The 72,089-nt window shown below is 40.0% G+C and overlaps 1 protein-coding gene, 1 long non-coding RNA gene and 1 pseudogene across 5 annotated transcripts; 1 reads left to right on the top strand and 2 right to left on the bottom strand.

Annotated features, from left to right (window-relative positions):
• Positions 1-22,986: 22,986 nt before the first annotated feature.
• On the bottom strand, positions 22,987-56,590 carry ZDBF2 (zinc finger DBF-type containing 2). 4 transcript variants are annotated; one of them, XM_047773325.1, is made up of 6 exons: positions 56,473-56,590; positions 51,062-53,810; positions 50,284-50,364; positions 47,287-47,391; positions 40,014-40,141; positions 22,987-30,611 (listed from the first exon to the last, which is right to left on the bottom strand). In XM_047773325.1, exons 4-6 carry the CDS (start codon positions 47,344-47,346, stop codon positions 23,111-23,113), a joined length of 7,689 nt encoding a protein of 2,562 aa, XP_047629281.1. In that variant the 5' UTR covers positions 47,347-47,391; positions 50,284-50,364; positions 51,062-53,810; positions 56,473-56,590; the 3' UTR covers positions 22,987-23,110. The 4 variants fall into 4 exon arrangements, with proteins under 4 accessions (XP_047629281.1, XP_047629282.1, XP_047629280.1 ...); XM_047773326.1 differs by lacking the exon at positions 56,473-56,590 and adding an exon at positions 56,177-56,458; XM_047773324.1 differs by lacking the exon at positions 56,473-56,590 and having other exon boundaries at positions 51,062-56,458.
• A 117-nt stretch (positions 56,591-56,707) lies between these two features.
• Positions 56,708-66,130, top strand: LOC125123480 (uncharacterized). The gene is made up of 4 exons (XR_007134071.1): positions 56,708-56,783; positions 60,126-60,557; positions 65,720-65,843; positions 65,952-66,130. It is a non-coding gene; the product is annotated as an uncharacterized LOC125123480 (long non-coding RNA).
• A 3,656-nt stretch (positions 66,131-69,786) lies between these two features.
• Positions 69,787-70,379, bottom strand: LOC125121979 (peptidyl-prolyl cis-trans isomerase-like 1; annotated as a pseudogene).
• Positions 70,380-72,089: the final 1,710 nt, after the last annotated feature.

The following is a 72,089-nucleotide window of genomic DNA, read 5'->3' as shown; positions in this document are numbered from 1 at the left end:
AACATGAGTATCTAGACCTAGTTCTCAATGCTACTCAGCAGGATCTCCTTGTAAATCTATTCTAAGTTGTGTCTGATAAGCCCAAGCTCCCGATCCCTCCCACTCCCTCCCTCTCCCATCAGGCAGCCACAAGTCTTTTCTCCAAGTCCATGATTTTCTTTTCTGAGATGTTCATTTGTGCTGGATATTAGATTCCAGCTATAAGTGATATCATATGGTATTTGTCTTTGTCTTTCTGAAGCCAGGAAATTTTTTAAATTACATGCTAAATCAAGAGCCAAAAGATGTCTATAGGCAATTCCTTTTTAAAATCTCATGTAATTTTTATTTTACATTGGTGTGTAGTTGATTTACAGTGTTGTTAGTTTTAGGCGTGCAGCAAAGTGATTCAGTTACACGTATACACACATACATTCTTTTTAAGATTCTTTTCCCATGTAGGTTATTGCAGAATATTGAGTGGAGTTCCCTATGCTATACAGTAGGTCCTTGTTGAAGCAATTTTTTTTTTTTTTTTGTCTTTTCAGGGCCACACCCGAGGCATATGGAGGTTCCCAGGCTAGGGGTCTACGCCACAGCCACAGCAATGTGGGATCAGAGCTACGTCTTCGACCTGCACCACAGCTCACAGCAACACCAGATCCCTTACCCAGGAGAGAGGCCAGGGAGCGAACCCTGGTCCTCATGGATACTAATCGGATTCATTACCACTAAGCCACAATGAGAACTCCCTGAAGCAATTTTATCTCTCTCTCTCTCTTTTTTTTTTTTTTTGGCTTTTTAGGGCCACACTCGCAGCACATGGAGGTTCCCAGGCTCCAGGCTGAATCAGAGCTGTAGCTGCAGGCCTACATCACAGCCACAGCAATGCCAGATCTGAGCAGCATCTGCCACCTATACCACAGCTCACGGCAATGCTGAATCCTTAACCCACTGAGCAGGGCCAGGGATCGAACCTGTGTCCTCATGGATACTAGTCATATACATTTCCACTGAGAAGCGACGGGAACTCCTGGAGCAATTCTTGAAAAAAGTGGTGACACATGGTATCGTAGAAACATTGAAATGAAACCCAAAGACCTGGTACCTAGACTGTGTGCCATGCATGTCCTGTGTTCAGAACCAAGTATTCGGTGCCCTGCTGAATGAAAGGAAGTACCTTCAATCAAACGGTTATACTTCCTTCCACAGTCAGCCTACATTGAACGACTCATGAACCAGACCTCTTGGCTCAATCCACACATTTCTGAAGGTCCACCCCAGCCTGAGGGTTTGTTTCCTAGCTAAAGCTTGCCTGTGTTACAACTGCATCACAGTTCAACCTCTCTCTCCCCAATCCTGCTTTCCTCACTCCCAAGAGCAGGCTCTAATAAATCACTGGCAACAGAATTGTCATCTCAGAGTCTGTTTCCATGGAAACCAGACCTGCATCACCTATATTCTCAAATAGCTCTGTAACCATAGTAAAATCATTTACTCACACCTCCCTCTGTAATTGAAGAATCTTCCTGGGCTTGGAACAACCGGAAATTTCCAGTGCCACACTCTGAACAATGTTGTGCACGGGCAGAGACCTGCCCTCGGGATTCACCTGCTGTGACCAAGTTCATACATTTTCCAATCAATCCCTTTGCATTCCATCCCCTTAAAATGGCCAAGAGGGGAAATTCTGTATCACTCTCAAGCACATCTTTAAGGTCCATCAATTCCAAAGGAGGCTACGGCCTTTCACCAGATAGAAAATGTCCTGGAATTGGGGTAGCTTAGTGTGATCAGGGTTTACTTGGGTTTACACTAACAGACTCATGTACTAGAGAGCCTCTCAGTCTCAGGAACACCCAGACAGTTGGTCACACAGCTCTACATATCTCCTGATCCTTGGGTTTGCACAACTGGTCATCAACCTGGCGACTCTGGCTGCCTGACTGTATACAAGAAAGAATATAAGTCCCAATACACAAAACTAGGTTAGATCTCCTGCTGTACACTTTCATGGCTCTCATTATTTTTCCTTTGTAAGACTTGTCACAACTGTAATTAATAAATATGAGCTATTTGTCTAATTTTTGTCTCTTCAACTAGACTGCAAGTGCCCCATGGGCCTATGTGCCTTGTTTGTGGCTACATCCTTAGTGCTCAGCAAAGAGCCTGGCACACAAGCAATGACCAATAAATATTTGTTGGATAAGTGAATGAATGGGTCCTGGGTGTTACACATCTCCTTCCTTTCCACTTCATGTGGCTTTGTAGTATTTCTTGACGTCTGGGAGAGTTATGCCTCCTGCTTGGTTTTTGTTTCTCAGGATTGCTTTGGCGATTCTGGGTTTTTTGTGGTTCCATATAAATGTTTGGATTGTTTGTTCTAGTTCTGTGAAAAAGGTCATGGGTCATTTGATAGGGATTGCATTGAATCTGTAGATTGCTTTGGGTAGTATGGCCATTTTTACAATATTGATTTTCCCAATCCAGGAACATGGAATATCTTTCCATTTCTTTACATCTTCTTTGATTTCTTTGATTAAAGTTTTATAGTTCTCAGCATATAGGTCCTTTACCTCCTTGGTCAGGTGTATTCCGAGGTATTTGATTTTGTGAGGTGCAATTTTAAAAGGTATTATATTTTTGTATTCCTTTTCTAATATTTCATTGCTGGTATACAGAAATGCAACTGACTTCTGAATGTTCATCTTATATCCTGCTACTTTGCTGAATTTATTAATCAGTTCAAGTAGTTTTGGGGTTGAGTCCTTAGGGTTTTCTATGTATAGTATCACGTCATCTGCATACAGTGACAGTTTTATCTCTTCTCTTCCTATATGGATGCCTTTTATTTCTTTTGTTTGTCTAATTGCTGTGGCTAGGACTTCCAAAACTATGTTGAAGAGCAGTGCTGAGAGTGGGCATCCCTGTCTTGTTCCAGATTGGAGTGAGAAGGCTTTCAGTTTTTCCCCATTGAGTATTAGATTTGCTGTGGGTTTATCATAAATGGCTTTGATTATATTCAGGAATGTTCCCTCTATACCCACTTTGGCGAAGGTCTTGATCATGAATGGATGTTAGACTTTGTCAAATGCTTTTTCTGCGTCTATTGAGATGATCATATGATTTTTGACTTTTCTTTTGTTAATGTGGTGTATGATGCTGATTGATTTGCGTAGGTTGAACTATCCTTGTGAACCTGGGATGAACCCAACCTGGTCATGGTGTATAATTTTTTTGACATATCATAATTTTCTATCAGATCAAGTATACTGTACCTGGAATACAGTAAGCCCTCAATTAAAAAAAAAAAAGTTAAGCATTGGTGTTCCCTGGTGGCTCAGTGGGTTAAGGATCCAGCATTGTCACTCCAATGGCTTGGGTTGCTGCTGTGGCATGGGTTCAATCCTTGGCCTGGGAACTTCCCCAAGCCTCAAGCATGGCTAAAAAAATAAAAATTCAACAGTAAGTGTTGTCTAAATGAATGAGGTGCATCACCATTCTGTGGATCACCATTTAAATAAGTTCCCTGACAAGGAGGTTTTAAGCACTTTATATAGAACAAACTCTAATAGATATTTGGCCAAACCTTCTAAAACCCTCGCCAAAGTGGGTATAGAGGGAACATTCCTGAATATAATTAAAAAAAAAAAATACCAAGAAGCAAATGACAACAAAGATTACAACACTCCAAAACCTATGGGATGCAGCAAAAGCCGTTCTCAGAGGAAAGGTTATAGCAATACAAGCCCATCTCAGGAAACAAGAAAAAGCTCAAATAAAAAAGCTAACTTTACATCTAAAGCAGCTTGAGAGAGAAGAACAGACAAGAATATAATCAAAAACACAGAAACGAGTTCTCTTGTGACACAGCAGATTAATCATCTGGCATTGTCACTGCAGCAGCTTGGGTTGAATAAGCGAGGTGGAGAACAAATTAGTGGAAATTACGAATGTGGAACAGAAAAGAGAAAAAAGATTGAAAACAAATGAAAAGAGTCTCAGAGTACTCTGGGACAACGTTAAATGCACCAACATCCGTATTATAGGGGTGCCAGAAGGAGAAGAGAGAGAGAAGGGGACAGAAAAAATATTCCAAGAGATAATAGCCAAAAACTTCCCTAACATGGGAAAGGAACAACTCACTCAAATCCAGGAAGCACGAGTACCATATAAAATAAAACCATGGAGTTCCTGTCGTGGCACAGTGGTTAACAAATCTGACTAGGAACCATGAGGTTGCGGGTTCGATCCCTGGCCTTGATCAGTGGGTTAATGATCCAGCATTGCCGTGAGCTGTGGTGTAGGTTGCAGACACGGCTCAGATCCCGCGTTGCTGTGGCTCTGGCATAGGCCGGAGGCTACAGCTCCGATTTGACCCCTAGCCTGGGAACCTCCATATGCCGCGGGAGTGGCCCAAGAAACAGCAAAAAGACAAAAAATAAAATAAAATAAAATAAAAATAAAACCAAGGAGGAACACCCCAAGACACATATTAATCAAACTGACCAAAATTAAAGACAAAGAGAAAATACTGAAAGCAACTAGGGAAAAGAAACACATAACATACAAGGGAACCCTGATAAGGTTATCAACAGATTTTCCAGCAGAAACTCTGAAGGCCAGAAGGGAGTGGCATGATCTACTTAACATGACGAAAGAAAAAACCTCCAACCAAGATTACTTTACCCAGCAAGGTTCTCATTCAGATCTGAAGGAGAAACCAAAAGCTTCACAGATAAGCAAAAGCTAAGAGAATTCAGCAACACTAAACCAGCTTTACAACAAATACTAAAGGAACTTCTCTAGGCAGAAAAGAAAAGGCCACAACTGGAAACAAAAATACCACAAATGACAAGGCTCACCAGTAAAGGCATGTATACAGTAATGGTAGGAAATCATCCACACACAATTATGCCACAAAAATCAGAAATCGTGAGAAAAGGAGGGTACCAATGCAGGACACTGGAGATGCACTTGCAATTAAGAGACCAAAAACTTAAAACAACCTCACATATATATAGACTCTTTTTTTTTTGTCTTTTTGCCTTTTCTAGGGCCGCTCCCATAGCATGTGGAGATTCCCAGGCTAGGGGTCTAATCGGAGACATAGCTGCCAGCCTACACCAGAGCCACAGCAATGCAGGATCCGAGCCATATCTGCAATCTACACCACAGCTCACGGTAACACCAGATCCTTAACCCACTGAGAAAGGCCAGGAATCAAACCCGCAACCTCATGGTTCCTAGTCGGATTCATTAACCACTGAGCCATGACGGGGAACTCCATATATAGACTCATATCAAAACTTCAAAATAACTGCAAACCAAAAATCTACAATTGATACACACACAAATAAGAAAAATAAACTCAAACACAACACTAAAGATAGTCATCAAACCAGAAGAGGAGAGAACAAGAGAAAAAAGGAAGAAAAACGAGCAACAAAAACAAATCCAAAGCAATTAATAAAATGGCAATAAGAACATACATATCAATAATTACCTTAAATGTGAATGGACTAAATGCCCCAACCAAAAGACATAGGCCGGCTGAATGGATACAGAAACAAGATCCATATATATGCTGTCTTCAAGAGACCCACTTCACTTCTAGGGATACATACAAATTGAAAGTGAGAGGATGGAAGAAAATATTCCATGAAAATGGGAATCAAAAGAAAGATGGAGCAGCAATACTCACATCAGACAAAATAGACTTTAAAATAAAGAATATTTTAAGGGACAAGGAAGGTCACTACATAATGATCAAATGATTAATCCAAGAAGAAGATATAACAATTTTAAATATCTACACACCCAACGTAGGTTCACCACAATATATAAGGCAACTTCTAACAACCCTAAAAGGACAAATTGACAATAACACAATCATAGTGGGGGACTTTAACACCCCACTTACAGCAACGGACAGATCATCCAGACAGAAAATCAATAAGGAAACACAAGCCCTGAATGAAGCATTAGACTAGGTGGACTTAATAGATATTTATAGGACATTCCATCCAATAGCAGCAGAATACACATTCTTCTCAAGTGCACACGGAACATTTTCTAAGATTGATCATATCCTGGGCTACAAATCAAACCTCGGTAACTTTAAGAAAATTGAAATCATATCAAGCATTCTTTCCGACTACAATACTATATGACTGGAAATCAACAACAAGAAAAAAAATGCAAAAAACACAAACACGTGGAGACTAAACAACATGCTACTAAAAAACCAATGGATCACTGAAGAAATCAAAAATACCAAGAAGCAGAGTTCCTGTCGTGGCGCAGTGGTTAATGAATCCGACTAGGAACCATGAGGTTGCGGGTTCGATCCCTGGCCTTGCTCAGTGGGTTAATGATCCGGCATTGCTGTGAGCTGTGGTGTAGGTTGCAGACACGGCTCGGATCCTGCGTTGCTGTGGCTCTGGCATAGGCTGGCGGCTACAGCTCCGATTAGACCCCTAGCCTGGGAACCTCCATATGCCGCAGCAGTGGCCCAAGAAATAGCAAAAAAAAAAAAAATACCAAGAAGCAAATGACAACAAAGATTACAACACTCCAAAACCTATGGGATGCAGCAAAAGCCGTTCTCAGAGGAAAGGTTATAGCAATAGAAGCCCACCTCAGGTAACAAGAAAAAGCTCAAATAAAAAAGCTAACTTTACATCTAAAGCAGCTTGAGAGAGAAGAACAGACAAGACCTACAGTTAGAAGGAGGAAAGGGAGTTCCCGTCGTGGCACAGTGGTTAATGAATCCAACCAGGAGCCATGAGGTTGCGGGTTCGATCCCTGGCCTTTCTCAGTGGGTTAAGGATCCGGCATTGCTGTGAGCTGTGGTGTGGATCACAGATGAGGCTCGGATCCCGAGTTGCTGTGGCTCTGGTGAAGGCCGGCAGCTACAGCTCTGATTAGACCCCTAGCCTGAGAACCTCCATATGCCATGGGAGCAGCCCAAGAAATGGCAAAAGGACAAAAAAAAATTAGAAGGAAAGAAATCATAAGATCAGAGCAGAAATCAATGAAATAGAAATGAAGAAAACCATAGAAAAGATCAATGAAACAAAAAGCTGGTTCTTTGAAAAGATCAACAAAATTGATAAACCCTTAGCCAGACTTCTCAAGAAAAAAAGAGAGAGGACTCAAATCAATAAAATTAGAAATGAAAAAGGAGAGGTAGCAATGGACATCACAGAAAAACAAAGGATCATAAGAGACTACTATATGCAACTATACACCAATAAAATGGAAAACCTAGAAGAAATGGACAAATTCTTAGAAGGGTACAATCTCCTAAGACTAAATCAAGATGAAATAGAAAAGATGAATGGACCAATCACAAGTACTGAAATTGAAACTGTGATTTAAAAAATTCCAACAAACAAAAGTTCAGAACCAGATGGCTTCACAGGCAAATTCTATCAAACATTTAGGGAAGAGCTAATACCTATCCTTCCGAAACTATTCCAAAGGATAAGAAGGGAGGAAGGGACACTCCCAAACTCATTCTATGAGGCCACCATCACCCTGATACCAAAACCAGACAAAGATACCACAAAAAAAAGAAAATTACAGGCCAGTTTCACTGATGAACATAGGTGCAAAAATCCTCAACAAAATACTAGCCAACCTAATCCAACAATACATTAAAAGGATTGTACATCATGATCAAGTGGAATTTACCCCAGGGATGCAAGGGTTCTTCAATATCTGCAAATCAATCAGTGTGATACACCACATCAACAAACTGAAGAATAAAAACCATATGATCCTCTCAAGAGATGCAGAAAAAGCCTTTGACAAAATCCAACACCCATTTCTTTATTTTTTTATTTGTTTTTTTTTTGTTATGTTTTGTTTTGTCTTTTCAGGGCCACACCCATGGCATATGGAGGTTCCCAGGCTAGGGGTCCAATTGGAGCCGTAGCCTCTGGCCGATGCCAGAGCCACAGCAATGTGGGATCCGAGCTGAATCTGTGACCTACACCACAGTGACCTACACCACAGTGACCTACACCACAGCTCATGGCAATGCTGGTTCCTCAACCCACTGGGCAAGGCCAGGGATCAAACCCGCAACCTCATGGTTCCTAGTGAGATTCATTTCCACTGCACCATTATGGGAACTCCCAACACCCATTTCTGATTAAAAAACAAACAAACAAAAAAAAAACCCGTCAGAAAGTGAGCATAGAGGGACTCTACCTCAACATAATAAAGGCCATATATGACAAACCCACAGCTAACATCCTTCTCAATGGTGAAAAGCTGAAAGAATTCCCACTGAGACCAGGAACAAGACAAGGATGTCCACTCTCGCCACTACCATTCAACATAGTTTTGGAAGTCCTAGCCACAGCAATCAGAGATGAAAAAGAAATAAAAGGAATCCGGAGTTCCCGTCGTGGCGCAGTGGTTAACGAATCCGACTAGGAACCATGAGGTTGCGGGTTCTATCCCTGGCCTTGATCAGTGGGTTAACGATCCCGCGTTGCCGTGAGCTGCGGTGTAGGTTGCAGACGCGGCTCGGATCCCGTGTTGCTGTGGCTCTGGCGTAGGCTGGTGGCTACAGCTCGGATTCAACCCCTAGCCTGGGAACCTCCATATGCCTCGGGAGCGGCCCAAGAAATAGCAAAAAGACAAAAAAAAAAAAAGAAAAAGAAAAAGAAATAAAAGGAATCCAAATTGGAAAGGAAGAAGTAAAACAATCACTATTTGCAGATGACATGATCCTATACCTAGAGAATCCTAAAGACTCTACCAGAAAACTGTTAAGAGTTCATCCATGAATTTGGCAAAGTCACAGGATGCAAAATTAATACACAGAAATGGACTGCATTTCTATATACTAACAGTGAAAGGTCAGAAAGAAATCAGGGAAGCAATCCCGTTTACCATCACATCCAAAGAATAAAATACCTAGGAGTAAACCTACCTAAAGAGACAAAAGACCTGTACTCTGGAAACTATAAGATGCTGCTGAAAGAAATCAAAGATGACACACACAGATGGAAAGACATACCATGCTCTTGGACTGGAAGAGTTAATATTATCAAAATAACTATACTACTCAAGGCAATCTACAGATTCAATGCAATGCCTATCAAATTACGAAAGACATTTTTCACAGAACTAGAACAAAATATTTTAAAGTTTTTTTGGAAGCACAAAAAGACTCAGAATAGCCAAAGACATCCTGAAAAAGAAAAATGGAGCTGGAGGAATCAGGCCCCTGGACTTTAGAGTATAATACAAGGCCACAGTCATCAAAACCATATGGTACTAGCACAAAGACAGAAATATAGACCAGTGGAACAGGATAGAAAGCCCAGAATTAAACCCACGCACCTACAGCCAACTAATCTATGACAAAGGAGGCAAGAATATACAACGGAGAAAAGACAGCCCCTTCAATAAGTGGTTCTGGGAAAACTGGACAGCCACATGTAAAAAGAATGAAATTAGAACACTCCCTAACACCATACACAAAAATAAACTCAAAATGGATTAAAGACCTAAATATAAGACCAGACACTATAAAACTCTTAGAGGAAAACACAGGCCAAACACTCTCTGACATAAATGACAGCAACATCTTCTCAGATTCACCTATCAGAGTATTGACAATAAAAACAAAAATAAACAAATGGGACCTAATTAAATTTAAAATTTTCTGCACAGCAAAGGAAACCCTAAACAAAATGAAAAGACAACCCACAGAATGGGAGAAAATCTTTGCAAATGAATCAACTGACAAAAGGGATTAATCTCCAAAATTTATAAACACCTGCAGCTCAATACCAAAAAAACAAACAACCCCATCAAAAAATGGGCAGAAGATCTCAACAGACAATTCACCAAAGAAAACATACAGATGGCCAAAAAACACATGAACAGATGTTCAACATCACTCATTATTAGAGAAATGCAAATCAAAACCACCATGAGGTACCACCTTACACCAGCCAGAATGGGCATCATCAAAGTCTATAAACAATAAATGCTGGAGAGGGTGTGGAGAAAAAGGAACCCTATTACACTGTTGGTGGGATTGTAAATTGGTGCAACCACTGTGGAAAACAGCATAGAGATTCCTCAGAAAACTAAACATAGAACTACCATTTGATCCAGCAATCCCACTCCTGGGCATCTATCCAGAGAAAACCACAACTCGCAAAGACACATGTACTCCAATGTTCATTGCAGCACTATTTGCAATAGCCAAGACACGGAAACAACCTAAATGCCCATTGACAGAGGAGTAGATAAAGAAGATGTGGTACTTATATACAATGGAATATTACTCTGCCATTAAAAGGAAAGAATAATGGCATTTTTAGCAACATTGATGGACCTAGAAATTATCATGCTGAGTGAAGCCAGTCAGGCAATGAGACTCCAACATCAAATGCTTTCAGTGACATGTGGAATCTGAAAAAAAGGACACAATGAACTTCTTTGCAGAACAGGTACTGACTCCCAGACTTTGAAAAACTTATGGTTTCCAAAGGAGACAGTTTGGGGAGTGGGGGGATGCTTTGGGGTTGTGGGATGGAAATCCTATAAAATTGGATACTGATGATCATTGTACCACTATAAATGTAATAAATTCATTGAGTAATTAAAAAAAGAATTTATACCCAAATGCTTATCACTGGTGAACAGATAAACAAAATGTGGTATATCCATACAATGGAATGTTTTGGCTATAAAAAGGAACAAAGTACTGATGCTTGCTACAACATGGATAAATCTTGAAAACATTATATTGAGTAAAAGAAGCCAAACCAAGTGGCCACACATTACTAAGATTCCATTAAAAAAAAAAAGATTCCATTTAAACGAAACGTTCAGAACAGGCAAATCTATTAAATACATAAAGTAGATGAGTGATTGCTAAGGACTGGGATAAGGGGAAGTAGGGGGTTTCTGCTAACAATTACAGGTTTCTTTGGGGAGGAGATGAAAATGTGCTGGAATTAGATAGTGGTGAAGGTTGCACAACTTCGTGACTCTACCAGAAAGTCACTCAATTGAACATTTTTAAAGGGTAAATTTTATGGTATGTGAATTATATCTCAATTTTAGAAATTACATTAAAAAAGAAATTATAAACCTGGTGTATTAGTTTCCTGTGGCTGCTGTAGCAAACCACTTGTGGCTTAAAACATTAGAAATGCATAATTTCACAGTTCAAGTGGCCCAAAGTCTGAAATCAAGACGTCAGTAAGGCTTCAACCCTTGGAGGTCTAAGTGAGAAGTCATTCCTTGTCCGTTCCAGCTTTGATGGCTGCCAACATTCCTTGGCCATATTATTATTCCAATCTCTGCCTCTGTCTTCATCACCTTCTGGTGTGTGTTGACGTGGGCAGAGAGGGGAGGACCAGGGAGAGATGTTGTGGGTGTGGCCATTCAATAAATAGATAAACAAACTAGGCTGAAATCCCAACATAGCACAACCGGACATATGTTGCAATTGATAAGAGAAGAAGAGGAGTTCCCATTGTGGCTCAGTGGTTAACGAATCCGACTAGGAACCATGAGGTTTTGGGTTCGATCCCTGCCCTTGCTTAGTGGGTTAAGGATCCGGCATTGCCGAGAGCTGTGGTGTAGGTTGCAGACACAGCTGGGATCCCGTGTTGCTGTGGCTTTGGTGTCAGCCAGTGGCTACAGCTCCAATTCGACCCCTAGCCTTGGAACATCCATATGCCACAGGTGCAGCCCTAGAAAAGACAAAAAAAGAGAGAGAGAGAGAGAGAAGAAATTATACCCCCCACACACAAAGATTTGCAAGGATAAGCTAGGATATACTAGTAGAAGACAAAGGACTGGATTTTTTAGTGTGCTTGATCAGCTCCTGTATAGCAAGAGATGACTGCCTTAGGTACACTATCTCAGAACACAAGATGTAACACCCTGGCAGGGATCCAATAGGATGAGAGAAACTCACTGGTAGAGTTGCTTTAAAAACCTGGAGAAAGCAATGGCCCATGTGAAGTGAATCTGAAATGCATGAGTTGTCCTGGCAGGCAGTGGAAAAAAATAATTTAAAGCCTCAGGGAATTGGACATGCTGGGATGCATATATATGTGGGGCTAGAAGAAGAATCAGAGAATTATATTCTACAGGAGAACCTGGAGGACACACCATTCACAAAGGCCATGAGAAAGGCAGTGGTGAGAGGCACACTGATGTCACTAAGAAATTCAGTGGTAGTCCTTCCCTGCAGGTTAGGGCTGACCATAGGAGAGATAATCAGAGAGTGGCTCGGGAATAGCAATGGTGATGAGAGTCCCTGAAATGGCAGAGACCAGAGAGTGGCAAATAACTGCTTAGCAGAAGCCCCTGATGAGATAGAAAAGATACACCTAGGATCGAGCTCAAGCAGGACAAGAGAGCTTGTGTAAGTTGCATGCAGACTCCTATTTGCCTTCTGCAGTTGCACCAATGTTCCTCCTTGAGCTTACATGTCATGGCCACATGGAAGGTACACAGAGGGTCCCATGAGAGCAGCTAAAGCAAGAGGAAAATACCTTCTCTTCATGGAAGCTACCTTTTATGGGGGCCAACAGACAATAGAGAAGACAGACTGTCAGAAATATGTCTATCTGTACTCTATTGCTTTTTTTGCTCAATGGAATTGAAGTACAAAAGTTAGCCTCGGCTTTTTATTATAAACCAGTTTAAGAAAGAGCCATATGTAAAACCTCTGCTGTGCTTTTTTGGTAGAACAGCTATTTATAAAACCAATTTGTTCTACATTAGAAAGAGCACTTGTTAAAAATGCGCATAGGCTGTGTTCCAATAATTTCGTTTCTAGGAATTTATTTCAATAAAATAATCATGAATATTCAAAAAGCTTTATCCACAGTAGTTGCAAGGTTTTTATACTTGAAAAAAAATAAACTAAAAATCACCTAATATAGAGTCTAGAATTATTCAAAAAAATATCTGGCCATCCATGCAACAGAATATTGCACAGACATTAAAAGGAATGTTGAGGGAGTTCCCGTCGTGGCGCAGTGGTTAACGAATCCGACTAGGAACCATGAGGTTGCGGGTTTGGTCCCTGCCCTTGCTCAGTGGGTTAACGATCCAGCATTGCCATGAGCTGTGGTGTAGGTTGCAGACGCGGCTCGGATCCCGTGTTGCTGTGGCTCTGGCGTAGGCCGGTGGCTACAGCTCCGATTCGACCCCTAGCCTGGGAACCTCCATATGCCACGGGAGCGGCCCAAGAAATAGCAACAACAACAACAACAACAAGAAAAGACAAAAATAAATAAATAAATAAAAATTTAAAAAAAAAAAGGAATGTTGAATAAAAACATGGCAAGTACAATGTATTTAGTTGGTGGTGAGAGGAAGTTAGCACAAAACAATACCCCACATGCTATTTACAGGATCATCCCATTGAAATGCATACCCATAAGAATATACACCAAAATATCAATTGTGTTATTTCTGGATGATAGGATTATGGATAAGTTTAATTTTCTCAGTTTGCTTATCCATAGCTTCAAATTTTTCTACAACAGAGATAAATGCATTTTATCTGTTACCTTATATTCCTTAAAATTGTGTTTTCATTTTTGTTTTTAGTCAAGTCACTCAACATCTCTGACTTGAACATCAATAAATAAATTTGTCAAATGACTTCCAGATAGTTAGCTGATGTTCTAGAAATAAATAAATTTTTGCTTTTTTTTTTTTTTTGTCTTCTCAGGGCCACACCTATGGCATATGAGGGTTCCCGGGCTAGAGGTCCATGCAGAGCTGTAGCCACTGGCCTACGCCACAGCCATAGCAATGCGGGATCTGAGCCATGTCTGCGACCTACACCACAGCTCACGGCAAAGCCAGATCCTTAAGCCATTGAGTGAGGCCCACCTCCTCATGGATACTAGTCGGGTTTGTTAACCACTGAGCCACAACAGGAACCCCTAGAAATAAATATTTTGATGGCCACAGCTCTTTTCCTCAGTGAGAGCACATTCCAGGTGTCTGCTTTTTGTAAGGACATCAATCTTACTGGATTAGGGCTATTGTTTTATATCTTTATTTATCCTTAAGTACCTCCTTATCAGCCTTATCTTCAAATGAAGTCATACTGTAGGTAAGGGCTTCAACACATAGATTTTGGGGAAACACAATTCAGTCCATTTATACTTGCCTCCCAATGTGAAAACTGAACATTTAAGATAATATAATGTGACAACTCTGGATATCAGATTTCCCCCATCCTCAGGGTCTGCTGTTATTGTTCTTTTGTTGTTGTTCCTGCAACTGTTAGTTTTGTGACCTTCCTGGACTAATTTTATAAATTCTTTATGTTCTATAGATGCATAGCCATTGAGTTCTCTGATCAGTTGGCTCAGTGATCAAGTAATGATTGGTCAGAGATATTCACAAATGCCTTGAACCAATAAGTATTCCAGCCTTTGCTGAGAAGCTCTGTGTGTAGGTATGTTGGGACATGGCCTTCACAGGCAGGCAGTTTACATCTCTGCCTTAGCTCTTACTTCCTACTTCCACACGGCCTCTAATCAGCCAAAGGTGAGACACTGGAGCCCTCTTGAGTCTTCCCCAGACATGCACACAGCCTTTCACATTTGTAGACCCTTTTAGATCCCCAGGAATACATCAGAGCTTTTCAACCCTCTCTGTAGATACCTCATTTCCCAGATCTGCCTTTTAAGTTGTGACCAAGTTCTTGTTTGCCTAACTGGTAACACGGTTTTGTGATATTACAAAATTCCCTAGTTATTTTCAAAAAGCACCCTGAGAATAAGGCTTTTCTACAGATTAAACTCAAAGTTAGGAAGAAAATAATAGAAATAAGCACTTCTAAGAAAGAAGTCTATAGCAATAAAGTCTACTTCAGGAAACAAGAAAAATTTCAAATAAACAACTTAACCTTATACCTAAAATAAGCAGAAAAAGAACAAAACCTAAAGTTAATAGAAGGAAAGAAATCACAAATATCAGAAGAGAAATAAATGAAATAGAGCCTAAAACAAAAATAGAAAAGCTTGGAATTCCTGTCGTGGCTCAGTGGTTAATGAATCCGACCAGGAACCATGAGGTTGCTGGTTCGATCCCTGGCTTTGCTCAGTGGGTTAAGGATCTGGCGTTGCCATGAGCTGTGGTGTAGGTCACAGGTGCAGCTCAGATCCAGCATTGCTGTGGCTCTGGCGTTGGCCGGAGGCTACACCTCGAATTAGACCCCTAGCCTGGGAACCTCCATATGCTGCAGGTACGGCCCTAGAAAAGACAAAAAAAAAAATAGAAAAGCTTGGGGTTCCTTCTGTGGCTCAGCAGGTTAAGAACCCAACTGGCATCCATGAGGATGTAGGTTTGATCTTGCCCTCACTCAGTGGGTTAAGGATCTGGCATTGCTTCAGGCTGTCGTGTAAGTCACAGATGCAGCTCAGATCTGGCATTGCCATGATTGTAGCATAGGCTGGCAGCTGCAGCTCTAATTCAATCCCTAGCTTAGGAACTTCCATATGCCACAGGTGCAGCTCTAAAAAGAAAAAAAAAAAAAAGATCAATGAAACTAAGAGCTAGTTCTTTGAGAAGATGAACAAAATTGATCAACCTTTAGCCAGCCTCATTAAGAAGAAAAAAGAGTACCCAAATCAATAAAATCAGACATTAAAGAAGGGAAGTTGCAACTGATATGAGAGAAATACCAAGGATCATAGAGATTACTACAAACAACTATATGTCCATAAAATTGACAACCAAGAAGAAATGGATAAGTTCCTAGAAATGTAGAATCTCCCAAGACCAGGAAGAGATAGAAAATTTGAACCAACCAATTGCCAGTAATGAAAGTGAATCAGTAATTTCAATTTCATTTCTCCCAAGAAATGAAAGTCCAAAACAGACAGCTTCACAGATAAATTCTACCAAACATTTAGAGAACAATTAACACCTATCCTTCTGAAACTATTCCAAAAAACTGCAGAGAAGGGAATACTTCCAAATTCATTCCATGAGGCCACCATCCTGATACCAAAACAAAAGATATCACAAAAAAGGAAAATTACAGGTCATTATCACTGATAAACATACATCCAAAAATACTCAACAAAAGGAGCTGCCGTTATGGCTCAATGGTTAACAAACCTGACTAGCATCCATGAGGATATGGATTCAATCTCTGGCCTCACTCAGTGGGTTAAGGATCCAGCATTGCCATGAGCTGTGGTATAGGTCATAGACATGGCTCAGATCCTGTGTTGCTGTGGCTCTATCATAGGCCAGAGACTATAGCTCCAATTGGACCCCTAGCCTGGTAACCTACATATGCTGTGGGTGTGGCCCTAAAAAGACAAAAAAAAAAAAAAAGTACCCAACAAATATTAGCAAATATGCTAAAAGGATCAAATACCATAATCAAGTGGGATTTATCCCAGGGATGCAAGGATGGCTTGACATCCTTAAATCAATCAATGTGATACACCACATTAACAAATTAAAGAGTAAAAACCATATGATCATCTCAATAGATGCGAAAAAAGGTTTTGACAGAATTCAACATCCATTTATGATAAAAAAAAACCTCCACAATCTGGGTACAGTGGGAACATATCTCAACATACTAAAGGCCATATATGACAGGCCCACAGCTAACATCTTAATTGTGAAAAGCTAAAAGCATTTCCTCTAAGATCAGGAACAAGACAAGGATGCCTGCTCTCACCACTTTTATTCAACATAGTTCTGGAAGTCCTAGCCACAGCAATCAGACAAGAAAAAGAAATCAAAGGAATCCAAAATGGAAAGGAAGAATTAAACTGTTGCTGTTTGCAGACAACATGATACTATACATAGAAAATTCTAAAGATTCAACCAAAACACTACTACAGCTCTTCAATGAATTCAATCAAAGTTGTAGGATACAAGATTAATATACAGAAATCTGTTGCATTTCTATACACTAATAACAAAGTATCAGAAAGAGAAATTAAGGAAAGAATTCCATTTACCATCGCATCAAAAAGAATAAGGTACCGAGGAATAAACCTATCTAAAGAGGTAGAGAACCTGCACTTGGAAAACTATAAAACACTGATAAAAGAAACTGAGGATGACACAAACAGATGAAAAGATACACTGTGTTCTTGGATTGGAATAATTAATATTGTTAAAATGACCATACTACCTAAGGCAATCTACAGATTCAATGCAATCCCTATCCAAATACCAATGGTATTTTTCACAGAACTAGAACAAGTAATTTTAAAATTCATATAGAAACACAGAAGACCCCAAGTAACCAAAACCATCTTGAGAAAGAAGAACATTGCTAGAGGTATAACCCTTCAAGGCTTCACTATACTACAAAGATACAGTGATCAGAATAGCACCGTACTGGCACAAAAATACACACGACAGCTCTATGGAACAAAACAGGGAACCAGAAATAAATCCACATACCTATGGTCAATTAATGTATGACAAACGAGGCAAAAATATACAATGAAGAAAAGACAGTCTCTTCAACAAGTGGTGCTGGGAAAACTGGATGGCTACATGTAAAACAGTGAGATTAGAATATTCCCTCATACTATATACAAAAATAAACTCAAAATGTTTTACAGACCTAAATGTAAGAACTGAAAACATAAAACTCCTAGAAGAGAACACAAGCAGAATGCTCTGTGACATAAATCAAGCAATATTTTCTTGGATCTGTCTCCTAAGGCAAAAGAAATAAAAGAAAAAATACACAAATGGTTCTTGTTATTCATCTATTTTATGCAGTATAAGAACCTACTGCATAGCACAGGAAATACACTCAATAGTTTGTAATAACCTATATGGAAAAAAGAATGGATAAATTTATATGTATGACATTCACTTTGCTGTATACATGAAACAAATACAACACTGTAAGTCAACTATACTCTAATTATACTAAACTTTAAGCAATAAACAATGAAAAAAAAAATAAACAAATGATACCTAATTAAATTTAAAAGCTTTTGCTCAGCAAAGGAAACCATCAACAAAACGAAAAGACAACCAACGAAACAGGAGAAAATATTTGCAAATGATGTGACTGACAAGGAGTTATTAAAATACATAAATATCTCATACAATTCAATATCAAAAAAACCCCAAATAACACAATCAGGAAATGAGCAAAAGGCATGAATAGACATTTCTCCAAAGAAGACATACGGGTGGCTAACAGGTACATGAATATATGCTCAATGTCACTAATTATTAGAGAAATGCAAATAAAAACCATGAAATACCACATCTGTCAAAATGGTTATCACCAAAAAGTCTACAAGTAATAAATGCTAGAGAGGATATGGAGAAAATGGAACACTTGTACACTATTGATGGGAATGTAAGTTGGTATAGCCACTATGAAAAACAGTACGAAAGTCCCTCAAAAAACTAAAAACAGAACTACCATATGATTCAGCAATTCCACTCCTAGGTATATATCTGAAGAAAATGAAAACACTAATTAAAAAGATACATGTACCCCAAGGTTCATAAGCAACACTGTTTACAACAGCCAAGACATGGAAGCAACCCAAGTGCCCATCAATTCCATGATGGGATTAAGAAGACACACACACGCTTTTACTGTTATCAGTAGTGAAAGTGAGCAACTAAAAACCTGTTTGGTTGATGGCTTGATGGATCCTTGGCACCCACTACAGGGCCAGGCACATAGTAGGTGTCTAAATAATATATGTTAAATGTATGAATATTTGTGTCCTATCCATGATGGGCTTGATGATAAATATAACAGACAAAATTTTCAGTCATAATTGCCTCAAAGCTCAGTTGTGAAAAAAACGTAACTATTTGTTGACAATTCAACTTACCCTCTCTGAGAGGGTAAGATGACTAAAAGCTTTTCAGATTTTTAAACTTCAGAATATAAAAAGCTTTTACTCTAAAATAAAGACAAAAACTGAATATCTTCAATCACATTTATTCAAATTAATATCACATGGCTTCTGTTATGGTACACTGAGAAGTCCACAGAATTTCTTGCCCCCCTCCAAAAAAAAGCACTTTTATAAAGAAACATCACACAAACTCAAACTGAGGGACAAGCCACAAAGAACCTGGTTTGTACACATCAAAATGTCAAGTTATAAAATAAAAAGGCTGAGGAACTGCTCCATACAGAAGGAAACTTACAGAGTCGTGACAGGGTGTGATCCTCGACCTATAGAGGATGTTTTGGATCAATCTGAAAAAATCCAAATGAGGTCTGTGGAATAGAGAGTTATGTCCTATCACTGTTGCTTTCCTGCTTTTGATGATGTATACTGTGGTTATACAGGAGAATGATTTTAAACAAGAATTTTCATCATGCCCAGTACCTTCATCATCACTTCCTGGCTCTACAGCAGACATAGATTAGAATAATGGGCAACTTCGATATAATTCTCAGTTCAGTTACTTGCAAGCAATTCATCATGAAAGAATTGAGAACACAGAGTTATGTGTTGATACCAAGAATCACAAAGCACAGTGAAAAGAATGCCAAGATGGGCAGTAAAGGAAATGAGTCAAAGGTAGAGGAAGCATGAAGCATTCAAGTATGGAATAAGAGCGCTCGCAAAGGCAGTTATCTAGCTGGTTTTGGAATTGAGGCAGTAATTGAAAATAACAGGTATGACAGACATAAAGGAATGGCTAGCCTCAAGACTCACGGCTTTTCTATTTGTCATCTGGACACCAGTGTTCTATTACCAGCTTCATTAAAAACTAATTATACGTACTATTCAGCAACTTTAAAAAGCACAAAATACTGACACAAGCTATATGAATGAAAGACCATTATGGGAAATGAAAAAAGCCAGACACACAAGACGACAGCGTGTATGATGCCATTTATACGAAATATCCAGAAAAGGCTAAACTATAAAGACAGACAGTAGCTTAGGAATGGCCTGGGACTGGGATGGGAAAGCAAATGGAGATTATCTGTAATCCCCATTTGATTACAGTAAACAACTCATTTGTCAACCCAAAATTGAGGCTCTATGCCTGAGTCTTCTCATCTGCTATTTAGTGACAATTACAGTATCTAAATCAAAAGGGCTTTTAGAAGATCAAATGAGATGATGCAACTTAAAAGCCTAGCACAATGCCTGGTACTTGGTGACAGCTCAAGATACACACACACACACATGCACACGCACACACGCGCGCGCACACACACACGTTATTATTTTTGAAAATAAAGTGCATGCGAAAAAACAACATACATGTAATAAATTATAAAAAAGTATACATTCAAAAAGAATGGATGTGTGTATAACTGAACTACTTTGTTGTACAGCAGAAATTATCACATTATAAGTCAACTAACTACGTCAAAAAAAACCTTTTTTTTTTTTTTTTTTTGCTTTTTAGGGCTGAACCTGCGGCATATGGAAGTTCCCAGGCTGGGGTCGAATCGGAGCTGTAGCTGCCAGTCTACAGCACAGCCACAGCAATGCAGGATCCAAGCCACGTCTGAAACCTACACCACAGCTCAAGGCAACACCAGATCCTTAACCCACTGAGCGAGGCCAGGAATCAAACCTGTAATCTCACAGATACTAGTTGGGTTCGTTTCCACTGAGCCACAATGCGAATTCCTTGAATAAAACTTTAAAATAAAAAAATACAATTTTATATTTTAAAGATTCAGCAACAAACTCGAGTTCATCCTAGACAACTTCTTTGTCAAGGTAAATAATTTAAAATACTTTGGGGAGTTCCCTTCATGGCTCAGTGGTTAATGAATCCGACTAGGAACCATGAGGTTGTGGGTTCGATCCCTGGCCTTGCTCAGTGGGTTTAAGGATCTGGCATTGCTATGAGCCGTTGTGTAGGTCGCAGGTGCAGCTTGGATCCCGAGTTGCTATGGCTGTGGTGTAGGCCGGCAGCTACATCTCCGATTTGACCCCTAGCCTGGGAACCTCCATAAGCCGAGGGTGCAGCTCTGAAAAAGACAAAAACAAAAATTAAAAAAAAAATGAAATGGTCTTGTTAAAAAAAAATAAAAAATAAAAAAATAAGATACTTTGGGAGAACTTTTTAAATATATACAACCAAGTATAAACCACAAAGGAAACTTACTAAGTTTACTGTTATTTCCCTAATATTTAGGGTCTAAGTGAAGTATAAGGAAATGTTGAGACTCTTCCTCAGCCTCTCATTTTCTTAAATTGACATTTGATGTGTAATTTTCTAATTACATCATTTTTCACATTTTTCACATTTTTTCTATACATAAAAGTTCTTTATTTAAAATGGGCTTCCATCTTATATTTTTGCTCCATTAACTTTTCATATAAAGAGTAGTCTGTTGTATAATTCTGGACCAAAAATTCTAGAAGTCAGTACTGCTGAGGCCAGAGACACTGACCTCACTGACTCAGATGGAGTCTTCCATGTTTTCTTGTCCTGTATAACATACACCATGGCATTGGAGACACTAAAGTTCTCTCTTCCAGTAGGTGTCAAATAGTAATAATACTGCCTCCTGCTCACCACCTCTTCCAACACGGGTATACAAAGTGAAAAGGTGCTAACCCACCATACCACCAGTTATTTCATTTTAATCCTTTGAAATAAATACTTCTTTGAACATAAGCCACATATCTTCAGTTAAACTATTTGCTCACCAGCATCAACACCGATATTCTCTTATTTATTATCTCTAAGACCATTTATAAAATGAACTTCTGTTTTCACTATGTTATGAATCCTTAAGTATTTCCAGATAAAGCTCCTAACATGAAGAGAAAATAGACAAATTTCAATATTTGATAAATTTTATCTTGATAGCTTTGAAAACAAATTTGCCCTTTAAATTGCACTATAAAAAATACACTAGTCTTCACATTGTTTTACATGGAAATATATAATTGTTTGAATATTTAAATATAGTTTCTCTTTAGCAAAAGAACTGTCACTCAGAGCCCACTACACAAAAAATTTCAATGCACAAATCCAAAACACACATTACACAATGTTGTCTACATACTGCACAATTTGAAACAAATATAATAAACATCTATGTAAGATACTGAACAAAGACCGATTAATAAAATGTTCATTGTGCTTATAACTTTACTTTTAATGCATACTTGAATACACAAAAGCCATCCAATTATTTCATCTAACAAGCAAATTAAACCAAAACATATTTTGAAAAAGGAGCACTCTCATATCCTCCCAAATTTTGAAAGTTTTTCACTTCTTTATTTATTTGTTCGGTTTTGGTTTTTTGTTTTTTTAGGGCCGCAGGTGCGACATGGAAGTTTGAGGCAACACCAAAACCTTAACCCACAGAGACTGTATATATGTGTGTATTCAAATGAGGAAAGTTAGAGATCTGCAGATCCGACCTAAATGAAGCAGGAGGAGTTTGTGTTATGTCCTTAAAATCACCAGGCAGTTTTAAAAACTAGATTAAAGTTTATGGAATCGCATTCTCTGGACTGCTTTTATTTATTTATTTATTTATTTATTTTTCATGGACTGCTTTTAAAAGAAAGATAAATTCTATTTTGTGTGTGATTATTTAGGTCAATCATACTCAAAAGCTGAGATAATCTATTAGTGTTTCTTCTTTTTAATTATCCAGTCAGCATATGATATTGGCAATGCCACTCTGAAACACACAGAAAATAACTATATATTCATTTGTTACGAATTTTAAAAAGTAAAAAATAAGATAGCCTTTTGTGTTTGCCCTATTCATTTCTTGCAATTTTACAACCTGCTGGCATGAGAGACACAATTATAAAAAATAAATGAGGGACATGATTTGAGTGAGAAAATTGTATACATTGTGCTAAATTATGTAATGTAAACTAAGATGAAGCTTTTCCACAGCAAATGGACAAAGGGTGTTTCTGAATCTTTCATAAACACTCAAAAGAAAAGACCCTACACACCAACTTTAAATGAATATAAAAGTTCTGAAAAATAAGTCAATAGCAAAATAGCTGAAGGTTTATTTATTTACTAAAGTAAGGAAAGCTATGTACACTAGGTACCAAAGCTATTCTCAGCTGAAGTACTGAAGCCTCAACCAGCCCTAACAGAAACACCTCTAGTTTACCTCATTACTTCATGATTTGCTTGAGAGCCGGGTCCTCATTCTATCAGAATGAGGTACATCAGAATGTAAACTTCTCAAAGCATATCTTCTAATAGGTCTAGAAGGCTCTCTTTGTTTTCTTTCTTTCTTCGTTTGTTTTTTATTACCATTCTTCTTACTTCCTGCAACACCGGAAGAATCCTGCACAGGTTGCTTGGGAGAAGAGCCTGCTATGGCGCGTGACTTCTCTTTAGCATCAGCTGATGGAACCAAGGAGTTTGAAAGCATTTTGGCTGGTCTCTTGGCCTGCTTTAACCTACTGACATCCGTCTTTTTCTTCTTAAGGTGCATCTTAACAAGAGTGCTCCTGGACCAATATTTGTGACGCAAAAAAACAGAGTATTGGGGAATATACTTTTTAATTATATCACTTAGTTTGGTCTGAATCCAAGTCGATTGTTTTTCTGAGGCAATTCTGGTTTTCTGCTGAGGAATATTCGGTCTGCAATCCATTTTGGGAAAACCTAGCTTATTATTAGCTGTCACCTTCTTTCTCTGAATTTTCTTTTTACTTTCCAAAAACTTAATTCTAACTGATTTTGGAGAAACTTTGACAAAAGCGTGATTTAAAAGAGTTGACTGGAAATTACTTTCCTTTGGAACTTTACTAGAATTCAAAACCTGGGACTTTTCCAGAAACACAGATGATGCATTGGCCTCCTGATGTGACATTAACTCATGTCTTACTGGCACTGTCATAAAAGGTGCTGAAGCAAAGCTTTGCACATAAGTATCATCATCTCCTGCACTGGAGTTAAGGTGGTTAAAATGAATTTCAACACAGTTACTCCTGTCAGACCCTGGTACTTCTATGTTCAGAGAAGGATCAAATACAATTTGCTTATTCAATGGATCATTATAATTAAAGGAATTGTGTTTATATTTGTACTGTATGATAATATCCCAATTATTTCTACTATGGTGCCTCGTTTTAGAGCTGTTGGAGTCACCTTTCTTCAACTTAATATTTGAAGAAAGAACAGACATTAAGGCATTTGGTTGCAAAGGCTTCAAAACTGTAATACATGATTCAGGGAATTCAAGTGTCCCAATTTCTACTTTCTTTTTTGTCTTTCTGCCGTTCTGTAAAAGTAAACGCTTCTTTACTGGAGAGTCTTTCTCTTGTCCAGTTATCCTTCTTTTCATCCTTGGGTGACTTGGGAGATTGGTCTGCGTTCCATGACTGACTTTTACAGCCTGGCATTGAGAAGCCACTCCCCATGTTTGTTCGTAACACCTCTCTGCTGAAGGATAATGGCTAGGTTTATCCAAGGCCACTGAAAACTCATCAATACCTGAAATACCACCTGTATTATCATCACAATCTGAGAGAACTTGAATTGATGCAGTGTCCTGATTGAGGTCCGTCCGGGTAACCTTTTTTCCTTTATTCAATTTTTTTTTTTTAATTTTCCTGGTCTCACAATCATCATCAAAGTAACAATGGAAACGACCTTCCTTAAACTCTTTCACAAGAGCATTAATTTTCATGTCATCTTCTCTCATTATCTGAGACCAGGTTTTTCCCACAAAGGAAGGAGGGACATGAGGCAAGGCTTCAAGAACTGGTTCATCAGGATCGTCTTCTATGACCTCTTTTGCTTTTTCCTGGTTCCTTACAGAATCAGTCATAGGAACAGAGCTTGAATGAGAACTATGGTTTGTTTCTTTCAGGTCAAAAAACATCTTCTTAAATAGGTCTATTTTATTAACAGCTTCTTGAGGCTGGTCAGTGTCAGACTGATGGGAAGGGGAGGGATGACGTTGAAAATTCATCCTAGAACCACAAGGTTCACAGCTTGTATTTCCTAGATTTGTATGTTTTAACCTCAGAAGGTTTTCTTTATTGGGCATTTGATGGTTCACCAACTCAGGAGAGGCATTACAATCCACTGCAGAAACACCAGAGTCACAGTTTTTATCTTTTAGGCCAATATTTTCTACATCTTTCCAAAGGTTAACCCCTTTGTCAGCTTTCTGCCCTTGGTGAGTCACTGGCTGAGAAGTCTTTTCCCATTCAAAAAAATTTTTAAGACTATTAGATTGACAGCTCTTATCTTTTGGGTCAATATATTTTGCCTTTTTTTTTTTAGGCCCTAGTGACTGACCCACGGACTGATGAGAAGGATCAATTTGAAAATTTATTTCAGAAGCATAAGGCTCACAGCTTGACTCCTCCAGGATAATATAGTCCTGCTTCTGGTTTACTATTTTGAAGGTCTTTTTGGAATGGTTTGTCACTGATTGAGGAGAGGCTTCACAAACATATTCTAGTTCAGAATCATAAGATTCACAGTTCTCATCTTCTAGAATAAAACTTCCTGCATTTATACAGCTAATGTCTTTGACAGTCATTTGAGGTGAGTCAATCACTGGCTGAAAAGGAACATCAGAATCTGAAATCATTTCGCAATCACTATCGCCAGTCACCAGGTCCACAAACAGCATCTTTTGAATATGTGTTTCTTTGCCTGACACTTGAGGTTCGTTTATCACGATTTGAAAAGGGACATCAGAATCACACATTTCAGAATCACTAGGTTCACTGATGTTTTCTTCCATGCCAAGATGCTTTTCCGTCTGAAGCTTGCTTTCTTGGCAAATCATGTGGGGTTGGTCAACTTCTAACTGAAGATGAACACCAGAATCCCATTTCATTTCAGAAACACTAAGTTCACAGTTCTTATTTTCTAGGTCATTATGATCCTTCTCTTGCAAGTTTATTTCTTTGAAAGCCACAGGAGAATGACCAGCTACAATGTAAAGATCAGAGTCATAGCTTACTTCAAAATCACCTAGTTTATATCTCTTATCTTCCAGGTAAATGTGGTCTTCCCTCCAAAGATCTATTTCTTTCATAGCTTTCGGAAGCTGGACAGCCCCTGACTGAAGAGGGTCATCAGAAACAAAGCTTATTTCAGGATCGCAAGGATCACTGCTCTTATCTTCCAAATTGGCTTGTTGCTCTTCCAAAATGTGTGGCTGCTCAATCACTGATTGGAGAGGGGCATTTGAAACATAAATGATTTCAGAATCACTGGGTTCATAGCTCTTACTATCCAGACAAACATGTCCCTCCCTCAGAAGATTTATTTCTATACTAGTCTCTTGAATTTCATTCGCCACAGACTGAAGAGGTTTATCAGAATCAAAATTTACCTTTGAATCGCTAGGTTTGACCATCTTATCTTCCAAATCAACATGCTTCTTCCAAAGGCTGAACGCCTTAACCACTTCTTCTGTTTGGCCAGCCACCGACTGAAGGACATCGGAATCACACATAATTTCAAAATTTTTGGATTTATCACTCTTATCTTCCTCGTTAACTTCATCCTTCCAAAGGTTTATTTCTTTAACAGTTTCTCTAAACTGCTCCACCACTGACTGAAAGGGGTAATCAGAATAAAAACTTATTTCAGAACCACAAGATGGATTATGCTCATCTTCTAGCTCAGTATGCTCCTGCTCCAAATTAGTTATCTGAGGATGATCAACTATTGACTGAACCAAGAAATCAGAATCCAAACTCATTTCAGAACTATTGTATTGACTGTTCTTATCGTCCCAGTACACATGACCTTGATTCTCGAGGTTTATTCGGTTAACAGCCACTTCAGGTTGATCAGATACAGACTGAAGAGAAACATCAGAAGTATGTATTAATTTAGAACCATTAGGTTCATCAAGCTTATTTTTCAGGCCCATATCCTCTTCCTCCCACAGATTTGTTTTTTTAGCCACTTCCTGAAATTGTTCAGTCAACGGCTGAAGATGGTAATCAGAATCAAAATCTATTTCACCATCGCTAGATTCACTGTTTGTATCCTCCAGATCAGCATGTTTTTCCTTCAAAAGAGCTAGCTGCGTTTGGTCAGTGACTGAACGAAGAGGGGCGTCAATACCCAAATTTATTTCAAAATCTCTAAGTCTAATACTTTTATCTTCTGGGTCAACATGGTCCTCCTTCAAAACAGTTATTTGAGGTTTTTCAGTCATTGACTGAGGAGGGACATCAGAGTCCAAAATTATTTCTGAACCACTATATTCACCACTCTTGTTCTCCAGAACAGCACATTCTTCTTTCTGAATATTTATTTCTTTAACAGCTATTTCAGGTTCCATCACTGAATAATGAGGGACATCAGAATCCAAATTTATTTCAGAATCACTAAAGTCAGCACTTTTACCTTTGAATTTAGCATCCTTTTCTTTTTGAAGCCATAGTTCCTTAATAACTTCTTCAGGTTTATGAGTCACTGACTGAAAAGAGATACTAGAATCCAAACTTGTTTCAGAAACACTCAACTCATTACCCTTATCTGCTAAGTTTACATGTTCTTCTTTTTTACGGTTTATTTTTTTAATAGCTATATCTGGATGATCGGTTACTAAATGAAAAGAAGTATCGGATTTCAAACTGCTTTCAGAAACACTGGGTACATTACCCTCATTTTCTAACTGTACATTCTCTTCTTTCTGAAGATTTTTTTCTTTAATGGGATCTTTCGCATGTCCAGTCATTGAATGAAAAGCATCATATTCAAAACTTAACTCAGAATCACTAGGTTCATTTTCCCTATTTTCTAAGTGTCCCCACTCTTCTTTTTGAAGATTTAGCTTTTTAACAGCTTCTTCTGGAAGATTAGTCACTAAATGAAAAGGGGTATAAGAATCCAGACTTATTTCAGAACTAGTGGGATCATCATCCTTCCCTCCTAAGTGTAGAGACTCTTCTTTCTGAATGAATGTTTCTTTAACAGCTACTCCATGTTGATCAGTCGGTAAACTAAGAGATATATCAGAATCAAAAGTTATTTCAGAAACACAAGATTTGTTACTCTTATTTTCCAGATCAATAGGTTCTTCCTCATAAACAGCTACTTCAGATTGGTCAGCTACTGAGTGAAGAGAAATGTCAGAATCAAAAGTTATTTCCGAACTAACTGACTCAAAACTCTCATCTTCCAGGTTACTGTACTTCTTTCTTATTTCTTCAATATCCAGCTCAGGATAGTCAGTAACTGACACAAAAGGAGGATCGGAATCAAAAGTCAACTCAGAACTGGAACACCCATAGCTCTTAACTTCCATGTCAACGTTTAACTCCTTCAGATTTGTTTCACTCAAAGGCTGATCATTAGCTGATTGGAAAAGAGAAGAATGAGAATCAAAATCAAAACTTGGATCAGAAATGCTAGATTTAACACTCTTATTCTCCAAGTCAGTAGCTACTTCCTGAGTGTTTACTTCTTGAGGCTGATCATTAGCTGATTGGAAAAGAGAAGAATGAGAATCAAAATCAAAACTTGGATCAGAAATGCTAGATTTAACACTCTTATTCTCCAAGTCAGTAGCTACTTCCTGAGTGTTTACTTCTTGAGGCTGATCATTAGCTGATTGGAAAAGAGAAGAATGAGAATCAAAATCAAAACTTGGATCAGAAATGCTGGATTTAACACTCTTATTCTCCAAGTCAGTAGCTATTTCCTGAGTGTTTACTTCTTGAGGCTGATCATTAGCTGATTGGAAAAGAGAAGAATGAGAATCAAAATCAAAACTTGGATCAGAAATGCTAGATTTAACACTCTTATTTTCCAAGTCAGTAGCTACTTCCTGAGTGTTTACTTCTTCAACTGCTACCTGGGATTGGTCAGGCACTAACTGAGTATCAGTGTAAAAACTCTCTTCAGAACCACAAGACTCATGGTTCATATCCACAAGGTCATTCAGAAAATGTGTTTCTTCCACAGCCCTCTGAGGTTCATCAGTCACTGTCTCAAGAGAGGTATCACAATCAGGGTGTGCTTGAGCACTACTGGGTTTATGATTCTTGTCTCTCAGACAGACAAGCCTATCCTCCAGGTTTCTTTCTTTGATGGCCAGTTGAGAATGGTCAACTACTAACTGAAGAGAAGTCGCACAATCAAAACTTGTTTCAGAACAGCTCGACCCATAGTTTTCATCAACCAAGCCAATGTGAACCTTCTGAAGCTGTGTTTCTGTGACAGCCACAGGGAGTTGGTCAACCACCGACTGAAGTGAGAAAACAGAATTAGCACTTTTTTCAGAGCTACTAGATCCATAGTCCATATCAACCAAGTCAATGTGTACCCTCTTAGGAAGGCTTACTTCTTTTTCAGGATGTTGGAGGTAGTCATCAGTTGACCAAAGCAAGGCATCACAATCAAAATTCATCTCAGACTCACTAGATTCATAGCTTTCGTCAACCAGCTTAATATGTGTTCCCATCTGAATACTTCCATCTTTAACAGTTACTTGAGTTTGGTTGGTAGTCAACTGAAGAGAGCCATCACAATCAGAACTTACTTCAGAAACACAAGAGTTATTACTCTTATACTGCAAATCAGCATCCACTTCCTTTGAAAGGTTTATTTCTGTAGCAGTTGCTTTTGGTTGGTCAGTCAGTGAACAAAAAGAGGAACTGTCATCAAAACTCATTTCAGAATCTTTTGATTCATAGTTCGTATCTTCTTCATAAATTTGCTCCTCCTTCCAGAGGTCTGGCACAGGCTCTTCAGGATGATTGGACACTGACTGAAGAGAGCCACAAGCAAACTTCATTTCAGAACACTCTGAGATCTTCTGTTCCAAAAAGGCTGACTTGTTAAAAACTAAATGCCTTCCTTTTTGGGTGTGTTCCATATTGGGAAAGAATTTCTCATGGTGCTTTGGAATGCCATCTTCAAAGATTTCTTTATTAGAAGGCATGTCAGTTTTATTCAGGTTGATTGCTCGGTTTACTGCTAATTTGGAAAGAGATTCCAGTTTTAAGGAGCCTTCAGTACCCACACATTCATGGACTTTAAAGCCAGCTGACAAAGTTTTACCCTGAGATTTTACATTTTCCTGTATAATCAATTTATCTGAATTTGTACATAAAGATTTCCTGTTTGAGTCTTTAGGGTTCTGATATGAAACTGAAGAAGTTTCTGGATGAGATGATAGCATAGGGTTTCTAGAGCCCTTGTCTAGCTGTTTAAGGTATTTGTCAACTTTGTTTGGGTTACATTTGTTAACTGAATCCAAAGGGACTCCTAATGGTAACCTAGTTGTATTATTAGTTGTAACTGGTCTTTCATGAGAACTTTCATGTAAACAACTAACAGGAGCATTAGAAATCACTGAAGAACATATTGTATTTTGATTATTTGTATTGTAACCAATACAAACTGGATTACATTTTTCCACACTGCTCCCAATTTTATGAACAAACTCTAAGGGCTGTGGCTGTCCTTTCTCCAGTTTTTGAATAACTGATGGTCGAACGGAAACACTCTGTATATATTCCCGAGATTTACTAGGTCTAGAATACAACTCTTCAACAGGTTCAAAACCCTTGGTGGATGTCTCTTCTCTGACTCGAGTAGCATCTTCAGGAATAAAATGATCATTAGGAACCACTTCAGAAGGTGATGCAGAATTCATATGAAGTCTCTCATTTTGCACTGATCTAAAAAGCAAGGGGAAAAACCCATAAAAATATTCTAACATCTATTTTTTCCAAAAAAGATTTTTTTTATGGCTGCACCTGCAGCATATGGAAGTTCCCAGTCCAGGGACCAATGCCACAGCTGCAGCAATGCCAAATCCTTTAACCCACTGCTCAAGGGTGGAGATCAAATCCTTGCCTCTGTAGCAACCCAAGCCACTGCAGCTGGACTCCTAACCCACTACACCACAGTAGGAACTCCATAAAGTGTTTTTTTAAAAAAGCATAATAAATGTTACTTTCTTTCTATCCTGGGCCAGATTCCCAGAAGACAAAGAATCCCAAAATAAAATTAATTTCATAACATTTGGCTAGGAAAAGAAAGGAAGCTAGAATCATAAAATCAAAGAGGTTGGAAATCCCAAAAGATTTTCACCTGTATTTGTGTGTGTTTAAAGTTAACAACTAAGTCGTAATTCATACGTCTACACTTTTTTTTCTTGCTTTTTGTAGGGCCACAGCACAGCATATGGAATTTCCCAGGCTAAGGGGTCGACTCAGAACTGTAGCCGCTGGCCTACACCACAGCCACAGCAACACCAGATCTGAGCCATGTCTTTGACCTACACCACAGCTCAAGGCAGCACCAGATCTTCAACCCACTGAGTGAGGCCAGGGATCGAACCTGAGTCCTCATGGATCCTAGTTGGGTTCATTACCATTGAGCCACTATGGGAACTTCTTCTACTCATTTTAAACTAATTTTACAACAACAGAAAGTCCTCCTAAAATGTAACCATTAAAGGATAAAAACCACTCTTTTATGTAATTCTGATGCTAAAAAGGAAGTTTTTTAAAACTATAAACAAAATAACTGTATATCAGATCTATGAGATGGGATCAAAATGAAAACTTCACCCTTTTAAATCTCCCATTTAAAAAGTGATTAGGCAGGAGTTCCCATTGTGGCTCAGGGGTAGCGAACCTGACTAGTATCCATGAGAACTGGGGTTCAATCCCTGCCCTTGATCAGTGGGTTAAGAATCAGGTGCTGCCATAAGCTGTGGTGTAGGTTGCAGGTGCAGCTCAGATCTGGCGTTGCTGTGGCATAGGCTGAAGTTGGAGCTCCAATTCAACCCCTAGCCTGGGAACTTCCATCTGCCTTGGGTGAGGCCCTTAAAAAAAAAAAAAAAAAAAAAAAAGACAAAAATAAAAAATTAATTAAAATTAGGTGTCAACTATACTTTAATTTTTAAAAATAAATTAAAACAATAAAAAAGAATTAGTATGAGTTCCTGCAGTGGTATAATGGGTTAAGAATCTGACAGCAGTAGCTCAGGTCACTGTGGAGGTGCGGGTTTGATCCCTAGCTCAGTGTAGTGGGTTGAAGGATCCGGCATTGCCACAGCTGTGGCATAGGTCACAGCTACAGCTCAGATTTAATCCCTGACAGGGAACTTCCATGTGCCACAGGTGAAGCCATAAAAATAAATAAAAAAGAATTTGTAAACACAAATTAATTACATGAATACCTAATTCAAAAAGACAGAAAAATAACCAAATCCCCCCCAACAGAAAAGCTGAGGAAAAAGAAAACAATAAATAGGAAATAAAAACAAAGCAAGAGCTGATTTTCAATAAGTCTAAAAATAATAGAAAAATCAACAATGTCTACACAAGGGGGGAAGAGAGATGACATTTTTAAAAAATGAACTCTATAATTTAGAAAGCTTATAAACATAATTAAATAATGTGGCGTTGGCATGGGATTTAAAAAAATTTAGGAGTTCCCATTGTGATTCATCAGGTTAAGGACCTGACATTGTCTCTATGAGGATGCAGTTTCAATCTTGGCCTGGCTCAGTGGGCTAAGAACCCAGTGTTGCTGCAAGGTGCGATGTAGGTTACAGATGCAGCTCGGATTCAGTGCTACTGTGGCTGTGGCATAGGCTGCAGCTGCAGCGCCAATTTGACCCCTGGCTTGGGAACTTCCATATGCCACAGGTGCAGCTGTAAGAGAGAAAAAAAAAGAGGAGTTCCCTGAGGTCTAGCAGGTTAAGGATCTAGCATCATCATTGCTGCACCTCAGGTCACTGTTGTGGAGCAGGTTCAATCCCTTGGCCCTGGTATTTTTGTATGCCTTGGGCACAGCCAAAAAAAGATTCAAGGAAAGAAAGTGGTATTCAAAATAAGACATACAGATATAGATATATACACACACAAATACAGAAATTTAGTTTGTTTCAGGTGATATTTTATATCAGTGGAGATAATTAATGTCTATTTATAAAAAAACCTAAGTCCTGTCACATACTACATATAACAACAAATTCTAGGAAGATTAAAAACATTTATAAGAAGACAGAGTTCCTGCTGTGGCACAATGGGATCAACAGTGTCTCTACAGCACCTGGGACACAGGATCCATTCCCGACCCAGCACAGTGGGTTTTTGAGGATCCAGTGCTGCCGCAGCTGTGGTGTAGTTGCAACTCCAGCTGGGATTTGAACCTGGGCCCAGGAACTCCATATGCCAGGGGGCGGGGAGCAGGGAGGCAGCCAAAAAAGAAATAAATAAATAAAAATATTGAAAAGAAGAAATAATGGAATGAAAAAAAAGACGTGAAAGCAATAAAGGAAAATTCCCATCAAATCTGATAATATCAAAATGATTCTTTACCTTTGGTTTAAAAAAAAAACCATACACAGTTGAAAGACACATGACAAATTCTGATATTTAAAATACAAAGAATTTCTATCCATAAATATGGCATATGAATTCAAAATATACAAGTAATTCAACAGAAAAATAGGAAAAATATACAAAAACAACTCATGCTAAATATATGTCTAAGAAATAGAGAGAGAGAGAAGTTCTGATTTACTCATAAATAAACACTAATTAAGATAGATACTGGAGTTCCTGGCATGGTTCAGTGGTTAACAAACCTGACTGGCATCCATGAGGACGCAGGTTCGATCGCTGGCCTCACTCATTAGGTTAAGGATCCGGTGTTGCTGTGAGCTATGGTGTAGGTCAGAGACAAGGCTCGGATCCCGAGTTGCTGTGGCCCTGGCACAGGCTGGCAGCTACAGCTCCAACTGGACCCCTAGCTTGGGAACCTCCATATGCTGCAGGTGCTGCCCTAAAAAGAGAGAAAGACAAAAAAAAAAAAAAAAAAAGATGGATTTTTGGTCTATTATGATAGAGGGTAAAAAAGAGGTGGATGATCCCAATGTTAGCAAGAGTGACAGGAATTGAGACTCTCAGTCTCATGGTGTGTGTGTGTGTAACTGTATACGTTATATATAAATTGGTACAGCCTTCTAGGAAATGTTTATCAAGAATTAAAACTTTATTCGCTAAATGTTTTCTAGAATTCACCTATGAAGGCATTGGTTCTGAACTTGTTGGGAGTTTTTATATTACTGATTCAATTTCACTACTGGTAATTGGTTCATATTTTCTATTTCTTCCTAGTTCAGTCTTGGGAGATTGTGCCTTTCTAGAATTTGTCCATTTCTTCTAGGTTGCCCATTTTATTGGCTTATAGTTGCTTATAATAGTCTCTTATGATCCTTTGTATTTCTGTTGTGTCAGCTGTAACTTCTCCTTTTTCATTTCTGATTTTATTGATTTGGGGCCTTTCCCTTTCACCTGAATTTGGCTAAAGGTTTATCAATTTTGTTTATCTTTTCAAGGAATCGGCTTTTAGTTTCATTGATTTTTTTCAAGTTTTTAATTTTCTATTTCATTTATTTCTGCTCTGATTTTTATGATGACTTTCCTTTTAGTAACCTTGGGTTTTGTTTGTTCTTCTTTCTCTAGATCCTCTAGGTGTAAGGTTAGAAGAAAAAACACTTCCAAACTCACTCTTCAAGGCCAGCACCATCCTGATATCAAAACCAAAGATATCACAAAAAAAAGAAAATTATAGGCCAATATCACTAATGACCAGATGTGCAAAAATCCTCAACAAAATACTTACAAATCAAATCCAACAATTCATTAAAAGGATCATACATCACGATCAAGTGGGATATTTCCTAGGGATGCAAGGATGGTTTGACATTTTCAAATCAATCATTGTGATGCACCACATTAACAAACTGAAGAATAAAAACCATATGATCATCTCAATAGCTGCAGAAAAAAAAAACTTTTGATAAAATTCAACAACCATTTATGATAAAAACTCTCCAGAAAGTGGGCATAAAGGGAACAAACCTCTACATGATAAAGGCCCTATATGACAAACCCACTGCCAACATCATACTCAACAGTGAAAAGCTGAAGCATTTCTGCTAAGATCAGGAACAAGACAAGGATGCTCACTCTCACCACTTTTATTCAACATAACTTTGGAAGTCTTAGCTACAGAAATCCAACAAGAAAAAGAAAAAAAAGAAATTCAAATTGGAAAGGAAAAAGTATAACTGTCCTACTTGCAGATAGCATGATACTACACACAGAAAATCCAAAAAACACCACCAGAAAACTGCTAGAGTTCATCAATGGATTCAGCAAAGTAGCAGGATATAAGATTAATATACATAAATCTATTGCATTTCTATACACTAACAACAACCATCAGATAGATAAATTAAGAAAATAATTCCATTTACCATCACATCATAGAGAATAAAATATCTAGAAATATACCAACCTATAACGTGAAAGGCGTGTACTTGGAAAACTGCAAGACACTGATGAAAGAAACTGAAGACAACATAAACAGATAGAAAAAATATATTGTGTTCTTGAATTGGAAGTATTAATATTGTTAAAATGACCACACTACCCAAGGCAAGCTACAGATTCAAAGCAATCCCTATCCAAATACCAATGGCATTTTCACAGAACTAGAACAAAAAAATTTAAATCTGTACGGAATTTAAATCTGTACGGAAACACCAAGAAGCCAAAATAATCTTGAGAAAAAAAGCATAGAGCTGGAGGTATAATCCTTCCAGGCTTCACTCTACTACAAACCTACAGTAATCAAAACAGTATGGTACTGGCATAAAAGCAGATACACAGATTAATGGAACTCACATAGTCTGTTAATTTATGGCACTGTAGGCAAGAATATACAATGGAGAAAAGACAGTCTCTTCAATAAGTAGTCCTGGGAAAATTGGACAGCTATATGTAAAAAGAATGAAATTAGAATATTCTTGGCCATATGATCCAGCAATCCCTCTCCTGGGCATCTATCTGGAGAAAACCACAACTCAAAAAGATACATGCACCCCAATGTTCATTGCAGCACTCTTTATAATAGCCCAAACATGGAAGCAACCTAAATGTCCACTGAAGGAGGAATGGGTAAAGAAGATGTGGCACATATACACAATGGAATATTAGCCATAAAAAAGAATGAAATGATACCATTTGAGGCAACATGGATGGACCTAGAAATTATCATACTAAGTGAAGTTAAGTCAGACAGTGAAAGACAAACATCATATGATATCACTTATATGTGGAATCTAAAAAGAAAAAAGGATACAAATGAACTTATTTGCAGAAGAGAAACAGACTCACAGACTTAGAAAAACGTAAGGTTACCAAAAGGGACAGGTGATGGGGGAAAGGATGGACTGAGGGTTTGAGATTGACATATGTGCACTGTCATATATGAAATGACTGGCCAACAGGGATCTGCTGTATAACACAGAGAACTCTAACCAATATTCTGTGATAACCTATGTTGGGAAAGAATCTGAAAGAGAATGTATGTGTGTACATGTATAACTGAATCACTTTATTGTACAGCAGAAATTATCACAGCATTGTAAATCAACTATACTTCAATAAAACTTTTTAAAATGAAAAAAAAGAACATTCTCTGGAGTTCTCACTGTAGCACCACAGGATTGGCGGTGTCTCTGCTGTGCCAGGATGCAGGTTAGATCCTTCACCCAGCACAGTGGATTAAAGGATCCACCTTGTCAGAGCTGCAGTGTAAGTTGCAACTGTGGCTCAGGTCTGATCCCAGGTCTGGAAACTCCATATGCCACGGGGCAGCCAAAAAAGAAAAAAGAACTTTCTCTAGCACCATACACAAAAATAAACTCAATATGGTTTAAAGACCCAAATGTTAAGACCAGATACAATAATACTCCTGGAGGAAAACATAGGCAGGACATTCTGACATAAATTATAGCAATAGTTTTTGGATCTGGCTTCTAAAGCCAACAAAAGAAAGGCAAAAATAAATAAATGGGACCTAATTAAACTTAAAAGCTTTTGAATAGGAAAGGAAACCCATAGACAAAATGACAAGACAATCTACTGAATCAGAGAAAATATCTGCAAATGATATATGACCAATAAGGGATCGATATCTGACTTAAATAGACAGCTCATACAATTCGACAACAACAACAAAAAAAAAAACAAATAATATGGGAGTTCCCTGGAGGCCTAGTGGTTAAGGATTTGACATTATCACTGCTGTGGCTCAGATTCGATTCCTGACCCAGAAACTTCTGCATACCATGGGTGTGGCTAAAAAAACAACATGATTTTAAAAAGGGCAGAAGAACTGCATAGATATTTTTCCAAAGAAGAAATGCAGATGGCCAACAGGCACATGAAAAGATGCTCAACATGACTAATCATCAGGGAAATGCCAGTTGACACCAAAAAGAGATATCACCTCACCTGTCAGAATGGCTATCACCAAAAAAACACAAACAGAAAAAATGTTGGTGAGGATATGGAGAAAAGAAAACCCTCATACACTGTTGGTAGGAATGCAATTTGGTGCAGACTCTGTGGAAAACACTATGGAGGTTTCCAAAAAACTAAAATTAGAACTACCATAATTCCACTCCTGGGTGTATATCCGAAAAAAAGAAAAAGCAATAATTTGAAAAGATACATGCATTCCAATGTTCATATCAGCACCATTTACAATTACCAAGATACGGAAGCAATTTAAGTGTCCATCTATGCCATGACTGGATAAAGAAGATGTGAAATACACACACACACACACACACACACACACACACACACACTAAAATACTACTCAGCCATGACAAAGAAAGAAATTTTGTCATTTGAAGCAACAAGAACAGACTTGGAGGGCATTATGCTAAATAAGTTAGACAGAGACAAGTGTAGTATGATATCACTTACATGTTGAAATACATCAAACTAGTGAATACAACAAAAAAGAAGCCAACTCAGATATAGAGAACAGTGGGGAGATGGAAGGGGGGAGGAGCAATAGGGGTAGGGAAGTAAGAGGTGTAAACTCTTAGGTATAAAATAAGCTACAAGGATAAATTGTACAATATGGGTAATTAGCCAATATTTTATAATAACTAGAAATGGAATATACCATTTAAAAATTATGAATCAACTACAAATAAAAACAGAAAAAATAAAAAATAAAAAATTATGAATCACAAAATTGTACATCTGCAACATAAAATATTGTACAGCAACTATACTTCACTTAAAATATTCACTGAGTTAAATAAAATAAAATAAAATTTTTTTAATTTTAAAGAATTAAATTTTTTCATATACAATCTGAGCAACAAAATACATAATCGTAATGGATCAAAACACACTGAATAAAAGACACACTCATGACTTAAAAATGATATAAACAGATAACTAAATGAGGAAACAAGAAAGCTCTTCTTAATGGCAGAATTATGATTAATACACATAACTACTGTTTCAGGGATGAATCATCAATGAATGCTTAAAATAAGTGGGTAAAAATAAGATGAGAAACAGGGTATTTATATAGTCTCAATGTACTTCCCCACAAGTGTCTTATTAATTACAACACGGAAAAATAGTAACTTTGTGGTGGAGAGGCCACCTTAATCAAGCAGTCCAAGTCCACCTCACCATCAATGTAACAAACCAACATCACAGGTCTCCCGATTTGATACACTGAGAAGGGCACAACCATCACCTATAATTTATTCTTATCCAAAATGCATTACCTAAGTTTTATCAGGAGGAAACATCAGGCATATCCAAACTCAGTAATAAATACAAAATAACTGGCCAATATGGTAAAAAGTACCGTGGTCTTGAAAGCAAAGACAGACTGAGAAACAACTCATGATTAAGGGAGAGTAAGAAGAGGTGACAACTCAATGCAATGTGTGGTCCTAGATTGAATCCTGGCCCAAACAAAGGACATTAGCAAGGGAAGTAACAAAATCTGAACCAGATTTATAAACAGTATCATTATCAATGTAATTTCATGGATTTGATCACTATACTATGGTTATTTCAGATTTAACATTTGGGGAAGCTAGGTGAAAGTTACACAAGAATTCCTTGCAACTAAATTTTGTAAGCCTGAAATTACTCCCAAATGAAAAGTTAAAAAGTAAAAATATTTTTGAAGTCCATAAACTTTAGCCCAAAAATTCAAACTCTAGGAATCTAGTCCCCAGAAAGAATTGCATATATATATGTGTGTGTGTGTATATATATATATGTTTGCTGAAGCATTGTTTGTATAAAAACTGGAAATTTATACTGACCCCAAGATAAGCTAATTCCATCTTTCTACCAGTTAAGAAACCACATTTTTTTCCTAATTTTTCTCCATTAAAACTTTCTCACCATTTGTTAATTTCTAGGCTGGTGACTTACAGGGCATTCAAAAGTTTATCTTTTTTCCTACTGGTGATACTGAGCTCAATTAATTCTGCACAGATGTGCTAAAGATCTATTTTGCCTTAACTTCAGTTTTTCTTTAACATGGGACATTAACTTTTAAATGATATCAAAATATTTATTTTTATTAAAAATTTAAGAGTAAGCTATTACACTACTAACAAGTTATAAAAAGAGCCAGTTCTAATAGAAGAGCAAAGAGTTAACAGATAGTTCTATTAATGTGAAACTGACCTAATTTTTACTTTGACTACCCTTACTTGATTACTTGGTAATTTGCTCCTACGTTTTCCCCCTGCTTAATCCTATGACATCCTCACAAAACACCTTCATGACATATAATTATTTATTGGGCTAAGACTATTTTTTTTTTAATTTTAAGAAATAGGGAATTCCTGTTGTGGTGCAGCAGAAACAAATCCTACTAGCATCCGTGAGAATGCAGGTTCGATCCCTGGCCTCACTCAGTGGGTCAGGGGTCCAGCGTTGCCCTGAGCTGTGGTGTAGGTCACAGACAAGGCTCAGATCCTGAGCTGCTGTGGTAGCTCCAATTCAGCCCCTAGCCCAGGAATTTCCATATGCCAGGGGTGCAGCCCTAAAAAGCCAAAATTAAAAAAAAAAAATTAAGGAAGTTACTAGATAAAATTTAACTTTATTCTGTGATTCAAAGATTCAATTTAAGAAATACTGGAACATTAACACAAACATCTGCTGTAACATATAACTGTGTACTAATATTATTTCAGGCAGTTACTTTACCCGCTTTCTTGATAATGACATGGGTGGTGCTGCAGTACATCCTGTAAGAAACGTTCCATCAAACTAGTGGTACCCCTCCGTTGTCTACTCTGTGTGGTCAAGTATCTGTGCTGATCACTGGACATATGCTATGTAAAGCAAAAAGAAAATGAATATTTTTAAATGGGTAATCCTCAGTAATGAGAGTATCAAAATATAGATTTATTATACTCCTGGTAGATGTATAAATTGATAATACCCTTTCTATAAAGCAATTCTAAAATATTCATCTGAAACCATAAGGGGAACTTGAATCAATGTGGGTATTAGAGGACATAGAGCTTACTCCCCCCTCACCCCAAAAAACACATCAAAAACACATCTACATGTGGAACGATTCTCACTGAAAACTAACTGGGAACTGGTAAAAAGGACTCCTGTACAACAAGGATGTAAGAAAGAACACACATAGGAAAGGTAGGAAGGGAAGAAAAGTGACCAGGTCATAACCTGTGCCCCTATTATCAGGAGGGTCAACAACCTATACACTTACAACCATTCTATACCCACATAACTATCTGGTTTTCATTTTCATTATGGAATTCAATAGATTACATGAGCTATTCAATTATTATACAATAGGCTTTGCATTAAATGATTTTGCACAACTATAGGCTAATATAAGTGTTCTGAGCACTTTTAGGGTAGGACAGGCTAAGTTCTGCTATTCATCTAGTTAGGTTATTAAATGCATTTTCAATTTAAGATATTTTCAGATTACAGTCAGGATGTAATCCCATCATAAACTTAGGAAGATCTATATCATCTTCCTTTGTGTGGCCTGTCTTTTCACTTTCATGTGTGCATTTGGAGGATTCATAAATAAAGTTATATTGGAGGGCTGTGACCAAGTCTATGGAGCCACCCAAGGAGCCAAAGGTGTTCTTCCTCTTCCACCTCCCGCTGCTAACAATTAAGGCTATTTATACGATAGTAAAAAAAAAAAAATTAAAGTTATATTGGTGCACACACACAGACACCAAGTAATTCCAACATCTTTCCCAGGAATAATTATAAGGTACATTTACACTTTCTTAGTCATCTCCTCTTGTTTCTTAACTTCACTGCAGTCCAATTTACCAATTTTTTTCTTTGCCAGTGTTTTTTGTGACTAGTTTAAAAATCTCTCTCCACCACCTCAAAGTCATGAAGATTTTCTCCTATTTGTTTCTAAAGCTTTATTGTTTTATCTACAATAGTTACATATACAGTCTATTTGAAACTGGTTTTTGTACCCAGGATGAGTTAGCGGTAAAATTTCATTTTTCCATACATGGATATAAAATTGACCCAGTATCACTTACTGAAGAAAGTCATGTCCTCACTGCTCTTTAGCGCCATCTTTATCAAAAATCAAATATCCACATATATATGACTGTTTCTGGAATTTCTGGTTTATTTCCATGGTCTCTCTAACTTTGCATTATCTTAATCACTATACTATAATAATAAGTTTTATATCTGGTACAGTAAGTCCTCTGACTTTGTTCTTCTTTAAGATTATCCTAGTTCTTCTTGGTCTTTGGCATGTCCATATATATTTTTAGAATTGGCTGCTTTTTATTTTTTAAAAAACTGCTGGAATTTTTATTAGACTTTCATTGAATCAACATATCACTTTGAGCAGAACTGACATGTTCACATTGATTTTTCCAATCCATGAACATGGTATATCATACCAATTACTTAATTTTTCTTAAATTTTTCTCAATGTTTAGTTTTCTGTGTAAAGATCGTATACATATTCTGTTCTATATAGTTCTTAAGAGTTAATGGTTTTTTTGTTTTTGTTTTTGTTTTTTTTATCTTTTTAGAGCTGCACCCAAGGCATATGGAGGTTCCCATGCTAGGGGTCAAATGGGACCTGTAGCTGCCAGCCTATGCCACAGCCACAGCAATACCAGATCTGAGCCTCGTCTTCAACCCACACTGCAGCTCATGGCAATGCCAGAACCCCAACCCACTGAGTAGGACCAGGAATCAAACCCGCATCCTCATGGATACCAGTTGGGCTTGTTACCACTGAGCCACAATGGGAACTCCCAAGAGTTGATGCTTTTCAATGTTGTTGTTAATATCTTTTTTAAATCTAATTTTTTATGTGGTGTTTATATATAAAAAGACAATTTTTAATTTCCTGATGACCTAATGGTTATGGATTTGGTGTTGTCACTGCTGTGGCTCAGATTTGATCCCTGGCCCAGGAACTTCCACGTGCCACAGGCATGACCAAAAAGACATTTCCTTTTTTTTTTTTTCCTCAGCCATGCCTGCAGTATATGGAATTTCCCAGGCCAGGGATCAAATCCCAACTGCATCTGTGACCTACACCACAGCTGTAGCAATGATGGACCCTTAACCCACTGTGCCAGGCTAGGAATCAGACCCGTATCACTGCAGAAACATCACTGGATCCTCGACCCACTGCACCACAGTGGGAACTCTAAGACAATTTTCTTTTATGTTGGCCCAAAATGTTTTTACAATCACTTATCAATTCTAATAGTTCATCTAGACATCTTTGGGATTTTCTTTGTGCACAATCACACTATGTAAAAATAGTAGCAGTTTTATTTCTTTTTATCCAGTCTTTATCATTTTATTTTCTTTTTCTTTCCATGTTTCCCAGGCTAGGACCTCTGATAAAATATTGAATACAGTTTAATCCAAGCATCAAATCTATTTTCACTTAATGTATTACTGGTATATCTGTAATTAATCTTTCATTTTTTATGGCATTTATTCATTATTTTTAATATTATCTACTTATATTCAGTAAGTGCTAAGATGGTACCTTCTCTCAATTAAGTGCTGGCCTCTTCTTGGGCAACAAAGTTAGAGAAGGTGCTACCTGCTACTTACTCAGTTTTTCTCTTCTCTTTTTTCCTTTTTTTTTCTTTTTTTTTGTCTTTTAGGACCACACCCAAGGCATTAGGAAGTTCCCAGGCTAGGGGTGGAATTGGAGCCGTAGCTGCCAGTCTATACCACAGCCACAGCAACACCAGATCTGAGCAACATCCTCAACCTATACCACAGCTTGCGGCAATGCTGGATACTTTAACCCACTGAGCGAGGCCAGAGATCGAACCCATATCCTCATGGACACTTGTCAGGTTCTTAACCCAATGAGCCACAATGGGAATTCCTAACCTTTCATTGCAAAATTTGTTTCATTATTCTGTTCTTGCCTATACAATGTCCCTATTCCTCTTCTTTCTTGTTTTTTTGTGGACTATTTTTTATTATTCTTATTTTATATAGACTATAAAGATTGACATTTTACATAGACTTTTTTGCTGCTCTATTGGTGGTAATAGATTATAACATGTAACCTTAACTAGTTAAGAGTCTAAAATCACTTGTTACTTTTACTCTCTTCTTGAATAATGGAAAGTCCTTAGGAACAACCCAATTTACTCCCCTTCCAATTTACATGCCACCATTGTTAATTTCACAAGATATTATTCATTTAGATTGTCTACCCATTTACCTTTCCATTATTCTTAGTGCCCTCCTGCATCTCTGAGCTTCCAGCTGGAATCATTTTCTTTCTACCTGTAGAACTCTTTATAGTCTTTCCTTTAGTGAGGATCTGCTGGTGACAGATTAACTTAATTTTTATTTCCCGAAAACATTTTATTTCACCTTATTTATTGAGTATAGAATTCTAAGTTAGCAGTTGTTTTCTTTCTCTTGGCTTCCGCTATTCTTGTTGAATATTCTGTTCAATATTTAGCTAGATTTGGGCCCCTATGTCTTCATTTCCTTAATAGTTATCCAAAGCTTTAAATATACATATGTGTGTGTGTGTGTGTGTGTATTTTTTTCAAGGTGTTTTTTTTTTGGCCCTGGTGTACCACCAGGAAACTCCAAGCTTTCAAAGTTAGTACAAATTACCTTGGCTATCAACAACAGAATTTTTTAAAATGTCAGTTTAGTACAGGAATATCCAAATGTCTAAAAATTATCTTAAACCTTAGGCAAAAAAATTATACTGGGAGTTCCCATCGTGGCGGAGTGGTTAACGAATCCGACTAGGAACCATGAGGTTGCGGGTTCGGTCCCTGCCCTTGCTCAGTGGGTTAACGATCCGGCGTTGCTGTGAGCTGTGGTGTAGGTTGCAGACGTGGCTCGGATCCCGCGTTGCTGTGGCTCTGGCGTAGGCCGGTGGCTACAGCTCCGATTAGACCCCTAGCCTGGGAACCTCCATATGCCGCGGAAGCGGCCCAAAGAAATAGCAAAAAGACAAAAAAAAAAAAAATTATACTGAATGCTTATTGAATAGAACTTGTAGTTAAAGCATAAATATGTTCTATCATTATCAAAAGTTCAACAAATAATCTTCCATTCAAATGATGATATAATTTATCATTCATGAGAGAAATATTAAAGAGAGCTTACAATTTATTATCTATCTCCCCATGTTTCTAACCAGCATTAAAAAGTTATTTCTTCTTTAAAAAGGCAGAGGTGTGGGAATCACAATAATAAAAACTTTTCCTACAATTTCTTGGTGGCTCAGCAGGTTCAGGATCCAGTGTTGCCACTGCTATAGCATGGGTCACTGCTGTGTCGCGGGTTCAATCCTTGGCCTAGGAACTTCCACATGCTGTGGGTGTAACAACAACAACAACAAAACCCACAAACTTTTCCTTAGTGTGAATTTGAGTGATTATTAGATCATTAAGCAAAAAAAAAATGCCACTAAATAGCGAAATTTTATATATTATAAACATGTCTTAGATATCATCTAAGATGAAACAGTTTAGTACTAGGAGAACCAGAGCTTCACCTGACACCTGTGACCCTAAATTCCCCTGAAGAAAAACTTGAGTCTCTTCTAATACTTATTTCAAAATTCCCATACATGATGCTTTACAAACCTTTCCAAGAAAAGGAAGAGAAAAGGATACTATTCAATTCATTCTATGAAGCCAGCATTACCCTGATACCAAAACCAAGGAAGTCACATCGGGAAAAAAGCTACAGAAAATATACCTTATGAATATAGACGCAAAAGTCCTCAACAAAATACTAGCAAGTCAAATCCAAAAACACATAAAAAGGATTATACACCATGACCAGGAAGAATTTATCCCAGGAATGAAATACTGGTTTAACATCCAAAAACTCAATCAATGTAATTGCTATACGCTGAACTATGTACCCTCCCCCCCAAATTCATTTATCAAAGTTTTAACCCCTAATGTGGCTATATTTTTAAAAGGACCTGTAAGAGCAAATTAAATCATACCATATACAAAAATTAACTCGAAAGGAATCAACGACCTAAAACGATAAAGCTCTTAGAGGAAAACATAGACATAAATCTTCATGATCTTGGATTAGGCAATCTTTATGACTACAAAAACATAAGCAACAAAAGAAAAAAGACAAATTCGACTATAGCAAAATTTAAAACTTTGGTGCACCAAAGCATAAAATTCAAAGTCCTTACCTTATTTTATAATGTCTTAGAAAGTCTAATGTTCTGAATTCTTCACCTGACACTTAACATCCACCCCCCCAATCTGACCTCCACACTGGCCTCTCCCACCCTTCTGCCTCAGGATTTCTGTGCTTGCTCTTGGTCCTTCTATCTAGAAATCCTTCCCCCAGGTAGAAGCAAGTCTGGCCTCTAGACTTCATTCAAATCTCAGCTCCAGGAGTTCCCTTCATGGCTCAGTAGTTAAAAAACCCAACTAGAATCCATGAGGATGAGGATTCCATCCCTGGCCCCGCTCAGTGGGTTAAGGATCTGGCGTTGCCATGAGCTATGGTGTAGGTTGCAGATGCGGCTTGGATACCATATTGCTGTGGATGTGGTGTAGGCCAGCGGCTACAGCTGTGATTCGACCTCTAGCCCGGGAACTTCCATATGCCACAGGCATGGCAAAGAAAAGGAAGGAAGGAAGGAAGGAGAAGGACTGCGGAGGAAGGGAAGGGAATGGCGGCATGACCGAAGAAGAAATGAAGGCCATGAAGTACGTTAGTAAGAATGAAAGAAAAGAAAGACCTAAATGAACGACCAAAGAAATACACGAAAGAACCGAAGAACGAAAGAAATAAAGCATTAATGAAGGAAATTACCTTCTTCCGGTCCTTCCTTCCCTCCTTCCTTCCTCCTCCTCCTCCTCCCTCCCTCCCTCCCTCCTTCCCCTCCCCCCCTCCCTTCCTTCCTTCCTTTCCTTAGAAGAAACGACATGATATTCCTCATCCTTCCCTCCTTCCCTTCCTCCTTCCTCCCTCCTCCTTCCCTCCCCCTCCCTGCCTTCCCTCCCTCCCTCCCTCTCCCCTTCCCTGCCCTCCCTCCCTCCTCCTCTCCTCTCCCCCCCCTCCCCTCCCCCTTCCCTCCCTCCTTCCTATCTCTCACCCTCCCCTCCCCCCCTTTCCGCTACCCTTCCTCATCACGCCCTAACACCCCGCTTTGCCCCTCCATTTGCACTTGAAATCCCTGAGGACCGCTATGGTTACGTCTTTCCGCATCCGTATACCCTCACAGTTACGCGCGAATCGCTTCCGCTCGCCTATGCCCTGACTTCCCTCCCATCCCTCCATCCCCTTCCCTCGCCTCCCTCCTTCCGCTCCCGTCCCTCCCTGCCTCCTCCGCTGCGCCTTCCCTCCCTTCCCATTTCGGGCACTACCATGTACACTTCCGCGCAGTGCCCGCTCAGCCTCCTACCCGTCCTTCCTCCTCCCCACCCTCTCCGTTCCTTTTGGCGCAGCTGCCCTTGATACTCGCCCTAACCTTCCGTTCCCGGGTCCGGTCGGCCCTCCACTCCATTTCCATCCGCCTGCCTCCCTCCCTCTGCATCTCTCTCTCTCTCTCTTTTTTCCTTCTTGCTTTTCTCTTTTCGCTGTCTTCCTTGCCTCACTCACCCCCCCCCTCCTCTCCAAATGCAACTTCCTTAACCTTAGCTGACCACCCTACCTAAAATCACACACTCTTCCCTATTTTATTTTCTGCATAACATTTATCACAATCTGACATGTTATGTACTAAATTTACATGACTATTTGTTTTCTGTCTTCATCAAAGTGTAAGCTTCATGAATGAGGGAAAATGATTTTGTTCATGGCCATATCCTTAGAACGTTAAACAGTATTTGCCCATTAGTAGATTCTCAATATGGTCTGTTAGATGAATGAATAAATGAATTTAATAAAATGTAAAAGAAGAGAAAGCTATGACTAGGTCCTTTGAAGTGTAATCATATTAACAGAATCAACTCACCTGTTCCAGGTTATTATAAGGCACACAGCAATAGCTGCAATGTCCTTGTCTGTTCTGCATATTGAATAACCAAAGTCAGGTGGCTATTGTCTTTGAATACTCACACTGAAAAAAAAGAAACATGGCAAAATCACAATAATTCCTTATTACCATTAGGAAAATAGCTAAGATAATATCAGAGGACAGAAATTTATTGAGTTCTACCCATTCTAATAATTATGAAAGGGCTACCATGAGCTACTGAATTAATCAGAAAGCCTCAAGTAGAGATGAGATCTCTACATCTTTTTTTTTTTGTCTTTTTTTGTCTTTTCTAGGGCTGCACCCATGGCATATGGAGGTTCCCAGGCTAGGGATCTAATCGGAGCCATAGCCACTGGCCAGAGCCAGAGCCACATCAATGCGGGATCCGAGCCGTGTCTGCAACCTACACCACAGCTCATGGCAATGCCGGATCCTTAACCCACTGAGCAAGGCCAGGGATCCAACACGCAACCTCATGGTTCCTAGTTGGGTTCGTTAATCACTGTGCCTCGACTGGAACTCCTGCATCTTCTTTTTTTTTTTTTTGTCTTTTTGTTGTTGTTGTTGTTATTGTTGCTGCTATTTCTTGGGCCGCTCCCGTGGCATATGGAGGTTCCCAGGCTAGGGGTCCAATCGGAGCTGCAGCCACCGGCCTACGCCAGAGCCACAGCAACTCGGGATCCGAGCCACGTCTGCAACCTACACCACAGCTCACGGCAACGCCGGATCATTAACCCACTGAGCAAGGGCAGGGACCGAACCCGCAACCTCATGGTTCCTAGTCGGATTCATTAACCACTGCGCCACGACGGGAACTGCTGCATCTTCTTTTTTTAACTGAGGTGTAGCTGATGTACAAAATATGTTTCAGGTGTACAACAGGACAATTCACAATTTTTAGAGGTTATATTCCACTTATTATAAAATATTGGCTATATTCCCTGTGTTGTACTATACATCTATGTACCCGATCTATTTTTTACATAGTCGTTTGTACTGCTTAATCCTCTGCTCCTATGGTACCCTTCTCCTCCATACTATCCCTGCTGGTAACCACTAGTTTGTCCTCTGCATCTGTGATTATTTCTTTTTTGTAATAGTCACTAGTTTTATTTTTCAGATTCCACATATCAGTGATATCATACATATTTGTCTTTCTCTGAGAGTTATGCATTTTCTAGAAGAATAATTTGTTGCCAATATTTGAAGCCTAGATGACTGCGTTTTTTATTAATTTTCTGAAAAGTTGCTAGTTATCAAGAAATGATTCAGTATTGAGTAAAGTACTCAATTTGTAAAGACAAATTACTATTTCTAAGTTGTTGCTCTAGTGTATTTACTACACTCTAATGAAGCTCATTAATTTTCCCATTATTTTCTACACAAAATCCCAGATTATGTGAACTCTGTGTCATACATAACATCTTTTTCTTTTTTTGTCTTTTTAGAGCCGCACCCAAGGCATATGAAGGTTTCCAGGCTAAGGGTTGAATCGGAGCTACAGCTGCTGGCCTACACCACAGCCATAGCAATGCCAGATCCGAGCCACGTCTGCAACCTATACCACAGCTCATAGCAACGCCAGATCCTTAACCCACTGAGAGAGGCCAGAGATCAAACCCACAACCTCATGGTTCCTAGTCAGATTTGTTTCTACTGCATCATGATGGGAACACCCATACGTAACATCTTATTCTCTGTCATGAGAGAAAAGATACCACATTTATTTTCTGCTTAATCTGCAAAGAGGCAGATTTTAAAGTAATTTACCAAAAAAAAAAGATTGCTAAAAAACAAAACGGTAACTAACAGAGCCTCTGGGAAAAAAAGACCTTTCTTTTCTGACAATTACATAAACCAAACGAATATGAGGAATTTTTTCCAACTGGTGCAATAAAATTTCACTACAAATAAAGAATAGTTTCCAAGTTTTTACCCTCCCCTCCAAAAACCACAATCCTTCAACATTACATACTGCAGTGATTTCCAAATCAGGCTGAATATAAAAATCGGCCCCCCAAATTCTGATTTAGTAAATCTGGAAATAAAGTCTAGAATTCAGAGTTTAGTAAATCTGAAAATAGAGCCTAGAATCTAGGTAATTTTGATATAAAGCCAATTTATTCACTGACACAAAATGTATATAGTTTATTATTTTAAGTAACAAATTCAAAATAAGGAGTTCCCATAGTGGCTCACTGGTTAACGAACCTGACTAGTAACCATGAGGTCGTGGGTTCAATCCCTGGCCTCAGTAGGTTAGGGATCTGGCGTTGCTGTGAGCTGTGGTATAGGTCGAAGACACGGCTTAGATCCCACACCGCTGTGGTTGTGGTGTAGGCCAGCAGCTGTAGCTCCAACTGGACCCCTAGCCTGAGAACCTCCCTATGTCGCAGGTGCAGCCCCAAAAAAGACAAAGGACCAAAAATAAATAAAATAAAATAATAATAATGAAGTGTTTCTACTGTTTTGTGAAAATGAAAATAGAATTGTACAAAATAATTTCATCAACTTTTTAAATTCTAATTATTTTAAGCATTCTTGTCTGTTGAAAAATATAAAAAGAATTATCCCATAATGTTATAAGAATTTTTCATAAGATCATCCTGCAACAGACGTTTACTCATTAAAATCAGTGTTCAAAAATAAAATCATAAGGAGTTCCCGTTGCGGCTCAGTGGTAATGAACCTGACTAGTATCCATGAGGACTCAGGTTCAATTCCTGGCCTTGCTCAATGGGTTAAAGATTCTGCGGTGCTATGAGCTGTGATGTAGGTCACAGATGTGGCTCAGATCTGACATTGGTGGAAGCCGACATCTGCAGCTCTGATTGGACCCCTAGCCTGGGAACTTCCATATGCCTCGGGTGTGGTCCTAAGAAGCAAAAAAAAGAGAAAATAAATCATAGCCCTAAAACCAATTAGAATAGAAAAGCTTCATTAAATCAAAATGCTTTCATTATATTCACTTACCTATTACTTTTTATTATGAGAAAATTTCATAGTTTCTGACTTCTCACACTTCTAGGGAAAATAAATCAATTAATCCAGCTTCTGAAATAAAGAATATTTAAGAAATTATTTACTTAAAATTTGGTCTGTTTTCCTTTTACTTCACTTATTAACCTGAAACAACAAAAAGAAAGAAGCTTTAAGTTGTATTTATAAATATGACATTTTTCAGGCTGAGAGAACCCTAGAACTCTAGAGAGAACCTAAACTCTGAAAATCACAAAATAAATTTTTTAGTGCTTTATTTCAAATATAATTAAAACATTCATTTAATGAAAGGCAAAATGAAAGTCTAACATCACACACGCACAAATTTAAACACTTTGAATATTTTTTGATCTTTAACCTTTATGTACTTTAACTCCCATGGCATTATTGCCTGCAATTTCCATCATCTCTAGTGTCATACATATGCCATAATGGAGCTGCAATAAATCAAAAGCACCTGTTGGCATTTTAAAAATTCACATGCTGAAACTCCATCTGAAAAACTTACGGAATCAAAATTCCCTGGGGAAGCCAAGCACATGCATATTATACATAATTTAAATGTTCCAAGGTGATCCTGATATACAATTAACCAATAGTGTGTCATCTTTCACGTACCAATAAAATTCTTAAAGGAATCATTTCTTTGGGGTCTAAAATTAGACTACTTTATATCACCAAATGGGTCTTTTTATACAAACTCTGAATTTTATTGGTTCCTGGTATTTTTATAAAGTAACGAATCATTTACCTTGAGCAGAAAAGGGTAGATATTTCATCAGCTATATTTAGTCCTGGCAAACATCTATAAATTAAAATAAAACTGTTTAACAGAAAAAAGATAAGCCCTGTTAAGTGTCTGCCATTAACCAAATAAGTACCCCCGAGTCACAATTTAAGTTTGAAAAGTAGCATAATTATGTTTCCATTAACAAGAGAAAAAATATTAACTTTTGAACATAAAGCAGTTTACATACTATAACTCACTGAATCCCACACGACCTCTTAAAATGTTCTGGAAAAGAGTGACGATTGTCCATATACCCCACCACCAAATAGTTTAGATCTCTGGGTTCTGGGAACAGTAGCTGTAAGGACACAAGGCATAACTTGCCTACAGTAGGGTTAAGACCCAAGAGGCTATCAAACCCAAAACGAACTTTCAAACTTTCCAAAGAAATATTTACGTGAAATTTAAGTTTAGGTTCTGAACCATGCAACTCTCAGCTCTTGTGTTAGTTTTAATAAAAAATACTGTCAATTCTTTATCTCTCTATATCAATTGACAATTAAGCCAAATTAGCCAATTTTTTTTTCCTCCACATTGTTGTGGGCAAAGTGTTTACCCCCTAACCAGGATCACTGGTTAACAAAAAATTCCAACACTTGGACCCAAAAGAGCCAGTGACACCACTGTAAGATCAAGGAATAAACATTCAGCACCTACCCAGCGCAAGGTTCCATGCTAGGAGCATCAAGGGATAGAGAGAAATCCAAGATAAGCTTTCTTGCTCTTGAGAAGTTTAAAACAGAATTAGGAAATAAATGCATAAATATCAGGTGGTATCTGAGAAATGTCTACGCACAAATAATAAGTGCAAATGGGTGTAGTTGCAAAATACAGTTTTAGCTGGACAAACCAGAGATGTCACAGTAGATATGGCTTTTTAGCTGGACATTGTCCAGAATTTGCTCACATAACCATCAGTAAAAGATATTCCAAGTCACAAAGAAGCAAAAGTACAAAAGCAAGAAAGCACAAGGAACATGTGGAAATATCAAGTTGACAAGTTTAGCTGGAAATAAGATTTCATTTAAGAATTTAAAGGGCACTAAAGCAAGAAAAGTAGACTGAGGTTTGACATGACAGGATTTAAAAGCAGATGAAAGATTTAGACCTTATCTTCAGACAGTGTGTAAATGTTTTTGGAAATCAGTATACTCAAAGAGTGCTTTAAGAAAATTCTGGAACAATGTTCTTTCCTATTCAAAGGCTTTCAACAGGATAAGGGATATAACTGTTTAACTATTCAGCACTATTTCCTAAAATATGAGAGAATTAGTTAATACCCAAATATCCAAGTTTAAAGAGTCAGTATCCCTTAAGCAAAGACTCAGTCTCATTTATACTTACAAATTAGGAAAACACACATTAATTGTTTCTTTAAGGAGTGACTTTTATTAACTGGTATTAAGAAAGTAAAACAAAATTATAGTAAAGTTATAAAAATAATAAAATTGAGAGCATAAAAATCAGACCAATCCCACTACCCATCATTCACATTTTATATTCTTCTTTGTTCTAAACATGTTTTTACAAAAATGGAATGGCCTCCTCTCTCATTTAACGATATATGACAAGCACCTGTTTATGATATTATACAGAATTCCAAAAATTTCATTTTATCAGTGTGAGATAAAAAATCTTCTTATCTGACAAGATAAGACCCAGGAGTTGGTGAGTTAACTTTTGAAATATTAATCAATAAAACAATTTTAAAATACAGAACACATTTAACCTTAATATTTTATCTAACTTAAAACATACAAATAAATACATGTTTACGGTCAAGATAGGTTTTTTTAGCTTCATTGAGGTCTTTTTGTGAATATGACAGCTAGAGTTCCAAGTCTTATTTTTTATCATATTTTCATAAACCACATCATGATTTACCTGCAAGGAGTTTCCAAAACCAAGTCTGCCTAAAACCGAGTTCCTCAAACAAGTCTATGATTAATCTCTATCCAAAACGTGTTCCCTTTGTTGTCCCACCCCTGCTCCCTTTAGGATTGAGGAGTATCAAAGAAAAGAAGGGATTGAGACCAAGCAGGACCATATGGGGCCCTCCCAGGTACAAAAGCCCCTCCATATCCCCCATGTCTTGTTTGTAGGAGAAAAGTTTTAGTATCCTAGGCCTTTCCTGAGTTCCAAAAAGTAGACTCAAACAGTTACCAATTAGGGAAGTGAGGGAATGCAGGTGAGCAAGAAAGTTATAATAGCTTAAACAACAGTTCAGCGATAAAACAGAGTCCTACTTCCTCCTCAAGTAATATGTATAACAATCTGATGCATATCGTTGAGCTTTTCTGTAGAAACTACACCCCTCCACTCAGGTGGAGCATGGTGACTACATGCTGACCACACACAGGTGGACCCCAGACTGGGTGGAACCTGAAGGTTGATGATTAAGATTTCCAAAACATCATCTTGTTAGGTACCACCAACCAAAAGAAAGAAAGCCCATGAGCTGCAACCCTCACCCCAAAAGTTGCCCTTAAAGAAAAAAAAAAAAGAAAGAAAGAAAGAAACCCATCCCTGAAAGCCATGGGGGAGTTCGGGTCTTTTGAACACGTGCTGCCTGTTTGTTCTCCTTGCTTGGCACCCTGCAAATAAACGCTGTACTTTCCTTCACCACAACCCGGTGTCAGTAGATTGTCTTTTCTGTGCAGCAGGCGAGCAGACCCAAGTTCGGTTCGGTAACATTTCCATTTTGGTCCCTCTAAAACAGAATAAGAACTTAAAGATATTTTCAAAACTGAGAGCAGTATTATGATTAATGTTTTAAGATTCTCCCCAACCTTTTATACTTGTGTTACACAATTAAGTACTTCTGCAACAGCCTTTTTTTGAGGCCAAAGCATTTATTTTTCATAAAAAATAACCATGCTATTAAAAAAAGACAACACTTACACTTCTTTTACTGGTTTATGTAATATTTAAAACTGCAAAAACCAGTCTGGGGCAGTGAATAGAGATCTCTGAAATGCTTGAGCATTTGAGACAAAAATGTCTCAAAATAGAAATCAAGTTGTGCTTTTTTTTAGGACTACTTCTTACATACCTTAGATCTGTACCTACTGCAGAGATAAATAAACACATTGTTGAAATGCCTTGAGTTGTAGTGTGTGAGTTTCTCAAGCTGGTTGTAGTATTGAGTAAGAGCTAACAAAATCCAGACTCCCCAGAGCAAATATTTTTCAATTGTGTGACAATAGAGACAGCTCAATAATAAATAAGAGAAGGCAATAGAAAAACATTTAGATAACTGAGTAAGATCATCTAAATTACTTCTCTAGCGATAGGGAAACAATTGGCGGGCAATCACAAAACAATGACGAAATGATATAAAAAAGACCGTTTTAATTCAGTGTCCCTTTCCTTATAATAATATTAACTAATTTTCAACTTCCCACGCTTTTGAATTATCCACCTTGTATTGGTTTACCTCTGGCGACAAGAATTATATCCTGGATACTTTCATTTAGTCTCAATAAAGTAACAGCTAATTTTTAGTGAGAGCTTAATCTGGGCCAGGCATTAAATCAACAGTTTCACATGTATTACTTCATCTGAATATCAAACAGCCTTATGAGGTTAGTATTCCGGTAACCCCCACTTTACAAATCAGGAAACTGGGGTTTAGAGAGAACAACTATCTTGTTCCAGGTCAACACCAATAACCGGTATAGCTGGGATTTGACTCTTAACCTCTGGACTTCTTTAAAAGGCTTGCTCTCTGTATTTTCAGGGATGGTAATTAATTGTTTTAACATTAGGTAAAAACAAATAATTAGGAATCTAATTTGCTGCAATAAACACTGTCACATATTCCAAAGAAAAAAAATAAAACTAATGTCAAGCTTAACTGCATTATTGTCCCCACTCTGAGATGAGTGCTGACAGTACCCTGGATTAATGACAAATATAATTAGCATGGCACATGGGAAGTAACATATTTTATACCACAACCCAGCATACATAGACACAAGCACACCACACACAAGCACAGGTTAAAACAATGCCACAAAACAATACCCTCATTACATGCACCGAGTTCTGGTATTTTCTGTTGTTTTGGTTTGGCTTTTTTTAATGCTACTTATGATCCACTAAATTAATTTCACAACTCACCAATGATTTAACAACTGCAATTTAAAACACATTGCCCCAAATTATTACGCAGAGCCAACAACATTTTATAAATGATTTTTACCCTGAATTCAACTTATTTCTATCCAGTATCTTGGCCATTCCAGTGATATTTTATTAAATATTTAAGGCGTTTCTTTACTAGGGTTGGCCACTGATCAAGCTTTGGGGAGAAGAAAATTCTTGCCTTACAGGCTTTGGGTCCAAATCAGTGTAAGTTGAGAAGGCAGTAAAAAGACATTTATGCATTGATACAGAAGAAGTCCTTAAAGTATTAAAAAACAGACCACACTGGCATCCCATTTATGCAACACGAATATATGTTTATGTGCTCCAAATTGTTAATAATGACTTTCTCTTGAGAATGAGACTGATAGGAGTTTTTTCAGTTTTTTGACTCCGATAGAATATAATTGCGGGGTGGGGGGGGAGTAAACAAAAAGGAATTTGTAGAGGCAAAAAAAAAAACGTTTTAGTTCCGAGAGTCAGTATCTCTCAACGCGCTGCCAGAATCATCGCGCCAAAAAATGTTAGAAACTGGAAATGGCCTTAGACGCACGTGATAACGACGGCGTATTCCGACCAGATTTACATAACTGTTGCACGACAACAGTAAAATAATCATTAACATAAAAATCTAACGTTTCCAAAATAAATTCTAATCGCCAGAGGCTGGTAAAGGCCTAGATCTGGGGGCAGCTGGACACAACGCAGGACACCGGGGGAGAGGGATTTGTGGACAAGTGGCTCTGGAACTCGATTCCACAGGTGCCCTGCACGTCCCCAGGTTGCGTTCAAATCCTTAAATCCAACCTCCGCAGGCCGCCTCCTCACCAGACTCTGCCCAAGGACTCGTCAGCAAGCCCCTCAGACCTAGGACCCCCGACAGAAGCGCAAGGCAGCCTGAGGGCCACCTCCAGCCCACGCCCCAGCCACCTGGATTCGGGCCGGGCCAGGAGACGCCAGCGCCACTCAAGCAGGAGGAGCGGAAAGGGACTCGAAGTGACGGGAAGCCGAGGACCTGCAAGGTGGGCGCGGGAACCGGACAAGCCGTCTGGGGATCCCTCCGGAGCAAGAAGGCACTCGGCGCGCAAGGCGAGGAGGGCCCACCCCCGGCCGCGCGGCCCGAGCCCGGGGTCTTTGCCCAGGCCGCGCACCGCTGGCCCCGCCCCTCCCACGCTCGCCCCTCCCCCTTTCGCCCCTCCCCCATCTCGCCCCGTCGCCCTTCTCACCTCCGCGGAGGCAGGCGGGATTCCTTCTCCGACTGGATCGAGGTGGAACGCTCAAGATGTGCGCTCCCTTCCTACTCCGGATCCAGGGCGGCGCCGGGACCCCCAGACCGTCCTGAACTCTACCCGCCGGCCGCCGCTCGCCGCCCGCAGAGCCAGAAATTGTAGTCACCGTCTCTCCCGCCAGTGCGGCAGGATAAGCGAAGCGAGAGCGTCACTAGCAGGACCCAGGTCCCGAGTCACGACTCAGCCCACGTAGACGTCCACGGGGAACGTAGCGTTGCAGCCCTCACTGAGGTTTGACGTCAAGAAAGGTGCGAAAACAGGGGCCCCTCTGACGCAGGAGCCTCGGGACCGCCCCCTGCCCATACCCACCTCCCACCCCCGGTAATAATAGAGTCCCCTTCCTCCCGCCCAACTGTCCCCTCCCCGATATCTTCAAAGAGAACACTTCCCCCAGGGTCAGTCCGGAGCTTGTGAAATCAAACCTGTTTCACCCATATGACTAGGCAACAGCGCAGGATAGACATCAAGGTTTTAACATTGGAGGGTCCACGTAGAAATTGCTTGCCAATTCAAAGCCACATAGGAGCTGTAGAAAAGAAAATGGGGATGAGAGAGCTAGTGATTCGCCCTGTTTTCCTGTGTTTCCGCACCAAACAGAAGCTGCTGTTTAATGAGTCCTTACTTTATGCTAGGCACTCTCTTTAAGGTTTGTACGTTTATTCTTGCATTTCATATTCAGAACAACCCTTTATAGAATCTTAGGACGAATCCTATTATTATCTCCCTTTGACAAGTGAGAAAACTGAGGTTTAAAGAAGTTAGGTATTCAGAGACCTGCACTGCACATGAAAGGGTTACGAATATTAATCAGAATCCACTCGTTCCATTGTACTACGCACTACAAATACAGCGGTGTGCAAAAACAGTTTTGTGCATGAGAGATACAAACCTACATCAGTCTCAGCATTCAATATATCATAATAATCTGTGATAAGGAAAATAATCATACCTACAGTGAAGAGGGCCTTTGTTTGGAGAGCTTATGTCTTATGTAAAAATAATCTTAGAATGAGCTACTTTGCTCTTTGGCTATTGCTATAACTATCATTACACTCTTGGTAAGCTTATGATCATCCCCCCTTTTCTTAATTGTCCCCCATTGCTATGGCATCCATAGTTTCCATTCTTTGTGTATTTCTCAGCTTTTGCCTCCCCTGATCTTCACACACACACACCTTTTTTTTTTTTTTGCTTTGTCCACGGCTTATGGAGTTTTCTAGACCAGGGGTCAAATCAGACCTGTAGCCACCGACCTACACCACAGCCCACAGCAATGCCAGATCCAAGCCATGTCTGCGACCTGCACCACAGCTTATGGCAATGCGGGATCCTTAACCCACTGAGCGAGGCCAGGGATCAAACCAGCATCCTCATGGATACTAGTCAAATTCGTTTCGGCTGAGCCACATCGGGAACTCCCTCTCCCACTTTTAAACTTGAGCTGTTGCAACAGTTCATTTATAACCACCTTTAGATTTCTTATTATTTGTCTGTTTTTCAGCCGAATCCACAGCATTCGGAAGTTCCTGGGCCAGGGATCAGGCTCTTGCCATAGCAGTAACCAGGGCCACAGCAGTAACGACACTGGATCCTTAACCACCTGCGCCACCACAGAGCTCATAGATTGTTTTAACACACCAAAAAACACTGATTTATTTTAAGGCAAACCCTTTCCACATTCCAACCTTGGAACTGGTGAGAGAAAACCCATTACACATTAACCCGGCCCCCAGCACATGATGTATTTCACAGAAACACACATTTTTCACTCTTTAACATATCTGACATTGGGGTGCATTTTAAAAACTTCTCTGCTCTCTTAATATTATTGGCTAGGTGGCTGTATTAACCTAGATGTCATTCCTTTCACATAGAGAAACTTAAAAGTAGCTGTTACAGGAGTTCCCGTTGTGGCTCAGCGGAAACAAATCTTAACTAATATCCATGAGGACACAGATTCGATCCCTAGCCTTGTTCAGTGGGTTACCCACAGCTGTGATGTAGGTCGAAGACGAGGCTTGGATCTGGCATTGCTGTGGCTGTGGTATAGGCTGGCAGCTACAGCTTCCATTCGACCCCTTGCCCAGGAACTTCCATATGCCACGGGTGTGGCCCTAAAAAGACAAGAAATAAAATGAAATAAAAGAGGGACGTTCCCGTCGTGGCTCAGCGGAAGCGAATCTGACTGGCATTTATGAGGACGCAGGTCCGATCCCTGGCTTCGCTCAGTGGGTCAAGGATTTGGTGTTACAGTGCGCTGTGGCGTAGGTAGAAGACGCGACTTGGATCCCGTGTTGCTGTGGCCATGGTGTAGGCCAGCGGCTATAGCTCCGATTGGACCCCTAGCCTGGGAACCTCTATATGTCAAGGGTGAGACATATAAAAAAAGTATTGTTATTATTATTATTGCGTTTTTATATGAAGTCATCAATATGAGAACTGTATTTTTGAGCCTTTTCCTCTATTTAAGCTCCCAGATGTTTTCACTGGTTGCCTTGCAGTAATATAGAACTATCCCGTTGGAATACAGTTGCTATCAGAAGGAATTTAGAGGCTTATGTGAATGCCATAGACCCTATTTTTTAATTCATTGGTGACATTTGAATATTATTTGGAAAGAGCGTCAGAATATATTAAGAGAGAAAAAAAAGCACACTATAATAATTTTTGCGTTATAAAGGGAGAACTAGGAATGTAGATTTATAACTGTATGTTCACAAGGAAACTCAAACGAAACTCAAGGTGAATTAAATTGGTTATGTCAGAGCTAAGATTGTGAGAAATGGGAAAGATGATGAAGAGAGTGAAGTTTTCCACTGGTGCTTATTCTGTTATGGTTTATGAGTCATTTGAATTTTTTCTATTAAAATATTAGCTAAGGGAATTCCTGTCGTGGCTGCGCGGAAATGAATCTGACTAGGATCCATGAGGGCGCGGGTTCGATCCCTGGCCTTGCTCAGTAGGTTAAGGGTCCAACATTGCTGTGAGCTGTGGTGTAGGTCGCAGACGTGGCTTGGATCTGGCATTGCTGTGGTGCAGACCAGCAGCTACAGCTCTGATTCGACCCCTAGTCTAAGAACTTCCATATGCCACAGGCATGGCCCTAAAAACACAAAATAATACTAGTAATAGTAATAATAATAAGGAGTTCCCATCGTGGCACAGCGGAAACGAATCCAACTAGGAACCATGAAGTTGTGGGTTCGATCCCTAGCCTCCCTCAGTGGGTTAAGGATCTGGCAGTGCCATGACTGAGCTGTGGTGTAGGTAGCAGACGCAGCTTGGATCTGGTGTTGCTGTGGCTGTAGCATAGGCCAGCGACAACAGCTCCAATTAGACCCCTAGCTTGGGAATCTCCATATGCCACTGGTAAAAAAAAAAAAAAAAAGACAAATAATAATAATAGGTAAATTAAAATTTAAACAAAAAAATTAGACTGGGGAAATAGAGTTTTGATAATGACTCAAGCAGGACTCTGGACTTTTGGAGACAAGGGTACAGAGATGAAAACTTTGGCCTCCTTGGGAACCCCATCTATCCGTGGGTATTTACTGCATTGTCATTATGATTGTGGTGGGTTTTATTTTCAGAAACTGTGAGGCCGCTTCCCCAGCTGACCCTAGGCCAGCCTGAGCAATTTGTCTGGACCACCACAAGCCTGAGAATAGACAGAACATCAGCTCCCTGCCAGCACAGCGCAGCATGGGGCTTCCCTGCATCGGAATAGATGAGCCAGGGTCCAGAGGACTTATTAACTTTCAAAAAGGATTTTGGCCTTCTGTTGGAGAGGACCTTGCTTGCAGGCACATCCCAGGGTAGATTTTAGCATCCTACTCAAGTTCTTATTCAGAATTACCCCTTGGACTCGACCCAGCCGTGCCTGCATTTACAGAGCCTCCCCTGCTCCTAGCCCAGACCTCGCTGGGATTGAGGACGACAATGTCATCACCAGTTGTCTGCTTTCCGGAGCCAGCAGCTTGCTCCACCGGGATCCTGCTATATTCAACCCTGCCTGGTAAACTGTAAGTAACAAACCTTTCAGACTTTTGCTGATTTTACTGATAGGTAGGTGTCTTAGTGATCAATTTCCTGCTTGTTTGCCTCTTGAACTATTGAGCATTTGATATTTATTTATTTATTTATTTTGCTTTTTAGGGCCACGCCGCTGCACATGGAGGTTCCCAGGCTAGGGGTCGAATCGAACCACAGCCACAGCAATGGGGATCCGAGCCTCAATGGCGACCTATACCACAGCTCATAGCAACCCCGGATCCTCAACCCACTGGGCAAGGCCTGGGATCGCACCCGAATCCTCAAGGATAGTAGTCGAATTCGTTTCTGCTGCGCCACAAGGGGAACTCCCCTATATTATCTTTTTTTTTTAATGTATTCCTGCTGCTCTTACATTAGGAGCCTGTGGACACTGGGAACCCACCCTCCAGGATTAACTAAATCCCAGAGATAACAGCTTGCCTGCCAGCAAAACTTTGATATGCAACCAAGCCAATCCAGAGGCCAAACCCCCTACCTAGGCAGACCCTTTTATCAGATCTCTGTAGTCTAGGACTCTATTCCCCTGCCCTAATCGCCACAGGCGCAATCATGAGACTACTGGAGATCAACCCTAGGGTTCAGAGTCCCTAGAAACTTTTCAAACTCTCCAATCAAGTCATAGTTCCTACCCTTACTAAACTTGGCATACCCTTTCTTCCAGAAAGGACCCTGCCTCCAGTTCACCTGTCTCTCTGTCTCTGCCTGACCTCTCTCTGGTGGCCCTCCTGTTTCTAAGGAACGATGAAATTAATACAAAACTCCCTCATTCCATTTTTTTTTCTTTTTTGGCTGCCCCACGGCATATGGAGTTCCCAGGCCAAGGATCAATCCCAGCCACAGTGCTGTATAATGTAGATGAGGCTGCATCTTCATCATCAGGGCTTTGGTAAAGCTCCCGGTTCTGAGATAAGGTTCTGCTGAGGTTTGTACCAAAGTAGGTACCACTTTTAGCATCACGTAGTTCTGGTAGTTCACATAGTTCTGAAGTTCTGGTAGGAAGCTTCTTACAGAGAAGCCCTCAACCCTTAAGTCAGTGTACAGAATGGTCCAGCCGCTCCATGTTGTGAATGGTGCCTCTGTAAAGAATAAAAATGTTCCAAAATTTCCCATCGTGGCGCAGTGGTTAACAAATCTAACTAGGAACCATGAGGTTGCGTGTTCGATCCCTGGCCTTGCTCAGTGGGTTAAGGATCTGGCATTGCCGTGAGCTGTGGTGTAGATTGCAGACATGGCTGGGATCCCAAGTTGCTGTGGCTCTGACGTAGGCCAGTGGCTATAGCTCCGATTGGATCCCTAGCCTGGGAACCTCCATATCCTTCCGGAGCGGCCCCAGAAAAGGCAAAAAGACAAAAAAAAAATGAATGAAAATGTTCCATGACCAAAAAAGAAAAAAAAAGGAGTTCCCATCGCGGCTCAGTAGAAACGAATCTGACTAGCACCCATGAGGACACAGGTTCGATCCCTAGCCTTGCTCAGTGGGTCGGGGGATCCGGCATTCCGTGTAGGTCGTAGATGCGGCTCAGATCTGGTGTTGCTGTGGCTGTGGTGTAAGCTGGCATCTGTAGCTCCGATTGGACTCCTAGCCTGGGAACTTCCATATACCGTGGGTACGGCCCTAAGAAGCAATAAAATAAAATAAGCCAGACACAATAAGACAAATACTGTTTAATCTTACTTTTTAATTTTTTTTTATCTTTTTTTTTTTCTTTTAGAGCTGCAGTCATGGCATATGGAGGGAGGCTCCCAGGCCAGGGGTCTAATCGGAGCCATAGCCACTGGCTTATGCCACAGCCACAGCAACGCTAGATCCGAGCCACATTTGCGACCTACACCACAGCAGAGTGTGTAGGTACACCTCAGCTCATGCAACCCACTGAGCAAGGCCAGGGATTGAACCCGCGTCCTCATGGATGCTAGTCAGGTTCGTTAACTGTTGAGCCACGACTCTGTGATCTTACCTTTATGTAGAATCTGAAAAAGTAGCTGGATCTAATATACGGCACAAATGAACCTTTCCACAGAAAAGAGACTCATGGACTTGGAGAATAGACTCGTGGTTGCCAAAGGGGAGGGGGAGGGAGTGGGGTGGATGGGGACCTTGGGGTTAATAGAAGCAAACTATTGCTTTTGGAATGGATAAGCAATGGGATCCTGCTTGTAGCCCTGAGAACTATGTCTAGTCACTTATGATGGAGCATGATAATGTGCAAAAATAGAATGTGTCCATGTATGTGTACCTGGGTCATCATGCTGTACAGTAGAAAAAAATTGTATTGGGGAAATAACAATTAAACAAAAAGTCTAGCTGGTAGGAGCAAAGAGTACAATAGTGGTTTCCAGAGGCTGAGGGTGGGAGAAATGGAGAGATGTGGGTCAAAGGGAGCAAAATTTCAGTTATAAAGTATTACATTGGAGAGGTCCTTGGTGGCACAGGAGGTTAAGGATCCTGTTGTCACTGCAGTGGCTTAGGCACAGGTTCAGTCCCTGGCCTGGGAACTTCCCCATGCCATGGGCACAGCCGGAAAAAAAAGATCGTATGTTCTGAGGATCTAAAGTGTGACATGATGACTATATTTAATACTGTGTTTTATTCTTGAAATATATTAAAAGAATAGATCTTCAGTGTTCTCACCACACACACACAGAGAACTATGTGAGGGGGTGATCGTGTTAATAAGCTTGGTTGTGGTAATCATTTCACAAGGTATGTGTATATCAAGGTATATAGAGTTGTGCACATTATGTTCAACTTTTTTTTTGGCTTTTTTTTGTCTTTTCAGAGCTTATTCAGAGCCCCACCCATGGAATATGGAGGTTCCCAGGCTAGGGATCCAATTGGAGCTGTAGCTGCTGGCATATACCACATCCACAGCAACACCGGATCCTTCAGCCACTGTGCAAGGCCAGGGATCGAACCTCATGGTTCCTAGTCTGATTTGCTTCCGCTGCGCCACGACGGGAACTCCAATGTTCAACTTTTAATTGTCAGTGATTCTTCTGTAAAGCCTAGGAGTGGTAAGTATAAGTGTATGGGACTCGTTGCCCAGGGAAACTCTACATTCGTGTCCTGGTTGGTGAGCACCTAGGGTCCAGGATGGAGCATCCTGGGGGATGGAGCATCCTGGGGGATGGAGCATCCTGGGGGATGGAGCATCTTGGGAGTATAGGGCATCCTGGGGGATGGAGCATCTTAGGGGAATAGAGGGAATTGGGCACAACTGTTTCTGGAGAAGCTGCCTCTGAGGAGATAAAGGGTAACTGCTCTCCAAGAGTCTGATAAGCAACAGGTCGATCTGAATCATTTAGAAGAAAGTGCCTGCGTGCCTCCGGGGTACCCAGTAAACCATGTCCCATTTTCTGTCTGGGCTTACTGAGTCCACATCCAGCCTGTTCCGCGGAGCGCTGGAAGAGTGCTTCTGGCGCCGTTGCAGGGGTCTTAGATCATTTCTGGGGTTCAGGTGTGGCTCTCCTTCTCAGGAAATCATGGCCCATTGAACGTTGCTGTTCAGGTCTGAAATATGTACACTGTGGTCTGCCTTGTCTCCCAACCCACTGGGATTTATGGGTTCACATCAAAAAATAAGCAAAAACAACAACAACAACAAAAAAGACAAAAAGACAAAAATAAATAAATAAATAAATAAATAAATAAGGAGTTCCCGTCGTGGCGCAGTGGTTAACGAATCCGACTAGGAACCATGAGGTTGCGGGTTCGGTCCCTGCCCTTGCTGAGTGGGTTAACGATCCCGCGTTGCCGTGAGCTGTGGTGTAGGTCGCAGACGCGGCTCGGATCCCGCGTTGCTGTGGCTCTGGTGTAGGCAGGTGGCTGCAGCTCCGATTCAACCCCTAGCCTGGGAACCTCCATATGCCGCGGAAGCGGCCCAAGAAATAGCAACAACAACAGCAACAACAACAACAAAAAAGACAAAAAGACAAAAAATAAATAAATAAATAAAAAATAAGCAAAAGATCTGAATAGACATTTCTCCAAAGAAGATATACAAATGGCCAACAAGCGCATGAAAAAATGCTCAACATCACTGATTATTAGAGAAATGCAAAGCAAAAGGACTATGACATACCACCTCACACCAGTCAGAATGGCTATCATTCCACAAATAAATGTCCACAAATAGCAAATGCTGGAGAGGGTGTGAAGAAAAGGGAACCCTCCTGCACTGTTGGTGGGAATGTAAATTGGTACAACCACTATGGAAAACAGTATGGAGGTACCTTAGAAAACTAAATACAGAACTACCATATGACCCAGCAATCCCACTCTTGGGCATATATCCAGACAAAACTTTCCTTGAAAAAGACACATGCACCTGTATGTCCATTGCAGTACTATTCACAATAGCCAGGGCATGGAAACAACCTAAATGTCCATCCGCAGATGAATGGATTAAGAAGATGTGGGTATATATACAATAGAATACTAATCAGCCATAAAAAGAAGAAAATAATGCCATTTGCAGCAACATGGATGAAACTAGAGACTCTCATACTAAGTAAAGTAAGTCAGAAAGAGAAAGACAAATACCATATGAAATCATATCTGCAATCTAATAGAAGGCACAAATGAACCTTTCCACAGAAGAGAAAATCGTGGGCATGGAGAACAGACTTGTGGTTGCCGAGGGGGAGGGGGAGGGAGTGGGATGGATTGGGAACTTGGGATTAATAGATGCAAACTATTGCCTTTGGAATGGATAAGCATCGAGATCTTGCCATATAGCACTGGGAACTATATCTAGTCACTTATGATGGAGCATGAAAATGTGAGAAAAAGAATATATTAATGTATGTGTGACTGGGTCACCTTGCTGTACAGTAAAAAATCGACGGAACACTCTAAACCAGCCATAAAGGAAAAAAAATTAAAATCATTAAAAAATTATTAGTCCCTGTCCTAAGTTGAAAGGGTTTTTTCCAATTATAAAGTGATTTTTTCCGGGTTGGTTTTTTTGTTTTCGCTGTACCTTGGCATGTAGTCCAGGGATCTATCCAGGCTGCTACAGTGACACAAGAGAAGTCCTGGAACTTTTAGATCCTGAGCTGCCAACATTCTAAGGGGCTTCCAGGGTGCAAATCCTTGCATGTTTAAGCCCATGGAATCTTCCTCTTGCAGAGTAAACTTCTCACGCCTGGTGTCCGCTATAGCAGAGAGTGAGGTACCTTAGCACGGGTATCTTACACGGCCCTCCTCCAGGCAGTGAACTATGGCTCGGAGCCCTTGTTAGAGACCCATTGAAGTAAGTGGTCTACTTATTTTCTGTCTTTGATATAAAACCCTTACGGGCCGTTTGAGTTCTCTGTAACCTAATAAAGTTTCTCCGTTTCCATCTCCTCCTCTTTTCCAGCATTTTCATCCATCAGGTGTTCACCAGGTACCCAGCCAGTGAGTCCCTTTGCGCCTGCTCTGAGCAGCAGCCTAGTGTTCGGGTGTCCCCATCAACCCCGGAGGGACTGGGTCTACTACATCCAGGAAAGCTAAGTGGCCCCGGTTTTATCTTTCCAATTCTTTTGAGTAGGAGACATTAGCATTCTTTTTTTTTTTTTTCTTTCCTTTTCTAGGGCTGCTTCCCTCCGCACATGGAGGTTCCCAGGCCAGGCTAGGGGTCTAATCGGAGCTGTAGCCACCGGCCCACACCAGAGCCACAGCAACGTGGGATCCGCGATGCGTCTGTGACCTACATCATAGCCCACAAGAACGACCCTCAACCCACTGAGCAAGGCCAGGGATCGAAACCACAACCTCATGGTTCCTAGTCGGATTCGTTAACCACTGCGCCATGACGGGAACTCCCTGCATTGTAATAAAACAAACAAACGAAAAACAAACCCAGCCCTCGTACATTGATTAGGTGTCTCCAAATGAGGTGCTGAAACGCTCCAGGCTGTAGACACGCAAAATCCACACTCCCTTTCCTCAAGGGCCACCTCGTGCAGGTGCGCCTCCCAACTGCCCGTCTTCCAGCTGCGCATCACCAGGCACCGAAGTTGAAAAGGTCTTATCTTCTTCTCTTTCTTTCTTTTTCATTTCCTTTTTTTTTTCCCAACTTAACAGAACTTTATCCCTCACAGTTCTGGAAGTTGGAAGCCCCGAATCAAGGTATTGATGGTGTTGCTTTCTTTCGAGTCTCCTTTTTTTTTTTTTTTGGTCTTTTCGTCATTCTTGGGCTGCTCCCGTGGCATATGCACGTTCCCAGGCGAAGGGTTGAATCAGAGCTGTAGCCGCTGGCCTATGCCAGACCCACAGCAAAGAGGGATCCGAGCCACGTCTGCGACCTACACCACAGCTCACGGCAACCCCGGATCCTTAACCCACTGAGCAAGGCCAGAGATCATACCCGCAACCTCATGGTTCCTAGTTGGATTTGTTAACCACTGCGCCATGACGGGAACTCCAAGTCTCCTTCTTTGGTTCGCAGACGGAAGCCTTCCCGCTGTGTCCTCACGTGGTCTTCCCTAAATACTTGTCTATTCCCCTGTCTCTTTTTATAAGGACACCAGTCATTTGGGTTAGAGCCCCCCCCCCCCCAAACGCCTTTGTTTTCACCTGATTACCTCATTAAAGCCCCTGTCTCCAGATGCAATCATATTTTGATGTATCGGGGTAAGGACTTCAACATTTGAATTTGGAGGGATACAATTAAGTCCATAACAAGAACCAAATGAATTTGTTCCTTTACATAATCTTGGGGGGGTTCTTTTGTTTGTTTTACTGGTGTTACCTTATTTAAAAAAATTAATTGGGTATAGTTGGTTTATAATGTGTTATCAAAACTGAAAAATTAATCAGTAATATGATTGGCTGATTGAACAAATCCTGCTAAGGATTGTTGTAGCCCTCCATCCATCAACATCAACAGGAGTTCCCCTCGTGGCGCGGTGGGTAACGAATCCAACTAGGAACCATGAGGTTGCGTGTTCGATCCCTGGCCTTGCTCAGTGGGTTAAAGATCTGGCGTTGCCATGAGCTGTGGTGTGGGTCGTAGACGCAGTGTTGCTCTAAAAGAAAATTTTCAGTTCTGGTAGTGGCACAGCAGACACCCTCTGGGGGGTGGAAAGGAATTACAAATTTAATCAGATATCTAAGGGAGTCATTTATGGAGGGTGGAAAGTTCTAGTGAAACCGACTCAGCAGGGTTCTTGCCAGAACAGGAATTTATAGGAATTGCACAGATGAGCCAAGGAGGAGAAATTTCAGGGATCTAACGAAAGTATGGCGAAACGAAGACTCACCGAAAAACCTTGGGAAGGCCCCATATACCGAGCAAGTGCTGGGCACAAGTAGGGAGGGAGTAAGAGAGAGTATCACTTAGGGAGCCAAAGTTTCTTGTTCCGAAAATCCACATAGCTACGTTAAGAATCTGAGGTCCAGGAGTTCCCGTCGTGGCGCAGTGGTTAACGAATCCAACTAGGAACCATGAGGTTGCGGGTTCGGTCCCTGCACTTGCTCAGTGGGTTAAGGATCCCGCGTTGCCGTGAGCTGTGGTGTAGGTCGCAGACGCGGCTCAGATCCCACGTTGCTGTGGCTCTGGCGTAGGCCGGTGGCTACAGCTCCGATTCGACCCCTAGCCTGGGAACCTCCATATGCCGCGGGAGCGGCCCAAGAAATAGCAACAACAACAAAGAGAAAAAAAAGAATCTGAGGTCCATACTTCCTGTTGTGCCTCAGCGGTAACAAACCCAACTGGCATGCATAAAGACAAGGCTTCCAACCCTGGCCTCTCCCAGTGGGTTAAAGGATCCGGCGTTGCGCAGCTCTGCTCCTGATTTGCTGTGGCTGTGTCTCTGGTTTGAAAGACAGCTATGCCTAAAAAGAACTTCCACATGCCGCTAGTATGGCTCTAAAAAGACAAATAAGAATTTGAGGTCTGGCGCTTCCACTCCCATCGTGGCATCTTGGGAGCACAGAGTCACAGGTTCAATCCCTGACCCCGCACAGTGGGTAAAGGATCCCGCCTTACCGCAGCTACTGCTCAGGTTCCAATTTGAGAATTGGCTACGATCCCAGCTCTGTAGCCCAAAGGAATCTGAGGTCCATGCGGCACGCGGCCGCAAGATGTCGTAGTGTCCCTTTAGGGTGCTGCCTTAAAGAAGAGTATTCAATGATGCTTTGTGAAATAAAATTCATATTTTATGGCCAGACAAGAAAAATTTAAACAAAAGAATTCTTCTTTGCCCTTTGGCCTCCTCCCTCTGGAATGTACATTGTACAAACCATACATTGACCAAACCTGCTCAATCAAAAAGAACATTGTTTTATCATCAAGACACCTCTTTTTTTTTTTCCAACCATGAATAGCATTTTATTTTGGAAGTTTCTATGTATTACATAGATATTAACTTCCTTTCTCTAAAATCTTAGGTTAAAAAAACTCAAGTGGTGCTTCTCCTTTATGAGAATACTACTTTTTAAGGAGAATTCATATTCTTCCCTTATGCTGCCTATAGGTTTCTGCTTCTTCCTGGGGGAAAAAATGGTCAATGCTTCTGCTTCTTTTTAAAAGATCCATTTCTCAATTATTACACATTATCATTCCCCACTTGACACCTTCTTAGAAACATGATTGTTGGATGCATTTTCCACTTGGCAAAAATTTATTGTGGCTTTGCGTGGGACATCTAAGTGTCAGAAACAGCAGTGTTGATGCTCTGGTTTTGAGAGGGAAACAGACAAAGATGCGCACAACCCTTGAAAGAACGAGTTCAAGAGACTGAAATGGGCACACATAATTGAGAAGGCCGATACGCAGACGCTACTTGGTTTTGAATTCTATGGCTGGCTGTCAGCCACCAAAGACCTTGGCGTAGGCCAGAATATAAATTTCTGCAAGGAAAGGCTGGTTAGGCACTGCAAAATGAGGCTGGCTGCCCTTTGTTCCCAGGATACCAAGCAGATGCACACAGGAAGGGGCAGCATGGGCCATTTGCAGGGAGCAGTAACCTGTGAACAATCAGGTATGGACATTTCTGCAAAAGTTTTGTCCACGGAGGCACAAGGGAAGAGAAACGAAGCATCCTATTAAAATACACTTCCATCTCTTACTCACCAGGACCCCAGCCTCTTCAGCACCTCAGATTTGCAAGACCAAAATGAAGTTTAGAGTTACATGTCATTCTAGGTCATCTGGAAACTGGTTTGCAGGGCTGTCTCAGAAGACCTGGGTGTGCCCCAGGGCCACAAGTCTACCCAGAAGGGTACGCCTTAATGATCTTCACATCGTCCTTGGGGCGGTCCTGGGAGTTTGTTTCCACCATTCCTACTCGATTCACCATCCCTATACCCTGGCACACACAGCCAAAAATGGTGTGTTTGCCATCAAGCCACCGCGTGGGAGCCAGGGTCACAAAGTACCGGCTGCCGTTTGGTGTCTGGCCCTGCAATGGCCATTGCAAGAATTTCAGACCCTGTGAATTTCAAGTTGGGATGAAGTTCATCTTCAAGCTGCTTGCCATAGATAGATGCTCCGCCTCAACCTGTTCCTGTTGGGTCACCTCCCTAGACCATAAAGATTTTGGTGATTCTGTGGAATTTGATACCATTGTAGTAACCTCAATGTGCCAATTCAGCCAAGTTCTTACAGGTCTTTGGAGCATGCTTCCAATACAGCTCCGGCACAATGATCCATCCCCATGCTGATCTTCAAGTATACGTTGGGCGGCTGCCAGGAGTCTGGAGGGATAAGCCACCATAGTGAAGCTAGCGGAGTCCTGCCATTGCAATTCAAGACACCTCTTTCAAAAATGACATTTCTCCTTGAGCTTTTAAGATGCCACATGACACACCAACGACGATGCTTAGATCTAGATTATTTAGACCTTAGACCATCAATAATATATCATTTGGGAATTCCCATCATGGTGCAGCAGAAACAAATCTGGCTAGGAACCATGAGGTTGCAGATTTGATCCCTGGCCTCGCTCAGTGGGTGAAGGATCCAATGTTGCCATTAGCTGTTGTGTAGGTCTCATATACGTGGCTAGGATCCCACGTTGCTGTGGCGGTGGCATAAGCTGGCAGATTCGACCCCTAGCCCGAACCTCCATACGCCACAGGTGCAGCCCTCAAAAGACAATAATAATAATAATATATTATTTGATGTTATATCAGAAAACTGATATAACTGTTGCTTGGCTTCTAATGGACAAAACAGTTCTCAGAGCTTTCTGAGATGCTTTCTCTAGCTTATAATCCCTGATTTGGCTTGAATAAAATTTTCCATTTCCTTCTTAGATTGCTTGATTAATTTTTCATCAACAGCTTGTTAAAATGGGAAGAAAGGCAGTGTTCAGGGCCATTGCAAAGGTACAGGAACCTCTCGAGCTGGGACATCACAGTGGAAGAGAGCCTGCACTTAACTCCGAATAGAGTATAGACAATCGGGAATTATAACCATGGAGCAAACTAATAGATTAGGAATTACTAAGAAGGAGCATCAGGAATAAGGAAGGTCATGGCAAAACCCACCTAATATGGTTTGCTGAGGACAGGTCAGGGTGACAACTCACCTGGGGGATGATGAAGAAAGGGGGTTCTGATCAGGTATCCCAGGTGATCGATTATGGAAGGCAGGAGGTTCTGATGAAATTCCTTAGCAGGATTCTTGCTAAAACTGGACTTTACAAGGAAGTGCGCAGATGAGCCTGGGAGAAAGCCTTGCAGCCTAATGAAAATTGTCAGGATCCTCTAATGAAAGTCAGTACCAGGGCCCACTAATGAGGGTCGGAACTAGGAGTGTCTCTGAGAATGTCTAATCCTTTCACTTCTTTTCTCTCCCACCAGTGAGAGCTCTCTCCAACCCAGGACCTCCCAATGAGGGTCCAAATTAGGAAAATAAAACAGAATTTAGATTCACATGCCGAGATACACACACCCTCCCCCCAAGATAAAAGCCAAACCAACTCCAGAAGGCTTACTTTAATATAATAACATAAAAAACCTATACATAAGAAATTTCATCCCACCTTTGCAAAATACATGCTAGGGGACTACAAGATGGAAAATGACAGTTGTTTCCATTCATGGCTTAAATGACTAGAGACAGAAACAGACTCACAGAACTGTATCCAGGCTTTTGTGCATGGCAGATTCCCTAGCACGAGAATGGGAATTTTCCTACCTGCCATTTCACACATAAGTGCAAAGAAACCTTGATCTAACAAGGAGTTTCCCAATTATCACTTAAGTGGTGCCAAATGGCCAAGAGACTCCTCCACCCAGAAGGAAAAATCCAATTAAAGCAGCACTCGCTCAAAATCAGATGACCAAGTCCTTTCTTCCCACCATCCCCCAAAATAGCTTGGTGTCATCCCACATGAGATTTTACCACTTACCAGAAATGTCTTACCAGCCAGCACCTTTTGTTTCCTCTTCATGGGTTCAGAAGCACCATGGATCTGTGACCCTTGGTCTGCGGCAAGCACTCAGGACTTTGTGTCTATGCGGCAAAGTTGCTCAGATGGTGGGCTGAATAGAATCTAACTGCCAT

Source organism: Phacochoerus africanus, chromosome 3, assembly GCF_016906955.1.
Source record: "Phacochoerus africanus isolate WHEZ1 chromosome 3, ROS_Pafr_v1, whole genome shotgun sequence".
Lineage (NCBI taxonomy): Eukaryota > Metazoa > Chordata > Mammalia > Artiodactyla > Suidae > Phacochoerus > Phacochoerus africanus.
Note: the sequence above shows the minus strand (reverse complement) of the source record. Positions and strands in the feature narration are given on the sequence as shown.

Bases quoted from the DNA above. Each gene is read 5' to 3' on its own strand.
- ZDBF2 (XM_047773325.1), bottom strand. From the start codon at position 47,346: ATGCAGAACAGACAAGGACATTGCAGCTATTGCTGTGTGCCTTATAAT. The intron at 40,142-47,286 runs GTGAGTTGATTC...TGCTTTACATAG, and splicing joins CTTATAATAACCTGGAACAG to CATATGTCCAGTGATCAGCA. The intron at 30,612-40,013 runs GTAAAGTAACTG...CTTGCTTTTTAG, and splicing joins TGTCATTATCAAGAAAGCGG to ATCAGTGCAAAATGAGAGAC.